At 35.7% G+C, this 72,089-nt stretch overlaps 1 long non-coding RNA gene across 3 annotated transcripts; it reads left to right on the top strand.

Moving 5' to 3' along the window:
- Positions 1-20,699: 20,699 nt before the first annotated feature.
- On the top strand, positions 20,700-48,494 carry LOC101928819 (uncharacterized). Of its 3 annotated transcripts, XR_948391.3 has the most exons (5): positions 20,700-20,816; positions 22,629-22,693; positions 45,220-45,367; positions 46,335-46,400; positions 47,946-48,494. It is a non-coding gene; the product is annotated as an uncharacterized LOC101928819 (long non-coding RNA). The 3 variants fall into 3 exon arrangements; XR_948390.3 differs by lacking the exon at positions 20,700-20,816 and having other exon boundaries at positions 22,610-22,693; XR_241808.5 differs by lacking the exons at positions 20,700-20,816; positions 22,629-22,693 and adding an exon at positions 37,796-37,858.
- Positions 48,495-72,089: the final 23,595 nt, after the last annotated feature.

Below are 72,089 nucleotides of genomic sequence, written 5' to 3'. Positions count from 1 at the left end.
CTGTGAGGTACAGCATGATATCCATTGTCCAGACTATTCTCTATAACCCATGGACAGGAAGGTTTTTTGTTTTGTTTTTTTTTTTGATAAATCAACTACAAAATTCAACTTAAATTTTCAATTTAGCCCCTCATTTCCACCTTTGCTGTGACCCCACTTTTGTCATTTTAAATATAAAAATGAGAAACCAGCTTGAATTACACAATTGTGGCAGATTACTTTGCCAGATTTTAATTCCTCCACCTTAGGCTTGTAGGGTTGGTGTGAGGATTTAATGAGATAATGTATGATGATAATGATAATGATGTCATAATGACAAGATAGCAGAACTTCTTGTAATTCCTTCTTATAATTCCAACACAGTAAGTGCTGAGTAGTACTTAACAGTCATTTTTATAAATTTTAGAAACTTGACATCACGTTTTGATTCTCCTCTGTTCTCCCTATAATACTGCTCTTACAAAGCTGCTAACTATAAAGAAATGATCAAAAGGCAGGAAATGAGAGGGAAATTGTAAAGTAAAAATGGCCTAAAACCTAGGAGATCCATATTTGAAGAGTAATAATATATTTTATTTATATTAGATCCATATGCAACCTATCTAAAGGGATCTTCATTACCGACAAGATGTCACTTCTTTGAAAACTAATGGCTTGACATATTGTCAAGTAGAGTAGATCACTCCAGCTGACTTATAGAGAATGGACAATATGCCGAGACTATCAAACTTTGTCACCCACAGTAAATGCTCTCACATCAAAATTCGGTAGGCATACATAGAAATAGAACTTAAAAAAATAGTTTCACAAAAGAGCATGTAATTTTACTATATAGAATGCACTGACATTTTCTAATCTATTTTATTGTTTAAAATTCTGGCTTTGGCCTACTAAATTGATTTCACAACCCTCTGATTTTAGAATCTTGACATCACATTTTGATTTTCTCCTGTTCCCCCTATACATCCAGACTTTGATAAGAAGAAAGACTGGAGTCAAGAAGATCAGACAGGAGGTTGTTGTAATTCAAGCAATAAGAGATATGAATTTCAGCTAAGGCAACATTATGAAAAGGATCTGGTAACTTTTACCTTATTATTAAAGCTCTATTTAATCCGCTTGCTATAACCTAGTTAAATAAACTTGGCAGCATTAGTGCACTTCTCAGATCATCATCTGAGTGCCTGCCAGGTTTCACACTGTGCAAAGAGCTTTACACATATGTTAATTCTAATTCTTACTGCAGCACTGGAAGGTAGATATCATTATCTCCATTTTACAGATAGAAACACCAAATCAAAGCTCAGGGAAATTAAGCAGATTTGCCAAGGTCACACAGATAGAAATTAGCAGGTAAGTGCATAGCCAGTCTATTTAGCCCTAGCTAGTTCCTATTAACTACTGCACAATAGTCTATTGAATGAATCTACAACAATATCTGTTGATGATTATTTAATGGAATTTCTGGATCCTAAGGTAGAGTTATGTTATAGGTATGTGTTTTATCATATTACAGAAGTATCCATCAATTCATTTTACTGATTGTTCTTGACACCAATGTCCTTTGATGTTGCCTTTTCTGCATCTGTGGAAATAATCAAAATGATTTTGTAGTGTTGCTTTATTAACAGGATGAACTCTTGATGTTTTTTCTAATATGAAACCCACTTGTTCATACTTCTTTTTAAATGTACCAATGGAGTCTGTTCATTAGTATTTAGTTTTATTTAAGACTATTGTATCCAAAATTCATATGACTAGTCTGTTGTTTCTTTTCTGGTATAGCATGGTCAGCTTTGGAGATCAATGTAATACCTACTTCATAAAAATAAATTCTAATTTTTTTCTCTTTCATGATTTGAAATAATTTAAGTAGCATTATAATTATGTTATTATTAAAGACTTGGTTGAATTCTTCCATGAAACAATCTGGAGATCTTCTCTTTATGGGGGTGTATTCAGTTACTTTCTCTATTTAAGATCATTTGTCTGTGTAGACTGTCTCCACTGGGGTCAATTTTAGTCACCTGCATTTTTTTCTAAAAACTCATCTACTTAGTTTACATTTTCAAAGTTATTTCCATAGAGCTATTGTAAGTAGTTGCTTTAAGTTATTTTAATTTTTTCTGTGTCCATGATTATTTCTCTTTTGTCCTAATTGTGTTATATTTACCATTTCTCCCTCATTTTTTAAAATTAGGTTGGTTAGTAGCTTATCTATTTTATTGTTTTATTTTTCAAAAACCCAGCTTTTAGTTTTATAGTATTTCTGTCTTCTGACTTGTTGATTTTTGCATTTATTTTATTATTTTTTTCTTTTTTAATAAACTTTATTTTTAGAGAAAATTTAAGTTTATAGAAAATTTAAAGAGAAGAGTCCTCATATAACCCTTCTCTCACACACAATCTCTCCTGTGATTAATATCTTGCATTCATGTGGTTCATTTGTTGAAACTAATGAACCAATATTGCTACATTATTATTAATGAATATCCATAGTTGACATCAAGGGTTCACTCTTTGTGTTGTGCAGTTACATAGGTTTGTCAAATGTTAGTGTCATGTATCCACCATTACAGCAACATACAGAATAATTTTTGCTGCCCTAAAAATTGTCTGTACTTTACCTATTCATCCCTCTACCTACCTACCAACCCCTGGCAACCACTTAATCTTTTTTTCCTGTCTCTATAGTTTTACCTTTTCCAGAACATAATATAGTTGGAATCATATAATATAGTATAGCCTTTTCAGATTGGCTTCTCTCACTTAACAACATGTATTAAAGTTTCCTCCATGTCTCTTTATGGCTTGATAGCTCATTTTTTTTAAGAGATGAGTAATATCCTGTTGTGTGGATTTAACACAGTTCCTTTATTTACTCCCCTATTGAGAGACACCTTAGTTGCTTCCAATTTTTAGCCATTATGAGTAACAATGCCATAAACATCTGTGCAGGTTTTTGTATGGACATAAGTTTTAAACTAAATTGGATCAATACTTCAAAGTCCAATTGCTGGATTGTATGGCAAGACTGTTTGGCTTTGTAAGAAACTGCCAAACTGCCTTCTAAAGTGACTATACCATTTTGCATTCCCTCCAGCAACGAATGAGAGTTCCCACTGTTTCACATCCTTGCCAGTGGTTTGGTCTTGTCAGTATTTTGAATTTTACCCATTCTAGTATGTGGGTAGTGGTATCTCATTGTTTTAATTTGCAATAATCTAGTGACATGTAATGTTGGGCATCTTTCCATATGCTTATTTGCCATCTGTGTATCTTCTAAGTGAGGAGTTTTTTCAGAACTTTTGCACATCTTAAAAAAAAAACTTTCAGTTTCAGGGGGACGTGCAGATTTGTTACACAGGCAAATTATGTGTCATGGGGGTTTGGTGTACAGATTATTTCCTCACCCATGTAATAAGCATGGTACCCAATAGGTAGTTATTCGATCCTTACCCTCCTTCCACTCTCCACCCTCAAGTAGGCCCCCATGTCTATTGTTCTCTTTTGTATGTCTGTGTGTACTTAATGTTTAGCTCCCATTTATAGGTGAAAACATGTGGTATTTCTTTTTTCCGTTTCTGAATTAGTTTGCCTAGGATAATGGTGTCCAGCTCCATCCATGTGGCTAAAAAGGACATGATTTTGTTCTTTTTTATGGTTGCGTAATATTTCATGGTGTATATGTACCACATTTCCTTTATCCAGTCTACTGTTGATAGGCATCTAGGTTAATTTTATATCTTTGCTATTGTGAATAGTACTGTGATGAACATACATGTGTGTGTCTTTATGGTGGAACAATTTATATTCCTTTGGATATATACCTGATAATGGGATTGCTGGATTGAATGGTAATTCTAAGTTTTTTGAGAAATTGCCAAAATGCTTTTTATAGTGGTTTAACTGATTTACATTCCTACCAGCAGAATATAAGTGTTTCCTTTCCTCTGCAACCTCATCAGCATCTGTTATATTTTGACTTTTTAATAATAGCCATTCTGACTGGTGTGAGATGATATCTCGTTCTGATTTTGATTTACATTTCTCTAATGATTAGTAATGTTGAGCACTTTTTGTGTTTTAATTTCTAACGTGTTGAATTGTTTTTTTTTAATTCTTTATTGTTCATTTTTTAGTCTTATGGATGTAGGATTTAATTTCATAAGTTTGCAGGTGTTAAAATGTTTGTGGTGGCTTTCTGTCATTAATTTCTAGTTTTATTGCACTATGGTAAGAAAATGGTCCCGCATTAAGCCTAACCTTTGGAATTCATGGATTTTTCTATGGTTTAAATTAAGGTCAATTTTTGTGAGTGTTCCCCATACTGTTAAAAATACATACATATATATATATATATATATATATATATATATATACACACACACACACATATTTGATTAGATAGCTATAATCTGATTTCACTGAAAGATACATATGCATATATGTTGTTATAGGCACAATTACACATACATACATACATACATAAAGTTTATTTGATGATGTTATTTAGGTTTTTTATATCAGGGTTAGCAAACTAAATAAAATATTGGAAAATAGCCATTCTTGTTTCTTTATGTATTGTCTCTGAGTACTTTTGCACTACAACATCAAAGTTGAGCAGAAGCAACAGGGACAGTATGGCTCACAAAATCTGAAATATTTACTGTCAGGCCTTTCATAGAAAATACTTGATGACCCTGTTCTATATCATCACTAATTTTTAGTCTAATTCATCTGATTTGGATTTTAAAAGTGTGTTAAAATTTTCTAGTATTACTGCTTCTCTTTCCCCTTCAATCTCCTGTAGTGTGAAAGATGCTTCTGTGTTTTAAATATGAATAACTGCTTTATTTTCATTGTGTTTTAACATTTAGCGTTACAAAGTATCTTCATCTCTTCTTATTTTCCAGTTTGAATTCTACCTAGTCAGATAGCAATATTTTAGCCACTCCTTTCTTTGTATTTTTATTTTCCTGATATAGCTTTAACAATTAGTTTATTTTAAACCACTCCAAATCTCTTTGTTTTGGATGTGCTTCTTATATAATACAGTGTTGGATGTTGTTTTGTTTACCAATCAAAAAAATTAATAGATAAATTAATCCCATTTTATTTTTTTAATATGATTAACAGTTTGCCTTCAACACTTATATATTAATTTCTTATATTTTGTAACAGATATAGCACTTTCCCCTTTTTTGGTTATTTTTTATTTGGTTCTTACTATGAGCCATATTAAGAGGTAATACCCTCTTTTGTTCTTTTCCCTGCATCTCTCCAACATCTGGTTTCAAATTATATTAATTTACTCTCAAATAATAACTATGAAGTAAACAGTAAGCTTTTCCTACTTTTCGTGTTTTCCCTACTTTCCCCTAATATTTTGAAAGTTGTACTATGAAATTATTTTCAGAGTATATAGCCATTACATATTACACTCTGTCATATAATTACCATCTAGTTGAAATTCTACATGTAATTACATATTCAGTACTTACCACCATTACTTATGTAAATTTTTCTTCATTCTTTATTGTTGAAGAATTAGCCTGAAGCTCATTCTTTAGATTTCTCAAAAAAAATCACCTAAATTATTGCATGTTTATAATGGTTTGTGTGCAGTTTTTAAACAGAAAGTCATCTGGGCTGGACATAAAGCCATTGGCTCACGCTTTCTTTTATTATCTTCCAATATGCTACTCTATTGTTTTCTGGCAAACAGCATTCCTATCAAAAAGTTTGATGACACTGTGTTACTTTTCCTGATAAATGTCTTGGGCTTTTTGCCTAGTTTTCAATTTATTTTGTTTCCTTTTCTTTTTCTTTATAGTCCATTACTATAAAATGCCTTGCTTTGTGCATATTTTAAATAACATATTTCTATGCCAAGTTTGTCATATAAATATATAAATAGTGAGCTCTTTCAATATGCACTTTTGACTTGTTTTTAATTTCAAAACTATTTTTTTCTTTCTTTTTTTTTTTTTTTTTTTTGTTGTTGAGACGGAGTCTCGCTCTGTCACCCAGGCTAGAGTGCAGTGGCTCAATCTCATCTCACTGCAACCTCTGCCTCCCGGGTTCAAGCGATTCTCCTGCCTCAGCCTCCTGAGTAGCTCAGATTACAGGCATGTACCACCACACCTGGCTAATTTTTGTATTTTTAGTAGAGGTGGGGTTTCACCATGTTGGTGAGGCTGGTCTCAAACTCCTGACCTCGTGATCTGCCCGCCTCGGAAAACTATTTTCTTAAGTTATAGTTTTAGTATTTGTTTTTATTCCCATTGTTTTGGTTTTCTTATTCAGAAGTTCCTATTATACTCATGTTCAGTCTTTTCTGCCTATCTTCTTTATCTTTCACTTTTTAAAAAATTATTTTCCCTTCCTGCATTTTATTTTTTTCTATTTATCTTCGGGTATTATTTGTTGTGTTTATTTTTGTGTTTATTCAAATTAGTCATCATTTCTGAAATTATTTTTTCCTTTGATTACTAATTCTTTCCTGACTTCTAACATCTTATGTCTAAGTTATTTTATTCTTTCATATCATCTATCACTTTCTTAATTTTTAGCTCATTTTGAAATATTAAGATTTCAGGTTATACTTTTTGTTTTATGAACATGTCTCTCTGGCTTCAATTGTGTGTAAGGACATTAGTATGCTCCTTATTCTCTCTCTCTTTCTTATAATAACTTCATATCAAATTCAACTTATTTTTCCTTAACTTATAGAATGAATGGGTGGAATGCAACTTCTTTTGGCAACACTAATCTAGAACTCTGCCCTATAGGTTTAATGAAGTGTTAAGCAGCTATAGCCTCTGACTTTTTGACAATCTTCTGGCTTTGTTCCCCTCCCTCAACTTTTGCTTTCTGCTCCCACTCTCACTGCTCTGCCTAATTTGAACTTTATTCCTGTAGGTTTCTCAGACGTTTGTGTTTCATTTTGAAAGTTTATAGAGCTGCTCTGGCCTTTTCAGACCTTACCGTATCCCTTGTACTCATCTTCAAATTGGTGTGGGTAAAAACTTTTTCCAATTTCAGCTGCTGTTCTCAAGTTGGCCTGTAGTACTTTCCAGTAAGTTGCTGTTTACTACTTTGGAATACTCTTGTTTGTTTCTTCTTTCTGCCTGCCCACTGGGATTTTGCAATGTCATAATTTCTTTACCTCCTCTAATTTGTGGGTCTTGTAATACCTTGTCTCCTACTACTGTAGATATTGTCCTTTTTCACCCAAAGTAACAATCCTAGTTGCTGGTCAGCTGAAAAAAAAAAAATTTAGGAGCCAATAACATAGAAAAAAAAAAAAAAACTAAAGCCAGAATGGTAAGTCTATGAAGTGATGATATGGTAGCCTTGCCAGGATTTCAGTCAAAGATATGGGACCACATATTTGGGAATAACAAAAATCACATGTAGGGAGACAGGCTTGGTGGCTCACACCTGTAATCCCAGCACTTTGGTGGGGGCAAAGTGGGCAAATCACCTGAGGTCAGGAGTTCGAGACCAGCCTGGCCAACATGGGCAAACCCTGTCTCTACTAAAAATAGAAAAATTAGCTAGGTGTGGTGGTGGGTGTCAGTAATCCCAGCTACTCAGGAGGCTGAGGCCGGAGAATCACTTGAACCCAGGAGGCGGAGGTTGCAGTGAGCCAAGATCACACCACTGCACTCCAGCCTGGGCAACAGAGCGAGACTCCATCTCAAAAAAATAAATAAATAAAAATAAAAATCACATGTAGAGAGAGGAGTTGTATCCCTCAACTTATTCCTATAGAGGTAACTGAGTAGAATCACTTTTAAAAGGGAAAATGTGAGAAAATAATTTAATGCAGTATTATTTATAGAGGAATTCTGGAAGACTCAAAAATTATATCACTTCAACATTTTCCCAAAACCCTTTTCTAACTTTTTAAAGTGACCTTTAAAAGGCTTATCTATAATGACAATGAACACTTGTAATTGTAAGGCTTTATACTATCCCTTCCCTAGAAACTATTTCTAAATCTGCATTAAGTCCTCTCTCTTTTAACTTAATCTACCCAGTGACCTCTATAGAAATAGGTTCCAAGGATACAACTTTTCTCGCTACATGTGTTTTTAAATTGTTATCCCCAAATATTTAGTCTTATATCTTAGACTAAAATCCTACGAAGACCACCATGTCATCACCTCATTGACTTGCCTCTTTTATGTTGTTGGCTCCTAGAGATGCTTTCCCAAAGATATTTTGAAAATTTTTTAAAATATGCATTTTTATCCTGAATTTCCTGTTTGCAATGAGCAAGGGGCATCAGAAGTTCAATCTTTTATGTTGCTGGAACCAGAGGACCAACTTGCTCTTTTTTAACATACACATCATATATACCCAAAGAAGAAAATGAAATGCCCTGCTAAATAACATAATAAGTATTTTGTGAAATTTCCATAGAATTTTATCTCCGTTCTTCAATGTGGAATTGTTCTGTGCATATTTCAAATGTCGGCATACGTTTTCAAGTTGCTCATCAAAGAGGATTTTTTCCAAAGAAGGATCTAAATACTTTCATTTTCAGCTAGTATTGCTATTCTTTTTGGAGAGTTGGAAAGCTCATTAAGTATATAATGCATCCTGTTGTAGAATAAGAGTGAGTCAAAAGTCCAAGAGATTTTCCCCAAAAATAAATTTGAGGGTCTGCTCCAGTTCATGAACAAACAGACAACTGTTTATTTCCGAAACCCTAAATCATAAGACTACAATAATTTTAACCTGCAAAAATGCTATGTTAATATCAGCAAACATCTACTTAATCAGATAATAATATCACCTCATTCAACTTCAACCTTCCAACCTCTGTTCAGTGTTCTTCACTGCTTCCGTGCTCTGAACTCTGCTTCTTATATTGCTATTTAGAAAATAAGTCATACTTTCTTTAAGAGAAAGGAAGACAATATAAAATAAAATAATAGGATAAATGTCAAAGAATAAAGAAATTGAATCTTAAGACCATGAAAAGGTACACATAACTACCAGGATAAAATATTTTAGAGAAAAAAATAATATAGGAACTAAAATTAAAACTAAGATAAAAATAAAAATTAACAATATATTCAAAACACAAAGCTACAAAAAAGAAAAAAATTACAACAGAAGTGAACAATAACAAGTAAAGCAAAGATGAATTTAAAAGAGAAAAAAGTAAAGGGAAAAGTTAAATGTCAATAAAACTTTAAGGAAATGCAAATAACACATATTAAAGGATAAAAATGGAAACTTGGAGAAGCAGGTAAACTAATTTCAAGGTATTATACAGTCTATATCATAGCAAAGATATATTTTAAAATATTACTTAGTTTCTGGGTGATAAAACGGAAGACAGCCCCAATAAATAAGCAAACTGAATTAAGAAAATGAAAGAGAAGAAAAAATGTTGATGCCTTGTTGACAGCAGGCTTCTGGCAGCAAAGTATCTCACAGCAGAACATAGAGACAAAGAACCTTAAGGAACTTTTAAAAATTCTTGCCATTATACTGATGCAGACTATCCTTTCAAACAGCTATCAAAGAGAGTTATGTTCTTGTTAGAGAAAGGAACTATTCTTCTTTAACTTCAGCTAACAGTGATAAAGTGATAGAAATCAGTTGATATTGTGGTACTCATCTCCATCTTCCCCCATCATTTTCAAATATCGTGAGCATAAATCTCAATCCACACTCTCAGGTAAGTGAGACGTTATAACTTTATTGGGTATAATTCAACTAAATTTCCATTTTGAACTCCCACTGTGTCAGATGACAGAAGCTTCATTTCCATCAGTTTGCCATGTCCTCTCCCTCTCATCTTTAGTACTGAGTATGAAGACTTGGTGTAGTACATGGCATTCGTCTGATTCTTCCAGCCTTAATACTACATAAACATACACTGAACCATTCATTGTCCTTTTGGGCACTCAGTTGGATCCCTGAAGACAGGCCTCTTTGCTGTCTGCTTGGCTTTTTAGAACTGTGTCTTCACTACTTCTGAAGAAGCTCTACTCCAGAGCATGGGAACCATTCTTCTGCTTCTGTGCAGAAGTAGTGGTCCAGGATCTTAATGGAATACAGCCATAACAGATTTCAAGCTCTCTTCTAGTGCCTGCCAGATCCATCTGGTGTTCTATTACCTACGTGGCACTGCCCAAGAAGCAGTGCTCAGGGTCCCTCTGTCCAGGTTGCAGAGTCTTTCTCTTTCTTAGCCCAAAAAGATGTTTTCTGTCTTCCAAAGAAAATTCCATTCTCTCCAAATCCATGCCATCTATTTTTCTTACAACTTGGGTCTTAGGAATTTTAAACTGAAAAAAAATCTAGGAAACAACGAGTTCCAGCTATCTATCAAAATTATCTCTCCTAGCTAGGAGAGAAAATAGAAAATATTTAAAGAAAAAAATTGGATAAGGATTTCAGAAATATGTTCCTATCACACAGTCCTCTTACTATATCTTACTCATCTCAAAAATTTTTGAACCAAATTCAAAGGATTGATCTTTATTTTGATATTTGATTTTTGACATTTTTTTAGAAACACGCTTTTTCCTTTTAATTTATAATATGCTTTTTGAATTAAAATGTAAATTAGGCCAGCTTAATAAAACACTTAATTATTAACCCCCTTGGCTAAATAACCATTGCCTCTATTCTTTGTGAGCATCTGTGCTAAAATTTGGAGATTGGCTTTTTAAGCATATTTAATTTAAAAAGAAAACATAAGCTTATAATTTGGATGGAAATGCCGTTTTCATCATCTCCCTTTGATATTAAAATAATCTTAAAGTTTAGAACTTTCTTTTTATCTTGAATTGAGACCAGCTTTAGAGTAATGGTGAAAGGAAGGGGAGGGGGATCCTTGCCCTCTAGTCACAAGTCTGCAGATGTGGAATCAAAGCTTGTGTCTATAAGATAATTTCCAACAATATTATATTGTTGAGTTTATGTCTCTCTTTTTTTTCTCCCACATCTTATGGACAGGAAAAGAGCTAGGTGCTACTCACTGACAGCCAATTAAGGGGCTTTTGTGTAAAATCTCCTCAGAAGAGCTGACCAAGGGGACTTGAAATATATCTTTTGATGTAGTTGTGGAGGGCAGCAAAAGCTCTACATAGAAACTAAACACCTATCATTTGAAATCTTCATCTTATATATGACTCTTGACACATCTTTTTCACATTAACAATCTAGAATGCCATCTCAAGTACATCTTTCTGGTGATTCTAACTTAAACACTCAAAAAAATTGTTATGAAAACATATGGTCTATGGTACCTACTTTTTCTCAAGGAGAACTATACATAAATCATTCTAGTAAGAGCAATGTAGGTGATGCAGTAATAGGTAACGCAAAAAGAAAAAGAGAAAGTGAGCATTTAGGTTTCCATACATCATCTTATTTCTACAGTCACCCCCAATTTTCCCAATTAAGCTTCACATACAAAATGACTGCTAATTGCTTCACTAAAATGACTTCATTAAATTTTCCCATGCCATTCCTTGAACACAAAATCTATATATTAAATCAAGGATTTAATTACACATTCTCCTTGGCAATAAGATAAAGGGTAAATCTATAATAGTTTCATAGAGAATATAACCACATTAACTAAACAAGAAAAAAAATCATCAAGACTGAAGAAGCAACAGGAATTTTTTTAGAAAGAGAGAAAATTTGAAAGAAAAAAAGAAACAATTAGGCTTCCAAAAATCTACAATGCGAGTTTTTTATTGCATGCTTCCCAAAATGGGTTAAAATACATCTATTCCAATCAGGAATAGCCAATTATGTAAATGTGTACTCTTAACATAGCATGCTAACTGAGGCTGTGAGAAACAATGAGTGGATGGAGAGACCCTTGGGGTTGCTGGTATAAATAAAACCTCCTGAAGCAGAAAGGATCCTTTTACTCAAGGGAGAAATTCAAGATTTGTTTCCTGAAACAATTTTCTCTTTCTGCACTTAGCTAAATGTGCAATAATGAGTTGTGTCCATCAGGATATTTAACTTCCAAAATGATATTCAGCTCTGCTGTTAATAATTTAGTGTAGAAAGGTATCCAAATAGGAAAAGAAGAAGTCAAACTATCTATCTTTGCTGACAATATGATTCTGTACCTGGAAAACCCTAAAGATTGCCAAAAGTCTCCTAGAACTGATAAAAAAAAATCAGTAAAGTTACATGATACAAAATCAATATACAAAAATGTATACCATTTCTATATACCAATAAATTTTAAGCTGAGAGCCAAATCAAGAATGCAATCCCTTTTATGATAGTTGCGAAAAAACTTCTCTAACCATGTAGATCAAAGATCTCTACAAGGAACATTGGAAACCACTGCTAAAAGAAATCATAGATGACATAAATAAATGGAAAAACATTCCATGTTCATGGATTGGAAGAATCAGTATCAGTAAAATGGTCATACTGCCCAAAACAATCTACAGATTCAACACTACTCCCATCAAGCTACCAACGTCATTTTTCACAGAACTAGAAAAAAACTATTCTAAAATTCATATGGAACCAAAAAAGAGCACAAATAGTCAATGCAAACCTAAACAAAAACAACAGATCCAGAGGCATCACTTTACTCAACATCCAACTATGCTATAAGACTACAGTTACCAAAATGACATGGTACTGGTACAAAAACAGAAACAGACCAATGGAACAGAACAGAGTGCCTAAAGTCACACATCTATAGTCATCTGATCTTCTACAAAGTTGACGAAAACAAGCAAGGGGAAATGGACTCCCTATTCATTAAATGGTGCTGGGATAGCTGGCTAGCCATATAAGGATTGAAACTGAACCTCTACCTTTCACCATACACAAAAACTAACTGAAGATGGATTAAAGATTTTAATGTAAGACCTCAAACTATAAGAATTCTAGAAGAAAACCTAGGAAACATCATTCTAAACATGGGTCTTGGAAAATAACTTATGACTAAGTCCTCAAAAGCAATTGCAACAAAAACAAAAATTGACAAGTGAGAACAATTTAAAGAGCTTCTGCACAGCAAAATAAATTACAAACAGAGCAAACTGACAACCTACTGAATGGGAGAAAATATTTGCAAACTATGGAGCCAACAAAGGTCTAATATCTAGAATCCATAAGGAACTTAAACAATTGAAAAAGCAAAAAACAAATAACCCATTAAGAAATGGGCAAAAGACATGAACAGACACTTCTCAAAAGAAGACATATAAGTGGTCAAAAAACATATTAAAAAATGCTCAACATCCCTAATCATCACAGAAATGCAAATCAAAACTACAATGAGATATTATCTCACACCAGTCAGAATGGCTATTACTAAAAAGTTAACAAATGCTGGCAAGGCTGTGGAGAAAAGGGAACACTTATGCACTGTTAGTGAGAATGTGAATTAATTCAGCCACTATGGAAAACCATTTGGAGATTTCTCAAAGAACTTAGAGCTACCATTTGACCCAACAATCCCATTATTTTGTATATACCCCCCCAAAAAATAAATCATTTCACCAAAAAGACATATGTACTTGTATGTTCATTACAGCACTATTCATAGTAGCAAAGACATGAAATCAACCTTGGTGCCCATCAATGCTGAATTGGATAAAGAAAATATAGTACATATACACTGTGGAATATTACATAGCCATAAAAAAGAATGGGCTTTTTTTGTTGTTGTTATTGCAGAAATATGGATGCAGCTGGAAGCCATTATCCTAAGTGGATTAATGCAGGAACAGACAACCAAATACTGCATGCCCACACCTATAAGTCAGAGCTAAGCAATGGGTATTCTTGGGCATAAAGATGGCAACAATAGATACTATGGAACATAAGATGGGAGAGGGAGAGAGAGAGTTCAAAAACTAGCAATTGGGTACTATGCTCAGTGATGGAATCCATCATACTCCATATCTCAGCATGACACAATATACTCAAGTAACAAACTTGCACATGTAAGCCCTGAATCTAAAATAAAAATTGAATCTATAAAAAGAAAACAAAATATTATAATTTTATATGTTATTTGGCTTTAAAAATGAATATTAAACAGTATTGAATGATCCATTCAAAACAGACTTATCAGAAGCACATTTAATCTTATCCATTTTCAGGCAGAAAACAAATGAGCCTTTTGAATTTTAAAACAATATATGTAGCAGATTTCAGCACAATATTATTATCATTCTTCTGGGAATTTGTTGTTATCAAAAATGTGTAGTAATGCGTATATTAACTAGCTCAAGTGAACCATTCTATAATGTATACATATTTTAAAACATCATGTTGTACATGATAAATATGAACAATTTTTGTCAATTAAAAAATAAAAATTTGCTTTTCTTTTTTGAAAAGTAATAATTCAGTGTGGTTGATCATTTTGGAGTAGAAGATGGTTCTCCTTTCAGAGGGCCAGATTTTATCAACTATATTCCTCTCTGAATTCAGCAAACTCATAGCTAGTACGGCAGAGGTATCAGCCACTAGAAAGTGGGCCTTACCAATTGTAACAGTTGGGTAGTCACAAAAAGATGCTCATTTGGAAATGATGATGATGGTGATAATGTATTTCACTGCTAACATTCACACCATCATCCTCTATGGAATGGGAAGAAGGAAAAGAGGTGGATGAGATTTTCCATATATATATAGGAATAAATTTTACCTTGCAGTGTTTTTTTCCACTTCCCTTTTCCTTTCTTTTTCCATCTATATCTTACATGACTTCTCCAATAGCTCCTCCTTCTGCCCCTCATGAACTAAAGTAAGCAACTTGATGGGTAATCTTTTATACATTTCTCGCTGGTCACTGAAACTATCGAAGGAAGGACCTGCCCTATCAGAAATGAAAACATTCTGTAAAGCTACTGCAAACAAAAGACTATAGTCCTGGCATAGGAATAGACAAGTTAGTGCAATAAAGAGAATAAAGAGAAATAAATCCTGGAATAAACTGAAGTTTAACATATAACTATGGTGATATTTCAAACAGTGTGAAGATGTGGCTTATTTCATGAATGGAGCTCGAACAACTGGTTATCCATCTGGAAGAAAATTAAGTTGAACGCTTAATTCACACCAAACGTAAAAATAAATTCCAGATGGATAGAAGACTTATATGTAAAAAAAAAAAAAGAATAAAATACTTCAAAAATGTTATACTTACAATCTTAAAGGCAGGGGAGATGATTTTACCAATTCTGAGAACACACACACACACGTATAGATATATTTAAATATTTGAAATTAAAAGATTTGTTTGAAAAAGAGATCACATTGGGAAACATTTTGTAACCCATATGACAGAAAAATGATTAATATCTTTTTATATGAATAGCTTTTATAAATTTTTATAAATTAATAACAAAAAGGAAAACAACCCAATAGATGTTGCAATAATCAATATAAATAGTAAATTGCAAGCAGAATATCAAAAAGCACTCAATTCTGTTGAAGCAACAATGAGATAATTTAAATCCATTAGAATGTAAAAAATAAAGAATTGTAACACCTATTTTTATCAGGGATATGGAAAAAAATTTTACTATGTTGTTTGTGGAATTATGAATTATTAGTCTTTTTTGAAAAGTAACCTGGCTATATCTACTAAATTGCAAATACATATACCATAAGCCACACAATTCCACTCCTGTGAATTTATTCCATGGTAATAATAGCACATAATGTATTTATTTACTAAGTGTTTAAATAAAGACTTACTTTAGTAAAAAAAAAAAAAAAAAAGAAATAAAGTGTTTATCAAAAGAGGAATTCTTGAACATATGTGTGTCACTACATCCATAAAATGTATTCAGTAACATTAAAAAGACTGTGTTATATTATGTGAATTAATTCAGAGAAATTTGCCATTTATGGTTCAGTAAGTAAATCAACATTCAAAGACGCTCATGTGATATGATCTTGTTTTTAATATGACCCATCCTTTTTGAGAAAAAGAAAATACTGTGTGTGGATGATTGCATGTCTTTTTTTCTCTTCAAAAATAACAGCGTTATTGATATAATTTACCCTTTGAAAGTGCATACTCCAGCCTGTCATTTATTTTAACATTCATTTTTAAACTTTCATGGGAAACTACCAAAGGAAGCTTAAGGCACAGAAAGACTTTCTGTTCAGGCAAAGGATTGAAATACAGTAACATCAGGATCATATCCTAGGAGTACGGGCACAGCTGAGGGAAGAACACTAGACAAAAAACACTAGAAAGAAGCATTCTCAATGAAGAAGGTCAGGAACAGGATAATTACAATATGTTTCACCTGGGGCTTCTTGCTGCTTAACTTGAATGTAACTTTCCTTTTTCCTGATTATTCCCCCATTCCCCCATCACAGGAGCAAACAGTATTAAGAAGAAAAGATCATGGCTAAACATTTGACTAACACTTCATTCTAAAAAGATTTTTACCTCTGTCATCCTTTCCTTTGACTTGCAGCTCTACCCCAGATGGACACATGCATTTAAAAGAACAGATAATAGTGACACATGCCACAATTCCAGGGGGCGCCCATCCTTTCCTCCCGGAGTTGTGCAGTGAGGCAGTTCTGGCCTCATGAGGTTTAAATATTGAAAATCCTATCTATCTATCTATATCTATCTATCTATCTATCTATCTTTCTATCTATTTATTTATTTTTAGACAGATTCTCACTCTGTCACCCAGGCTGGAGTGCAGTGGTGCAATCTTGGCTCACTGCAACCTCTGCCTCCCGGGTTCAAGCGATTCTCTTGCCTCAGCCTTTGGCAAATATCATTTTTACTTTCTCCTTTAATGGATATTTTATTGCAATTTCTCATCCTAAAGGTCAAGCTATTAGAAATATCACCCCATGGTAAGGCTGGCATTTCACTTCTTAGGGAGATTTGGGGTTTTAATACCAGGCTTTGTGGAAGGAGAGGCTTTGCTTAATTCCTTTGTTCTATTCCTTTGGCAGGTGGAGAGCCATCCTAGGAAGCCCAGCTAATTGATGTCTTCTGTGATAGAAGTGATATGCCAAGTACCCTTGTTGAAGGCTTAATTAGAACAAACAGGAAGACAGAAATGCAGGGATATTTCACTCCTTGATCTCTTCCCTGGGAAAAAATAAGGCGACACCTAGGCAGGAAGGAACAGCAATCAGACATGTGTCTTCTGGCTGCCCCTCCCTGGGTTTTGTTCCCAATGGTGGGAGACATGAGACAGAACAAAGAAGTCAGGTGGCTTTTGCCTGGCTGCCCACCATGGTCTCTGAGAAGGTGCTACCTCTCAGGCTGCCAGGTACCCCTAAGCCAGATAAGGCATCCCAGTGGGGTCAAGAGAGGCCCTGAGCTTGGCTCTTCAGCTGGTCTCAACCCCCAGTAGCCTGCATGCTGAGTTGGGAGAGAATGGGCCTGCTGGGGACCCTACTAGGGACAGGCAAGGTGCTCTTGCAAAGGCAGGGGGTACTGAGGCCAGAGGGTGAAGCTCCACAGCTAGGGAGCATGATGGGAGGCCAAAGCAACAAGAAGGTGGTGGAGGCTCCGCGAAACATTCAAAGCCAAAAGAAGAGGCCACATACTTCTTTGCTGCAGAATATGGAGCCAGTGAGGCCAGGACCACCCGGGGGTCAAGGCACAGTGCCTAGGAGACCTGCTGCTACTACCAGTCACTATGCATAAGGGTAAGCCAGAAGCTAGGAGCCTATTTCCTCCCAAGGCCTCACACAACCAGAGGCCACTGAAAAGAGAGCAATGAGGGAGGAGGAGGCTTTGGAAAGACTGAGCATTTTTATTCAAAAGAGACTTTATACTATGTGAAGGGAGTTTTTAAATGATTGGAATTAAGAGTAAAACATTAAATTGGATTGGACATTGGGTTAATTTTTGTTTTCCTGCTGAACAACCAGTAATGGCACGGAAAATGCCAGCTAAATCACAAACAAAAGCTTTCTCTGCAAAATCAAGTGGAGATGCCACTGACATGCTCTCCTGGTCACACTGTTGGATCCATGCCACTTGCTCTTGTTCTACTCATGGCCATGATCTCTGTGGACCTCAGGAAAACTTCTGTCTGAGAAGTTCTGGTCCCTGGCCTGTTTCTGGACTTTCAGGGGCATGTTAGAGAAGCAGCTCTAAGCAGGGTGATAACCCAAAGAATCCACTGCTACCATCAAAACGCATATTCTTCTTAGCCCACTCCCTGGAGAAGTTCGGGTACAGAAAAGACACTTCTAAAATGCACATTATCAACAAGTAATGAGCTGCACCGTTTAAAACAGCGTGTGAATAAAAACCCACTCCCTGCCTGCTACTTTACCTTTCCCAGCCTGTTTCCACTTTTTCTTGGTTAGGGTTTGGGTCTTGGCTACACTAAGATGTTCCTTTTTCTTTTTCCTTTTTCTTCTCAAACCACAGTAACTCACACAGGAGCCAAACCCCTTAACTAAAGAATAATTTATGACAGAGAAGCTAGCATTTTAAACAAAATAGTTTTGGGGAAAGGGGAAGAAAGCCAGGAGGTCAGAAGTTGATTTCTAAGGACAGCATGCTGGCCGCCTCCTCCTCAGGGCCGGCCTGCTGGGATTATCACATTACGGGAAGGGTCCGTGCCAGGGCCAGGAACCATGCCACCCGGCTCCTATTGATCCCCTCAAAGGACTCAGCAAAGCCTGCAGAGCTGCAGAGCAGTGTGGCTCTGAGCTCTAAAGACACTGGCCCTGCTGAAGGGCTTATTTTTCACCAGTCGGAGAGATATTGAAATGTAAGAGGTTCGGTTGCCTCAGTGAAGAGAGGCCATGTTGCTTGGATAAGTGATCCTTAAGCACATCATGTGGTGTAAGCGAAGGTAACAGGCCCCGCCAACAAAGGCTGTAAGTGGTGCTTGGCAAGACAAGGCCCAACCAGCACAATACAAAAAGATGATTCATTACAGACACTGTGCACACATGCTTGGCATCTCAAATCACACGCAGGAGCTGCAGATCATGGCGTCGAGTTCCACTCCCAGGTTGCCCCGTCAGCTAGTCAGGTTCGAGGGCAAGCTGCCTGACCCAGGTGTAAATAATGCAGAGCTGGCATGCCACCTCTGACAGTGGGACCAGCAAAGCAGCTGGAGAGAACTGATGCCACCAGAGGCAAAGCTTGTGCCAGAACTGGTGAAAACTGTTTCCCCTTTTTCTACTATAGGGAAAGTTTAAGATTTGTTGTAGGAAATGAGACAATTAAGTAAAAATCCCCCGGAAGATCAAAGGAAAGTGTAGGAACACATATGTCCAGGCACTGCCTTGGCCACGAGTGGTTGGTATAGATGGACATAGCTGCTGCCCTGCTGTGGTAGAAAACCTGTGTCCCAGTGATGGCTCTTCCTCCTCCTGCCTTTCTGGGATCACCAATCAGAGAAGACTGTTCATGGCAATATGACAGTGCCACCAGCTGGTGCTGCCTGCAAGGACTCTTTTGCTGTGCTGACTACAGAATCCTGTGTGCCTATGGTAAGCCTAGGATCTGTGAGGTTAGGGAGCTGCTGTCCTCAACAAATGGTTCTCTTTGGGGATTAACTGGGTTGGCAAAGAGTGAGCAAGCTCAAGAAAACTTCTGTGGTATGGTAAAACGTGGCTTTCTTGGCAAGGCTACGCTGTATATGTGTCAACTACAGAAGTGCTACTCCAGTCAATCCAACAAATACTTCCAGCAGCAATTCCCAAATGGTTTATTAAGAGTACGTATTTTTCATTTCAAGGGAGAACCTTATCTTAGAATGCCATGAGGTATACCAGTAATCATATGAAGTTTCCTATATTACATATGCTATTTATTATGACTATAACCGTGTAACATTTAATAACTTCTCCCCAGATAAGAAATTAATTTAATCTACTGCTTTTCTATTTAACGTCTTTGCAGTTTCAATGGGAGAAAGAAAAACAAAAGTGGAAGATGAATTATTTTTAACAGAATTAATATAGCTAAGAAAATACGCCATTCTAAACCAGTAATAATAGGCCCCTGCCTGGTTCCAACAGTAGATACTGTTTCTAACATTATAGCATTTTGCTGATGAACATGCCCCACTGAAATCCTAACCATTAATTTTCTAAACTGTACTTTTTAAAAACTTGACAAGGCTTGTTTGGTCACTGAATTATATATCCTCTTCTAAATTTCCTTCTTGGGAAAGTTTTCTTTTTCACCCTTAAAGGGATATTATCCCTGCTTTGGACAACTTTCTCTTAATAGTCAGATGTTTTCAATGTACTTCATATTCCCCACCATTCCCACTAATTAAATTTTTCATCTGCACAATGGATGGTAAAGGCCAATTTCACAATAAGAGGGTGTTGCCATCACCACATTACTAGAGAAGGAAAGGGAAGATGATGTCAAAGCAGATCTGACCTGGGCTTTGCATTTTGGTCTGGGGCTTCTGCTCCCCCCAGTTTTCTTAAAAAGGGCCAGATGAGATACAAACCCAAGGGCTGCAGACCCATACTGCTGACACTTGACTGTGTATGCTTACCGGGCGGAGAGGACCTCACCATGTGGGGCTTGCTGCATCCAATTCTTTATCAGTCTATACGAAATCCATCACATATAGAATCGATCCTCTAGGATCAGGAAGGGAAATAATTTTTTTTTTTTAATATATGACCATATAGCCAACATTTACTAGAATATATGTCATTTATATTTTCATATCTAGGATACCCACAATATCCCAAAACACTTTCCAAGTATGGAAATCTCAAGAGATTTTAACTACCATTATGAAGAGCACAACTTTGGAAGGGAAAGGCCTGCCTCCTGTTGTAAAGTAGGAGAAGGAAACAAGGTAAAAAGTGATAAAAGGCATTAGAGGCCTAAAATGTATCTATTACTACTACTGATATGATTAATATTTAATACTCATCTTTAATATTGAGCTTCAGATTTCTTATGTATTTCTTATTATGGGAAATTCTTATGCCATAAAGAAAACAGTCACTTAACTCTCTTTGCTTCTATCTAGTCTATTAATTGCTTTTGCTGAAAATCTAGGTTTAAACTTTCATGATCCCTCAGTCATGAAATCTTCCCAGGGTTTCTAACCTGGAGACCACATGGATGGAAAAATAATTACATACTATTTTTATTTACATGTAGCAAAAATTTAGTATTCCTTCAACTGTGAATAAAGGCAAAAAGAAGGAGAGAGAGAATGAAAGAAAGAACCCACAGTTGTAGTGGTACCTGTGACTTCGTCAAAAGTATAAAATATAACTATTTTTATGTCGTTACAGCAGTACATACAGATGAATTATTTATGCTTATCACTGTGTTAAAATTCAACAGTTTTTATTAAAACCCACTGGTAGATTTTTTAGTGTATTTATAATGAAGCAAATTTATTACTATACCACAGATTTTTATAAATATCTTGGTAACTGCATGTCAGAATAATCCTATGCAATTTACTTTATACATTTAAAAAAATAAAATAAATAACATTATTGTGAGAAGTCCGTAGGCACAAACTGCTGAAGGAGAATGTGGCACCAAAAAAATGCTGAGAAATTGCACATCATGCCTAGATGATTGATGGTACAGCCCAGTGATACATCAAGAAGGATTCAAAAGAACCAGAAAAAGGCATGCCAAGCTTAATTAGCAATGTTGGCCATGCATACAGGGAAATACAGGGATGTGTAACATGTATTTGCTATTCCCAATTCTAACACCTTTGGATAATGTTCACATATTTGTGAAAGAAAAATAGCTGCAGGGTGGTTCAGTTATCATAAGAAAATTCTAACTCCTTTTAGCTCCAACAACTAATGCCAAATATTCTATAGGCAAAATTCTATAGGCTAATTCCAGTTCAAGGATAGCTTTAAAACCCTACAATGTGCTTCCTCTATTTTGAGGTCAATCCAAGACAGCAATCTGAAATAAACAAGTTCTCTCCTTCCATATAAATGTTAATTAAAAAAAAAAACTCACCTAAGGCCTTATATTGAGACTGCATTGTTTTTGGATCAGCTGCTTCTAATCCTTTCACTTACATCTGTAGCTTTGTGCTGTCAGTAATCGTAGATTCATAGTCATTGCAAACATAAATCTTTCTCATAACATTCATTTCAAAATCCTGTAGTTGAGAATTCACTTACTATAAACACTCCCTCAGCAGAAGTTGGGTGTTGGCCATGTAGCCTGGAATGGGGTACTTAGCATTCCCAAGGTGTGGCTCAGGAAAATGCAAGCAATTGAAGTAATTAGTGGCACTTGTACGTTGTAAAGCATTTTGTTGTATTTCCTCACCCAGCAGAGGCCCTTTTTCACATTTAAAACAAAAAGGTTGGATATTTAAAAATGTGATATACAGAAAAATGAAAAGGAACAAGTTAGGGAGTAGTCCTATTAAAAAGCACTGTCTGGAGTTGGGAGATGGGTTGATATGGTTTGGCTGTCTCCCCACCCAAATCTCAACTTAAATTGTAGCTCCCAGAATTCCCACGTGCTGTGGGAGGGGCCCAGGGGGAGGTAATTGAATCATGGGAGCCGGTCTTTCCCGTGCTATTCTCGTGATAGTGAGTAAGTCTCACGAGATCTGATGGGTTTATCAGGGGTTTTTGCTCTTGCTTCTTCATCATTTTTCTCTTGCCAGCTGCCACGTAAGAAGTTCCTTTCACCTCCCCCATGATTCTGAGATCTCCCCAGCCATGTGGAACTGTAAGTCCAATTAAACCTCTTTTTCTTACCAGTCTCAGGTATGTCTTTATCAGCAGTATGAAAACAAACTAATACATGGGTCTACAAGAAACTTGATTGCTAAAGAGAAATTACCTGTGAAACTTTATAGCAGTACCTCCCCATCCTATTTGTCCTTCACTATTATACTTCCCTACTTTTCTCTTTAACTCTTGCCCCTCTAATTTTCCAAATCCTCTCTCTCCTTCCTTTTCTCTTCTCCATTTTTCTTTTTCTCCCCTCCCTCTCTTCCTACTCTTTTCTAGCTCTTCTTCTCATCTCTTCTTTTTAATTGCTATTCTTTCCCCTCCCTGAAGCCCTACAAGGAAATCCCACCTTTGTAAAGAAGAGTAGCCATAGAATTCAAGTGGTTAATATTTGCATAATATATCATTGCCCACTCTTTGACCTTCAACTTAACCACGTCTTTATATTTGAAGTATGTCTCTTGTAAACAGTATGTATTTGGGCCATGTGAGTGTGCACAGGTGTGTGTGTGCACATGTGTGTGTTTTAATCCATTCTGACAATTTAATTGGTGTGTTTACTTCATTTACACCAAATGTAATTACTGATACAGTTGGGATTTTTCTACCATCTTGCTTTTTCTTTTCTACTTGTCTATCTGTTCTTTGAACTTTTATTCTTCTCTTCCTTACTTATCTTGAATTAAGCAAATATTTTTATTATTCATGATATTTCTCCATTGGCTTTTTAGCTATATGTTTTTGTATTATTTTAGTTACACTGGAAGTTAAAATATGCACCCACAATTTATTATAGTTTGCCTTGAATATTGTACCATATCACAAACATTTTTACCAATTCCTCTGCCTTTTGTTATTGTTGTTATATATTTTATTTCTACATATGTTATAAACCCCACAATGCATTGTTATTTCATTGTTTGCCTTTTTATTAAAAAATGGACTTTTATGTTCACCTACATATATATCCTTTCTGGTGCTCTTCATTTCTCCCTGAAGATCTGTGCTTTCATATAGAATAATTTCCCTTCATTTGAAGAACTTCTTTTAGTATTCTTGCAGGGCAAACTTATTGGCAATGAATTCTCTTGGCTTTTGATTGTCCAAAAAGGAGTTTGTTTTTGAAGAATATATTTACTTGGTATGGAATATAGGTTGACAGACACTTGAAGTCAGGTTCTCTGGGAAAGAAACTATATGATGAAGATTAGTGTGTACAGGATGTTCATCTCCCCTGATCAATGCCTTTGGGAGGATGAAGGAATAAGGACTGAGCAGAAGGAGAAGCTGAGCTGTGTCATGGTGTCACAACAAAGGCCTCAGCTGTCCCTATGGGGAGCTTTGAAGCTGAGATTTCTCTGCAAAGTTTTCCTCAATTGGGATAAAGGAAAAAGGCCTTTATACTCCAGTATCATCAGCGAACTTTTGGAAAGAGTTATTTTCACAGGCTGCGTTCTCTTCCCCTCCCTGAATTTCTATAATCTGGCTTCAGACTGTTTCCACTGGAACTTTTCTAGTCAAGATCAAAGACAAAAATCCATGGCTGAATCCACTCAATGCAGAAAAGAAATTTGGCAATAGCGATACGAATTTAAAATATTTATATTCATTGACCCAGCAATTCCACTTTTAGGAATATGTTTAATGGAAAAAACTGTAGACAAGCAAAGATCACACACACACACACACACACACACACACACACACACACAAAATGTGTGTTTGCCATTTGTTTGTAATAGTAAAAAGTTGGAAAAAACTTAAGTGCCCATTAATAGAAGGTTGGTTATATAACAAATGTTATTTAGTAAAAGCATAGTAAATATTTTCTGATGGAGTGGCTGAGAATAACCAGTTACCATGACGTATATCCTCTGGACTTGGGGCTTTGATGATCTCCCAAGACACTTCTATTGAATTTGAAAATAAAATCCCACTTTTATTATTTCTGTTGAAATAGGTTTGGTATTTACTACAGAAAATTCCTTAGGATAATTAGGGGAATCAATTAGAAATGGAAATGGATCAGTAATAGAGTACATATTTCTTACCCTAAAGTAAAACTAAATTGGCCAAGAAATTTGCTAATCTGACACAGTTTACTGTATACAGATGCCTCTCTTCACCTCTATTTCTAACAGATTTGTGCTTCACAAACCCTCAAGTATAAGTATCTATTTATTTATTTACCTCTGAGCTAATTAGAGAGGCAGAAACCTATCTGTTTCTGTCACATATATTTTATAGATACATAAAAGGTAGCAAGTATACATAGTAAGTAACAAGTAAATGTCTGTTGAACCAGGATTGGGGGAAATACCCCAAAAGCCCTCGTTTTAGTCCCTTGTCAGTTTTCCAGTTTTTATTATTGTGTCCTACCTCCTGTGTGAGTTGACGGGTTGTGAGTGAGAAGCACAATCTAAATAAACACTTGCTGTTAGACCATTAAATGGGCCCCTGCTGGGGAGAATATGAAAACCTCTGACTTCTCCAAGAATAACAAAACATAAAAGAGCTACTATTCCTACTTTGATAAAAGTTGGTTCTGCCACCTGAACCCCACTCCCTCTTCTCCCTCGATTCTGTTTTATGAGCTGATATAATTTCATCCTCTTATGCTTATACGGCCATTGCCCAATCATTATGCTTCTGGAAGAGTAACCACCTTGCAGAGTCTTACATACAATGTGGACTCACATTCCACCACAATTGTGGCCAAAAACATGTTGTTTTCCTTTTTCAAAAAAAGATTAGCAGCTTTATTAAGGTGTGCTTGACATGCAATATGCTGCAAATATTTAAGGTGTACAACTTGATAAATTTTGACATTATCACACACCATAATAGGAAGATACTAATGAAGATACTAAATGTATGCATCCCACAAAAGCTTTCTTGTGCTCCTTCATAATTCACTCCTCCATCCATACATAGCAATCTGTAAGGAAAATTCTATTCAATTCAAAAAAATTCAGTTCAATTCAAATTCAAAAAATGCATTCATATGCATATGAAATATCTTAACATATAACCCTAAAATGTAAATAAAGATAATATTTGTGATGGGAAGGAATGGTATTTATTATGGGTAAGTTATAATTTTCTTCATTTTTTTCTATTTTTACGTGTTCTAATTTTACACTCATGTAACAAACCTGCACATGTACCCCTTATCTAAAAGTTGAATTTTTTAAAAAAGGATAATACATGTAAAGAACTTAGCATAGTGTCTAGTATTTAGTAGACATTCATAAATTTTATTACTAATATTAATAACAGTAATGATAAGTATAAAGTAATGAAAAATAAAAACCATTTGACTTACTTAAAATTTTATAATATAACCCTTAATTTAAAAAATTATAATGACAGGATTTCATTCTTTTTTATGGATAAATAGTATTCAGTTGTGTAAATATGCTAATTTTTTTAATCCAATCATCTATTGATGGACACTTAGTTTGACTTCATATCTTGGCTAATGTGAATAGTGCTGCAATAAACATGGGAGTGCAGATATCTCTTTGGCCTACTGATTTCTTTTCCTTTGGATATATAGCCAATAGTGGCATTGCTGGATCATATGGCAGTTCCTTTTTTTTTTTTTTTTTTTTTTTTTTTTAGAGGGAGTCTCACTCTCACTCTGTCACCAGGCTGGAGTGCAGTGGCATGATCTCAGTTCACTGTAACCTCTGCCTCCTGGGTTCAAGCAATTCTCCTGCCTCAGCCTCTTGAGTATCTGGGACTACAGGTGTGTGCCACCATACCCAGCTAATTTTTTTTTTTTTTTTTTTTGTATTTTTAGTAGAGATGGGATTTCATCATGTTGGCCAGGATGGTCTCCATCTCTTAACCTCGTGATCCGCCCGCCTCGGCCTCCCGAAGGGCTGGGATTGCAGGCATGAGCCACCACACCCAGCCTTTCTCTTTTTTTTTTTTTTTTTTTTTTTTTTTTGAGACGGAGTTTCTCTCATTGACCAAGCTGGAGTGCAATGGTGCGATCTTGGCTCACTGCAGCCTCCTCCTCCTGAGTTCAAGCGATTCTCCTGCCTCAGCCCCTCAAGTAACTGGGATTACTACACCACCATGCCTGGCTAATTTTTTGTATTTCTAATTGAAACAGGGTTTCACCATGTTGGCCAGGCTGGTCTCTAACTCCTGACCTCAGGTGATCTGCCCACCTCGGCCTCCCAAAGTGCTGGGATTACAGGCGTGAGCCACCGCGCCTGGCCTGACAGTTGTATTTTTAATGTTTTGAGGAACTTCCATACTGTTTTCCATAGTGACTGTGCTAACTTACATTCCCACCAAACACGTGTAAGTATTCCCCTTTCTCCATATCCTCACCAGAACTTGTTATATTTTGTCTTTTTAATAACAGCCCTTCTAATTGGGGTGAGATAATATCTCATTGCAGTTTTGATCTGCATTTCCCAGATGATTCGTGATACTGAGCATTTTTTCGTATACCTGCTGGCCATTTATATGTCTTCTTTTAAGAAATATCTACTCAGATTTTTTGCCTTCTTAAAAATTGAGTTATTTGGTTTTTTGCTATTGAGTTATTTGAGTTTCTTAGTACATTCTGGGTATTAACCTTTTGTCGGATGTATAGTTTGCAAATATTTTCTCTCATTCTGTAAACTATCTCTTCACTTAGGTTTGTTTGCTGTACAGATGATTTTTAGTTTGATGTAATCATATTTGTCTATTTTTGCCTATGCTTCTGAGGTTTCATCCAAAAAATCTTTGCCCAGATCAATATCATGAAGCATTTTCTCGATGTTTTCTTCTAGTAGTTTCATAGTTTCAGGTCTTACATTTAAGTCTTTAATCCATTTTGAGTTGATTTTTGTAAATGATGAGAGATAAAGGTCTAGTTTCATTCTTCTGCATGTGGATATTGTTTTCCCAGCACCATTTATTGGAGATTGTTCTTTCCCCAATGTGTGTTCTTGGTGCTTTTGTTGAATATCAGTTGGCTGTAAATGTATGAAGTTACATCTGGGTTCTCTATTCTGTTCCATTGGTCTGTGTGTCTGTTTTTATGCCAGCATCATGCTGTTTTGGTTGCTACTGCTTTGTAATTTATTTTGATGTCAGATAGTGTGATGTCTCAAGCTTTCTTCTTTTTGTTGAAGACTTGTTTGGTTATTTGGGATCTTCTGTAGTTTCATACAAATTTTAGGCTTGTTTTTTCTATTTATCTGAATAATGTCATTGGTATTTTGATAGGGATTGCATTGAATCTGTGGATCGTTTTGGATAGTATGGACATTTTAACAATATTAATTCTTCCTGTCCATGAACATGAAACATTTTTCCACTTGTCTGTGTTTTCTTCAACTTCTTTCATCAATGTTTTGTAGTTCTTATTGTAGAGATCTTTCACTTTTTTGGTTAAGTTTATTCGTAGGTAACTCTTAATTTATATTTTTGAAAACTCCAAATATATATATAGTGAGCATATATATATAAAATGAGTGTAAAGAAAATCATCACAATATTTACTACATATCTCTTAATGATAGCCTTTGGGATATTAATTTTTCTTTAATATCTTGGTATTTTCCCTACAATGAGCATGTATTTCTTTTTATAATAAAAGAGAAAATGTTTTAAATAAATGAGACATTTAGCAAATCACTAATAGAAAGTATACATTCATAAACATGCACTTCAGCAAGTCAAAGCAAGATGGTCCGCAATGGAAAATGGAAACTCTAATTATCCAATTATGAAAGAGTTAAATTAGAAAGAAACAACTGAATTAAGGATGGAGAAAGAATCAGTGGAAAGTCTGTGGACAGAAGGACCTTAATAATTCCAGAGCCAACCTAAAGCACTGCTGACTTGGCCAATTCTTTTTTTTTATTATTATACTTTAAGTTCTAGGGTACATGTGCACAATGTGCAGTGTGTTACATATGTATACATGTGCCATGCTGGTGTGCTGCACCCATTAACTCATCATTTACATTAGGTTTATATCCTAATGCTATATCTCCCCCTCCCCCCGCCCCACAATAGGCCCCAGTGTGTGATGTTCCCCTTCCTGTGTCCAAGTATTCTCATTGTTCAATTCCCACCTATGAGTGAGAACATGCGGTGTTTGGTTTTTTGTCCTTGCAATAGTTTGCTGAGAATGATGGTTTCCAGCTTCATCCATGTCCTTACAAAGGACATGAACTCATCCTTTTTTATGGCTGCATAGTATTCCATGGTGTATATGTGCCACATTTTCTTAATCCAGTCTATCATTGATGGACATTTGGGTTGGTTCTGATTTGGCCAATTCTTTGAGTAATTCAATTAGGTTAATTTAGTTTAAAATATATAGAATACTGAAAGAAAACCTTCAAGGTAACAGATCTGTTTCCTTCTCAGGAGTTGAGGAAAGAGATCTTTCATACTTTTCCTGAAGACAGTGAGGGTTTCTTGAGAATCAGATGTCTGAGGCATCTAGACCAGAACAAATTTGGTCTTTAAGCTCCCAGTCATAATCTAATTTTGTCTATTCCATCTTTTATTACTGAAATGTTTGATACAGAATTCTGGCTATTTTCTAAACTGGCAAAACTAACCAAATTCTCTGGTTGTGCATTGGTGACAAATGGCTTGCACTTCTACACATTCTCAATTCTAGAACCCATTTAGAACTCAATGACATTCAGACTGAAAGAATCAATTTGTTTCTTCTTGCACTTTGCCCCAGTATGTGAGAAAATGTGGTTAAGAGAAATCACTTGTCTAACCTTTGAATGAATGAAAACTATTTTGTCACGGGATGAACTGAAAGCTGCTTTAAATTTGAGTATATTTCAGAGAGTAGTGGTTAGAAAAATATCTCCACATATTAGGCTTTTATCTTGTTTCTCTAGATCAGTAATCTTCATAGTGTGGTCATGGGATGAGCAGCACTGTTAGAAATGCAATTTCTTGGGATTCACTCTACTAGTGAATCAGAAGCTATGGGGCTGGGGCATAGCAGTCGGTGACTTAAGCTTTCTAGATGATTCTAATGAATGCTAAAGTTTGAAAATGCTTTGGATTATGTTTGATGCAGATCCTTAAAAATCTACTTAGAGGACAGAATGAAGGATGGACAACCCCTATAGAAAAAAAATTTCTTTCATGATATATTTGTGGAGATTTTACAGGATTGTTTATCAATTATTATCTCTGAAAGGGGAGACTTCTGTCATTTATCAGAATTCTTTTGATAAGGAAACAACACAGTGACATTTCAGAAGCAAAAACTATATGCCATTGTGTTCCTATTTAACAAAAAACTTGGTGAAGATAGCAAAATTCTATTTAAAAGAATCGTGGCCTTGTTTATCTTGCAATACACAACATCACATAATATCCCTATATACTCTTTGGTGTCTGATCAAGTTGTACTTATGCTAACATGAAAGCCCTGAAATCTTTAAATCTACCAAACACTAATATAATAACCATGCTATATCATTACCATTCAGTTCAAAAATTATAGTTCATCTTATCTAACAATTCAGAAATAAGTTAGAGAATAGAAGTAAAGAATTCTAGGACACAGACTGCCAAAAATAACAAAAATCTACAGATTGTCAATTTAGCAATGTTGAGTTCACATTTTACCACAAAGATGCTATCTAGAAAATTAGAGAATGGGGTATATACTTTGGTGGAAAGGAGTGAATTTTGACAAGAGATTGGTGCCCATGTCTAATTAGGCAAGAAAAATACATAAGCAGCAATAATCAATAAAACAACTTTTGTTTCAGAATAACCTCTGGAATCTTCAGAAAATTTTGAGCACATCCGCTCTTTAATCTTTAAAGCAGAGTTGCAGCTACCTATTACAGTTATCTACTTATTTTACTCACACATCCGCAATTTGAACAAGACTCTGGGGCCGGGTGGGGGTAGCTCATCTCAGCTCCACAGGGTGTCAGCTTAGGAAGGTTCAAATCTCGAGGCTGGAGTGAGGGGAAGACTCCTTTACTCATGTCAGATCGTTGATCCTAGTTGTTAGTTGAGAACTTAGCTGAGATTATCAGCCACTTAACAATGTCCTCTTCATGTGGCCGGGGCTTCGTAGACTGAGCATCATGAGAGGAATTTCAAATGGAAGTCATGTTACCCTTTACAGCCCAGCCTCGAAAGTCAAGGCTGGCAAGATTTCTGCTACACGTTATTGGTCAGAGTATTCACCATCCTTCCCAGGATCAAGGGGAAGGAACATTCACCCCACGTTTTGATAGGTGAGTGCCAAAGTTCTGGAAGAGCATGTGGGACTAGAAATTTAGCTATGGCCACTTTTGGAAAATACAATGTGCCACAGTCCATCCCCTGGCCACAACAACTCACATACCTGCCCGAGACGTGAGAGTGAGTACGCATTCAGATGATTCCTGCCCTGAGCCTCAGAGCTGACCCTGTTGATTCCGAGGGGAGCAGAAAAACAGCTATCCCCACTGAGCCCTGCTCAAGTTGCAGATTCACAAGCAAAATGAATGTTGTTTTGTTTTAGGACATTACATTTTGGAGTGGTTTGTTATGCAGCAATAGATAAGTGGAACACAGACTCTCAATTTTTTTTTCTCCTGGTGGAACACTGGTAAGAGACTCAATGGCACAGAAGACACTCTGTCCAACTCAACTAGATTTTAAAAATAAGATTAGCTGATTCCCAAGCTCCAACCCATTTTGTTTTTCCAGAAAGCTTTTTGCAATATCAGTAAGTGTGACTTGTATCATTATACCAGTAACCTTGAATTCAAGTGAATTTATGCAAAATGACATATTACACATTTTAGTACCTTGCATATTTCTTGTGACATACCTCACCAATTATTACATGCTAGGATGTTTCAATGAGATGTATGTTGAAAGCCACTGCTGTAGATACTCTCATAAGTAAAAATTGCTTCAAAAAAGTTCAACAAATGACTGCAACATAAATGCCGAAACCTGAGTTGTTTCCTTCTTTCAAGAAGGTTTGCCTGTGGCAGCTTGCTGCTGGCTAGACAGGAGCATGAGTCAAAAGAATGGGAAACTGTGGCATTATGATAATTTTTTTCTGTTCACACAGAGACATGATGGAAGAGCCATCAGTCACTCCTCTATCACCTGGCACCTAGTCCATTGGGCAAATTCTTCAGAAATACTGTGGTCATGCTTCTCATCATGTCCAGTGGAATCTCAGCATTGCATCTAATTTTACCTTCTTCCCAGATGAAATTTTAAATAACTTACATGATCATTGTATTAATAAGGTGTTCAGAAAATAACTCATGGGTTTGTGGGATATTTTCCACTATCTCTGGACAAATCTCTGGAACCATTTCTAAGGGAATGGATCCGGATAAGGTACTTCCCATACCAGTGGACAGTTCTAATCTGAATCAAGACATGGGAATCATATTCACCCTGTATTCATCCTGTCTCTTTATTCATCATGCCATGCCCTTCTTCACAGTCCTTGCCAGTTATGAGACTACATCTGTTGGCCTACAACTGAGCAAGTAAACTTTTTTTTTCAACTTTTATTTTAGGTCAAGGGATTACACGTCCAGGTTTGTTATATGGGTAGATCGCATAATGTTGAGGTTTGGTGTACAATCATCCTGTCACCCAAGTAGTGAGCATAGTACCCAATAGGTAGTTTCTCAACCCTTGCCCCTCTCCCCCACTACACCCTCTGGTAGTCCCCCCAGTGTCTATAGTTGCCATCTTTACGTCCATGTGTACTCAATGTTTAGCTCCCACTTGTAAGTTAGTTTTCTGTTCCTGTGTTAATTCACTCACATGATTACCTTCTCCTTTATGGCTGCATAGTATTTCATGGTATATACGTACCACATTTTCTTTACTACATCATTAATGGGTAGAATTTTCACTAAAAGCACTCAATACAGTTTTCCAATGGTCTCCATTGGAACTTTAAATTCAGCTTCTAAGTGCTTTGTCTAGTTAATTTGCCTGCTCAGGATTTCATGCACCCTTTATTTCAGTAAGCAAAAAAACTGTGAGAAGAAAAAAGTCTATGCCCAAGTTCCTGTTGGTTGAAGAGTTTTGCCTTCTGTGGAGACAAGTTGCCTTGCGAAAGAGCCTTGACTATGCTGCTTCTGCCAGATCACTTTACCTAATTGTCTATTAAGCCATCCCCATAATCAAAATGTTCTCTTGAGTTTTTTAACAGGAACACGGATTTTGATAATTAAATCAACAGATTTGAAGCTTTCAGACCATTTATTAAAAATTATCTTGGTCTAAAAACAAAGTTCCAAACAGTTTATAATCACCATAAGTGGAAAATGTGAAACATTAAAATAATTGGTTACTGCATGCTGTTTTCAAAATGAAGCCAAGGTCTTGATTTTAACCTGCAAGGACTACATATTTTGCACTTGTAGGGAGACACAAGGTCCCAGCACTCAGGGATAGGTCATAACGTAAAGGAAATATCAGATGACAGATAAAAGCAGAGCCTGATTTCCCCATCCACCCTGAGCAACCAAAGGATCAGAAGGTCAATTTTGGTCTCTGAAGTCCAAAACCATCAATTATGAAAACTCCCTCACTTGGGGATAACTTATATTTTTCATCAGTCTCCGTAAACTTAGAAGCACTGAATATCCTAGTATATAAAATGTATGTCTCTGACCTGCTCACAAATGCATTGAGTGGCCGTGGGTGTGTGTGTGTGTGCGCGCGCGCATGCATGCATGTTGTGTGCATATTCAATCATAGTATCTAATACCATCTCTCAATATTTTGTAAAACAAAAGCAAGCCATCATTTGCATTCATAAATGAGGCCCCTCTTGTTTTTCACAAAAACAAGGCTTTTTAAATAAAAGATGCCACCCTCCTGTGAGGCAGACCCCTGCCAATTGCTGTTAGATTTGTTATTCGAAGTGTACTTCCACTGAAGAAACTGACTTTGAGCATTAGTGGAACGCCGTACAGGTTTTATCATCTATTTGCCCAAATGGAAAGGACCGTAGCCTTGGGGATCATTTACTGGAACTGGCTTCTTCCTCATTACCTGGTTCTTGCACTAAGTGAAGCAGATATAAATTTGGAACATCTGTCTAGGCAGCCAAAATGAAAGCTTAAAAAATTTACTGGGTAAAAGCTTTCAGGGCTGGGCCACAGACGGCCAGAAGACTGCTATGGCTGATATGGACTACTTCTCTTCCCCTGGCCCCACGCCCTGTGCTGGGTTGATTTCAATCTAAACTCTCCCTGCCCTGCAGACTGGCCCATGGATTTAACAGTAGGGTGCCAGGGATGCTGAGCTTCTTGTCCTGGCTCCTTCTAGTTCAGCGTGGGGTGCCAACCAAGCAATGGGCATGAGCATGAGGAAGTTCACAGTGCACAGGTTCTTCTCGGGTGTATCTCCACAAGAAATCTCACTTGAAGAGTTCAAGTTAAAGTTGCTTTGAGATGAAATGCAAAAGAACAGCAATTAAAGCATTTTTATTGGCTTCATAATTTCTAACTGTAGAACAGCTACAGTTGTCTAATATAACTACCTGTAGTGTACGTATGGAGAAAGTAAATGAGATCATATTGAATGGCTTCTTTATGTTTCTCATCCATGAGATATTAACTGCCTCTGTTTAACTATGTCTAGGTCCTGTATTTTAAAGTGTATTTTCCAGAGGTTTGGAGCTTCGGCAAACCTTTGAGCCTCCTTTCAGACAAAAGCCATGTCTAATTCAACATTAAGTCTCAAGAAGCTAGCAAAGTACCTAGCAAAAGTACTCTGTAAATGCTAAAATAATAAAGTATTATAGGCTTGGACACTTTCATGTGTAAACATATCTTAAGGTCATCCTAATGTTCCTGTTCCTTAAATTTACATACATGAGTCCTTAAAAGTTATTTCATGTGATAATTGTTTGACCTTTTTTATTGTCAGCTGTAGGGAAACACTTACAAGGTCTTAGGACCCCTTCGAAACATGGGTGGAAGTGAAGGTCACTATCTCAAGTGAAACAAGCCAGGCACAGAAAGAAAAATAACACGTGTTCTCACTCATAAGAGCATGGTGAAAAATGTGTTCATATGTATGTAAACAGTGGAATGATAGATAATGGAAACTCACAAGGGTAAGAGAGTAGGAGAGGGGAGGATGATGAGAAATTGGTTAATGGGTATGATGTACACCATAAAAGCCCTGACTTGATCACTACACAATCTTGCATGTAATACATTGCACAGATTTGTACCCCATAAATTTGGACAAAAAGGAAAAAAAGGCAAATCTAAGCAAGCGTCTTCAAACATGAAAAAAAATTTCTGAAGATCTTGTCAGTCTTAGTACAATAGTAGAGTTAAAAGTGCACAGAAAGACTTTTATCCTAGGATAGAGAATTAGAATATAAGTCGCAGCTCTTGCACAGAAGCTCCATGGGATGAAGGACTGATATAGTTAAAAAGGAAATAGTACAAACATGATGCTAGGGAGATCTGTTCTTTCCTAGAAAACAATTCATTTGGAAGAGCTTTACCACAGTCTACCTCTTCTCAAATCACAGTGGCAAATAACTGTCAGTTCCTAGAGGAATCATAAAGACCTTAGAATCTAGAAAACAATCCATGAAGTAACATACAGTATAGTCTTTGCAGCTACCAATACATGTGGCTGGTGTTAACAGAGGAATCATGAATGGTCAGGGAGGTCTCTTAAAAGGTAACGGAGGCTGGGCACAGTGGCTCATGCCTGTAATCCCAGCATTTTGGGAAGCCAAGGCAAGCAGATCACCTGAGGTTAGGAATTTGAGACCAGCCTGGCCAACATGGTGAAAACCTGTCTCTACCAAAAAAAAAAAAAAAAAAAAAATATTATCCGGGTGATGATGGCACACACCTGTAATCCCAGCTACTCAGGAGGGTGAGGCATGGTCATTGCTTGAACCTGGGAGGCAGAGGTTGCAGTGAGCCAAGATTGCACCACTGCATTCCAATCCAGGCAACAAAGTGAGACTCTGTCTCAAAAAAAAAAAAAAAAAAAAAAAAAAATGGACCCAGTGAGGGCACCATGTTTTTAAAGGACAAGGAAATCTGACTCTTCTTGACTTGGAATCCAAGATGCCCAAGAGAAAGTATAGTCTAGGGAAACAGATTCCAAGTACAGCTGGAGAAGAGAAAACTGTTTAGCAAAGTACAGGAAGGTGACCCAGCATTGATCACCATGTGTAAAAGCTATCTGACAAAAAGATGATTATACATCTTTTTCAAACTATCCAAATATACAAACATATGAGATGCACAAAGAAGATGAATGATAAAAAGTAGTCATAACTAGAGCAGCCATGGTAGCAAGGCTAAAAACATTGACTTGAAAAGCTCTAGTCATCAACATCCTCACAGAAGAGACATTACTATCATAGGAAAAGCAGCCCAGTGAGGACCGGCAGGATGCAGAGGATGGCTCAAACCAGGACCAGCACCAAAGCTAAGATGTTGTTTCTCAGCCCCAGTAGGTAAAGGATTTTGCCAACATGTGGAGAGAAATGCAAATTTATAAAAGAATCAATGTGTGTGATGTGCCTATGTGTGTGCTCATTCATTTACAGTACATTTGCATTTAAAATAAATGTGAACTGAGTGTGTGTGTGTGTGTGTTTCCTCATAATGGCTAAAGAGTTCTACTTCTTGATTCCTCCAAAGAGAGTGAATTGTCAACTTGGACAAGTGTATCAAATTTTTCATACATATTTTTCTCATAAGGCAAACTGAATCATCTCAGAGAGACTACCCATGGTATAAGCAAGCACAAGAAATGCTTGAGGGCACAGCCACTTCAAAGTCTTCCATTTTTACTGCCTTGGAAATGACGTAATACTGATTTTTCTTCTGAAGACTTAAGTGCTTTGCGTTGGCTTAAATTCCTTTTAGGCCCATTTATCTGCTCCTTTTTTGTTTGAGCACAACTAGTGGGTAGATGAGGGGAGAGCTACAAAACACTTTCAGTGTACTCAAATCAAGTATACTTTAATCAAACGCCACTTTTTATTCCATAAGAATGTTGGAAATACCATTTCCAGTCTTAAAAATACCACTTAATCTGCTTACTCTCTGAAATAACTACTTTTGTTCCCAAAGAATGACTTGAGTCAATGATTCCAGGGTTTTAAATTTCACAATACCAGAAAATTAGAAAAAAAATTCTGCAGAGTTTCATAAGTTATTGTTTATGCTAAGAAAGCCCATTAAAAATTTCCAAGTACTGTCTTCATTTTACTATTTTTCAAAATTATTTTGAACACCCCAAAAGTAAGAAACATATATAACCTGAATATATAAACAAGGAAGTAATTTAGAAATTAAAAACTTACTATATTTTCCTAATTTTACCTAATTTTTAATGTAAGTAAATTTGAAGCACATTGAGACTCACTGGTTTAAACTGAAATGAGAAGATTTCCCTTGCTGATATAGAAAAAGACCATATAACTAGGAAGCCATTGATGTGAGGAGGTCATTATATTGCCCTCGAGATTTCAATTTAAAAGATACTAGAATGAGTAACAAACATCATCCAGTTTGGATAATTTAGAATCATTACAGAACTGTGCCTTGCCTTTTCTGCTGTTTTGTTTACTGACATTTACACTGATCTTTAAAACATCACAAAGTATGCTGCATGTACTAATTTGACCTAGAAATACTTTCATACAAGTACTTACATGGATATTAACATTGGAAACCTAATATCCCTAGATCCACTTTCGTATTTAAAACAGTACTCGTATTTAATAAACTTTTCTGCTCATTAACAGTTGTTCCATTTCACATATGCTGTTGCACATTAGACAGAAGAGAACATTGAGTTCTTCACAAGATACTTTCGGTTAAGCATGCCCTGGGATGGAGTTACCATGCTGACTTGATTTACTTCCATGCTTCTGCATCAATCAAGCCAGGAGGCTATAATTAGAAAACTTCCTTAAATATTAAAAATGTAATCATTGCAAACTGGGTCGAGAAGTGATTAATAGGGTTGGACAGCTTCTCTCACGCAGCCATCAGGGTAAATTCTCAAGATGCCAAACGATGAAGCAGAACTTTTATGGAGACCACTAACATTTACTTTCAGTTCTTCCTGAGAAAAGTACCAAGGCATAGGTTCCTTAAGTGATCTTAAATTGTCTCGTAAGGTAAGTCATTCCTGGTTACAATTCATTTGTTTTCTCTACTGGTACATTTGCTTTTTCTAAATAAGCTAATTCTGTGTTTGTTTCCAGGTTGCATTATACTTGACTTTTGAAAAAATTACATTTGGTGACATGTACAGTTATGATTTTTCCCTCGTTCTAGGTTATTGGTTTTTCTCCTATTTATTAGAAAAAAAAAATTACTGGCTACATTCTGTCAGCCACACTTTACAAATCAAACTCCCTAAATTTTCAGGAAAGCCCTGGTTCTCTCTACAGGGACCTCTACAAATCCAGTGCCATGAAGTGGTAGGATAACCTTTTGTTCAACTGCACCACGAGACCTTGTGGTTGCCAGTGTTCATTGGGACTGGTAACGTGGAAGGCCAGTGCTCTGGGGTTGGGTAACATGAACAGCCAGTGCTGTATGGATGTATAACATGTAATGTAAACAGACTAAGGGGCAATAATGGCATACCAGGATTCTAGGGGTCAATAACACCGAACACTAGTTTTCTGAGAGTCAGTAACATGGAATGTCAGCGCACTGGGGGCCAGTAACATAGAATACCAGCTCTTTGGGGATGCGTAACGTGGAATACTTGACTTCCAGCTACCATCAAAAGCCCAACAGAAGACTTCTAGCCAAGTAGAGCTGAAAGTTAGCCCTCTGATGCCGACCTTCTGCTCCCAACAAATAGCAACGATGGGGGAAATATACAAATAAAATCCCCCCAAAAGATATAGGCAGATTAAAATACAGCTAAATTCTGCTTATATTTCAGAAATGCTGAAAACAAAGGTATGGAAAATAGCTATTGTGGCAAAATAAAGGGAGATAAAGTAGAATTTAAGGCAAAAATAGTAAAGATCAAGAGGAATACTTTACAATAATAAAATAACTATGTCACCAAGGAATTCTAACATGTATGAGCTTATTTGCTACAAATGATAAAGTCTCAATATTAATTGGCTAGAAACTGACAGAATAATGAGCAATTAACAAATTTACAATATCAGAGTAGGATATTTTAAGTCCTCTATCAGACAAAAAACACTTGTACTGTAGAAGATTTAAATTAAAAATTAACAAGACATATACATCTTTATCTTTAGAATATTGCACCCAATTATCACAATAATTTTTCTCCATTCATGAGGAAATCTTATAAAAATTGATGACAAACTAAGCCACAAAACAAATCTCTCAAATGTCAAATCATCTGTATAATAAAGACTATACTTGACAATGTAATTAAGATGAATGATAATTAAAAGATAATTTATTAATATATTTAAAAACCCAAACTGCACTTCTATGTAACTCTTTGGTTAAAGGTGAAATTGAAATGGAAGAAAATGGCAATAAACATTTTATTCAAAACTGCAGCTGTAGTGGCACGTTGGAAGAAACTACTAACTTCTTTCTGAGGACAAAGTTGTCATGAGGTAGAGTTTTAGGAAGAACTATAAAAATCCATAGATTCAAGGAGATTAATAATGACAACTTTTAAATTCTTACATAATGACTGATACCCTACCACACATAACTACATTTGTGGTGTTTCATTAAGGATTACTGGGTTATGCCTTTACAAACCATAAAAGGGTCGATAGGTAAAAGGTTCATGCTTAAAGTGTCAGGTCAAGAACAAAGATGTCAGATATCGTGGGGTAGAATTTCTGTTCTTCTAGTTGTATGACTGTGGGCAAGTTATTTATATTCCTGAGCTTCAAGTTCCTCATATGAAAAATTTTATATATTAATAATCTCTACCATGTAAACTCTTTATGACACTGAATGACTTGAAATACATGAAACATAGTATAGTGCCTAACAAATAATAGGTTCAATAACTGTAAACTAGAATTTATTTTACATATACAATATTCATTTGATTATTTGTTTTATCACTCTTACACTCATGTATGCTCCTTGAAGAGAGAAATAATTCTTTGTTCATCTTTGAGCAATGATGATCACAAAATAGTGCCAAGTACACAGTTGGTGCTAAATAAATTTTTTGTATTAATGGAATTTAGTTAAACATATTCATGCTGCTGGCAGTGTTAGATGTTGAAATTATCTAACTAGCAAAAGAAAAAAGGAATATGGACAGGTTGCTAGTGACTAATAATTATATTTAAGTCTGATATCTAATTATCACTTCTCATTGAATATTGACACTTGAAATAGAGTCAAATCAATTTTGTTTCATCATGACTGACATTTTCAAATATTCATTAAATATTAAAACTGTTCAATAATAAGACATTATTATTGGGTGAGGTTGGGGTTGGGGCCTGGTTCGGTTTTCTAATTTCAAATGTATGATGGTGATAGAGAATATTCACTCAGGTAAGACCCATAACAAAAAAGGCACAATTGTGAAGGGCGTACAATACATATAATTTAGTGGCAAGTTAAATACACTTATGTAAAGGTAAGTTAGTATTCTTTATATTCTGAGAAAAATATATATATTTTCCAGCATTGAGTGTTTCTACAAAATTTGATAAAATTAAAATGTTAATTTCACTTTGATTGCACATGTTTATTTTATTTGAATTTACCAATTACATCTAGCAGTGCTGGTTTGTTTATTTGTTTTTTTTTTGTTTCAGAAATATCTGTGTAGTTTACTTTTTAGTACATGGCCACCTTAATGTGCAATGTGCTTTGCTGAGCCCAGTAAAAGTTCACAATGGATAACTGAGGGTCAGTTTACTTTGCTGCTGGTGCAAACACCAGTGGCATTCTTTTTGTAAAGCTAATGTTGGAGAAGACTAACCATCTGTTTTCTTCTTTTACTGAGTCTTTAGACAATGGAGTGCATCACTCAAGAATGAGAGATTTTTCTCTGGAGATTTTTCAGCAAAAAAAAGAAAAGAGAGAGTGAGGGAGGGAAGGAGGGTGGAAGGAAGGGAGGGAAGGAGGGAGGGAAGGAGGGATGGAAGAAGGGAGGGAGGGAGAAGGGTGTATAGCTATTTTAATGTAATAGATACATTATCCCAAGCTGCTAGAAATTGGGGCAAGAAACTAAATGGCATTACAGGGTTATACCTTTACAAACTATAAACTCCTGTCTCATCCAACTAAGTGATGTACTATTAAATAATGAAGTAGGTATGATATTATTAAACTAAATCTTTTTCTAGATGAAAGACAGAATAGGAAAATTAACATATAAGAACCTGGGAAAAAGAAGCTGTGAAGAACTTAAACATAGGGGTGAGACAACCCCAAATTATCCTTGAACCATACTCTTTTTATTGATGGAATGAATCAAGTATAAACCCATGTGATATATTCTTGGGCAAAGAAAAAAAATCTTACACAATTCCAATATTTGCATGTAAAAATGACTGACAATTATATAATCAAATTTATTGAGTAGGAGAGAAACAGAAGGAAAACTTGGGGGAAAAGACATTCACTGCTTAGAAAAGCCTGTCCCTTTTGAGATTTCCAATTTTTTGTGTATAAAGAACACTCAGTGAGATTCCTCTAGTGAGGGCTTGGACTCCTCTGAACAAATTGCCCCTTATTCTTTTTCTCAGGGCATCTTCTTATGCTAATTCGTAACAGTATCTTTAAAAATTTTCCATGTACCACTAATAAGTGCATTTAGCAAGGTTATGTGTTATGGGGTCAACTCACAAAAATCAATTCTATTTCTATATACAATCAGTAAACAATTGAAAAACAGAAATTAAATATGTTACCATTTATAATCAGATCAAAATATTAAAAACTTAGATACAAAATATTAAAAACTTAAAAATATGGTCAGGGCTTGCATGTTAAACACAAAATGTTGATTAAACAAATCAAAGAAGACCTTTGATTTCAAGGTATACCATGTTTATGGATTAGGAAGCCTAACATAATCAATTGTCCCCAAAGTGACTTAAAGATTTAATGCAATTCCTACCAAAATTCCAGGAGAATTTTATATAGGTATAGGCAGACTGATTCTAAAATGTATATAGAAAGGCAGATAAACTAGAAAAAAAATGAAAAAGAAAACAAAATTGTACAAATCACACTATCCAATATTAAGACGTACTATAAAGCTATAGTAATCAACAGAATGTGGTCTTAATGAAGGGATAGACATATGGGTTAATGCACAGAATAATAGAGAGTTCAGGAATAGATCTACACAAATATGGTCATTTGATTTTGACAAAGGTATAAAAGCAATTCAATGAGATAGGATAATTTAGATATGTTGTTAGAAAAATGGTACCATATGCAAAAATTGAACCTATATCTAAATTTTATACTTTATACACAGATTAACTCAAAATGAACAAATATCTAAATGTAAAATTATAAAACTTCTAAAAAAATAGGCATAAATATTCATGACTTGCAGTTAGGCAAAAAGTTCTTAGAAATGAAACAAAAAGCACAGTCCATAAAAATATAAATTGATAAATAGGACTTCATTGAAATTAAAAACTGTTATGGCCAAAAAACACTGTCAAGAGAATAAAACTACAGACTGAGATAAAATATTTTCAAATCACAAAAAACAACAAAGGACTTGTATTCAGAATATAAAGAACTCAAAATTCAGCAAATACCACATTATCTCACTTATATGTGGGACCTAAAAATTCAAACTCATAGAAGTAGAGAGTAGGATGGTGGTTACAAGAGGCTGAGGGTGGGAGATGGACAGGAAAAGGGAAATATCAGTCAAAGGGTACAAAATTTCAGTTAGGATGATTAAATTTTGGTATTCTATGGCACAGGATGGTGACTATAGTTAATAATTACGTATTATATATTTCAAAATTGCTAGATTTTAATTGTTTTCCCCAGAAATAAAGGGTAAGTATGTGAGTTGATAGGTATGTTAATTAGCCTGATTTAAACATTCTATAATGTATACATGTATAATTACATCACATTGCACCCAATAATTAAATATGATTGTCAATTTAAAAATAAATAAATAACACCCCAATTTAAAAGTGGGTAAAGGACCAAAGAGGATGTAAGGATGGCAGTTAAGCACTTGAAAAAACATACAACATTATTGACCATTAGGGAAATGCAAATTACAATCACAATGAGATACCACTACACATTTATTAGAATGGCTAAAATAAAAGATACTGATAACACCAAGTGCTAGCAAAGTGCAAGGAAACCAAAACTCTCATCCATTGCTGATACATACTGGCATACTCACTCTGGAAAAAAGAGTTTGGCAGGTAGGCATGCATGCACTTACTATCTAACACAGCAATCATATTCCTGGAAAAATGGAAACTATGTTCACACGAAAATTTGTACATGATTGTAGCAGCTTTATATGTAATAGCCAAAAACTGAAAGCAACCCAAATGTTCTTCAACAAAAGAATGGACAGTATGGAGTGGTACATCCTTATAATGGAATACTACTCACAATTAAAATGGATCAACTGCTGATACATGAATGAATCTCGAAGACATAGTGTTAAGTGAAAGAAGCCAATCTCAAAAGTGTATATACTCTTTGATTTTATTTGTACTACATTCTCACTAATTTTATTTATGTTACATTCACAGTGGCCAATGCCTGTAATCCCAGTACTTTGGGAGGCCAAGGCAGGAGGACAACTTGAGCCCAGGAGTTAGGAATCAGCCTGGGTAACACAGTGAAAACCTGTCTCTACTGAAACTACAAAAATTAGCTGGGTATGGTGGCACACACCTGTAATCCCAGCTACTCGGGAGGCTGAGGTAGGAGAATCACTTGAACCCAGGAGGTGGAGGTTGCAGTAAGCCGAGATGGTACCACTGCACTCCAGCCTGGGAGACAGAGTGAGACTCCATCTCAAAAGAAAATTATCAAAAAGACAAAACTATAGTGATGGAAATCAGTGGTTGCCATTGGTCATGGATTGGGAGAGAGTGTAATGATAAAGGGATAACATAGGGGCACTTTTGTAGGGTTGTTGAAACTGTTCTATATCCTGATTACAGTAGTGATTATACAAATCTATGTGTTAAAACTGTAATATTGTACACCAAAAAGTAAATTTTGCCGTATGATAATTTTAAAAATACAAAATTTTTAAACACTGTATTTGGCATTGCAAATTTAGGAAATGTTTCAGCCATTCCTAGAATTTACAATATGCCCCTATTACTAAAAATCAAACTTCAAAATCTGTAATTTAAGATGGTAGCAACTTCATCCATACTTTGGACAAAGAAGTGAGCTCTCCGAGCAGCCACCATAGCTTAAGCTACTAGGCAAGCAGAATAGCTTTTCTGATATGGCTTCATTCTCTTTTTGATCAGCCCTTGTATCAACCCCCATACTGACTACAGAAAGGATAGAGGAAGAGAGGACTGTTATTCTGTTGTTATGAAAAAGGCTGGAAAAAAAGAAGATGCCACTTTGTGGGCAATGATAATATTGCTTAGGGCAAGAGTCTAGGGGAGAGCTGAGAGCTGACATGGTTGTAAAGTAGTGTTAAAAGATAAGAAAGAAACAAGACCTTCCTTTGCTTTTAAGTTTTGACAAAGCTTATATATACACCATCCCAGCACAGTTTTTCTTGATGTATCTAATGCATCAGTATCACTCTTCCTCATTTTCCTGGTTTTGCTTCTTATATTCTTTTCTTTTCTATATTTTCTGCACTCCGTTTCTATGAGAAAGAGTCAAAACATAAGCTAATATCAGAGATTCATTTGAAAATAATTTCTAGGGATATCTTCTAGGTTTAGTATAGGCTTAGTTCCACTTCTCACAGCTTCCACATGTGTAGTCCTGCATCATAATTACTCGGTTGGTCTAGTGGTTTTGTGTTTCGTGTATTATTTTGGAAATTCCTGAAGTATCTAATAATTCAAATCAGATTATATCATTTCTGGGATAGTTTTATGGCTAACTGTATTATATTAAATTCAAATGTATATATCAAAATGCTCAGATAATCAGAATATTCACTCAACTAAAAGCCAGTTCCACTGGAGATAACCTTTTGCAAAGTGAGAAAAGTCCACTAGTGCTAAAACATAAGGAATATACAATGAAGTCATCATTACTTTGTCAGCCACATAATTGGAAAAAAATGTTCGACAGGTGTTTATGAACCACAAAAAAGGAAAGCTGATGGTCGTAATTCTTAATCTTAAGGTCCTATGCTTTGTTTCATTCCTCAAAGGATATTTTAAAACACTTCCTAGGAAAAAAGTCTCAAGTAATGAGCATTACCAATGACCTAGCTGCCATTTGTCACCCGATTTCCTGCAAAATGAATGTTCTTTATATTTTATCTTCCCAAGTATAAATGTCTTCACCCTTCAAACACTGACCATAACTTTAATAAAAAATGTTTTTTACTTTTCAGCATTTTATATGTGGGAAGCACTTAGGAAATAAATGTTCAATGAATGAATTAATGAAGGAATGAATGCAAAAACAGCTATGAAAAAAAGCTTAAAAAGATTCTGCCTGCTTATGCAAGATGCTAATCATAGCATTCCAGAATGCTAATGGTATGTCCACAAACTCCACCTTCTTCTGTATCTCTCCCCTGAGATGAACAGATAAGTCTATGGTCTCTGGGCCTTCTCATAGACCCATTATCTTGCACTGTATCCCTTTTCTCTGCCTAACTAAAGCATTTCTTCTGAAAGTCACTGCTGAGTTTAAAATGTGTCAAACCAAATGTCTGTGGCAGGCTAAAACACTCTAGCCTTAGCAAATTGCAGTCTCTTCATCTGGGTGATGTAAGCACTGGCCTTGGCTGTGCCCAATTTAGATATCAGAAACTTGTTCCATTTGTACTATGCTATTTACCTATTACACTCATTCAATTTTCCCACATACCTTTCCCAATTATCTACCAATTTAATCCATTTAATCTATCTCTACTACAGTAAATATGTTCCCCTTTAGCATTTACTAGCACTTGGGCCAAATGTTCAAGAGCCTCTAACAGGCTTTGTGATTCATTTATTTTTCCTCTTCCTGTTCAATTTTGTACATACTACTCATCACGAAAATGGATGCTGCTGCTGTAGATAAATGCACTGGCAAGAACCTAACTACACAATCAGCCATTTAGTCCTGAAAAACAGAGTAATGACTGCAAAATGGATCTGGGCCACAGGGCAGAAACCATACTTAAACTTCATTCAGCATAGCACCTGCTACAGAGCTGATGTAGTGAAAAATTGTGTCATGATGAGATGCCCTAGGTCTGGGTGCCATTTACTGTCCTTTCCATTATTGTTGATAATAGCAGTGCTTTCAAATGGAACAACATTCTTCCTGCCATGGATCAAAAAGATTTAGAAAAATATCCTATCATCCTATTTGAGAGACCAATAAAGTAATAATTCAATTTTCTTAGTATTGCTGAGACCTTGGCAGCTAATATTAATTATTATCTCTAGCCATTTGGCACCAGGTAGTGCTTGTAAATTACAGTAAACTGATTTTCTCTATTTTGTTTTGCAGGAGAATTAGCCCATTTTGAATTTTGGGAAGAGGACCAGTCTGACCATACATACACACTTTTCTCAGGTAACTCCTAGCATGACCAACTTTCTACTTTGACACTGACCATTTCATATAAAATTATGGATGCTGATTTCTAATCAGTTTACCTTTGCGTTATCCATAATATCCCACGACATTGCTTTAGTAGAGATACTTCTCAGTCTCGTTTTTTTTTTTTTTTTTTTTTGGCACTTCATGAAAGCTGTTTCTCCTATGTGCCAAGAAAAATCTCAACACTACAGAAGAGAAGTATGCATGGCATGGAACCTAAGAAAACTTCAGCATTTGCCACAATTAATAGGGTTATTTTATCCTGTAAGAAGGGAATCTCCTGGGTGCTGTGGCTCATGCTTGTAATCCCAGCACTTAGGGAGACTGAGGCAGGCAGGTCACCTGAGGTCAGGAGTTCAAGACCAGCCTGGCCAACATGGTGAAACCCCATCTCTACTAAAAATACAAAAATTAGCCAGGCGTGGTGGTGGGCACCTGTAATCCCAGCTACTCGGGAGGCTGAGGCAGGAGAATCTCTTGAACCTGGGAGGCGGAGGTTGCAGTGAGCCCAGGTTGCGCCACTGCAGTCCAGTCTGGGCAATGAAGTGAAACTGTCTCAAAAAAAAAAAAAAAAAGAAAAGAAAAAAAGGGAATCCATTGGTATAACCCATAACCTGAGCAGGGGATTATCAAATTTATAAGAACTTTATAAAAAGACAAACAGTTGGGAAACATAAGTATTTATTTGGCAGCTTTATTTGAACAGAGTTCTTCTTTAATATGGCCAGTTTTGGGGGCCTAATGGATGAATTAACAATTTCCCCCACACAGCACACAGAGTAGAGGAAAGGATACACATAAATTACCTGTTGTGGTTGACAACAGCCACATTAGCCCTCACCATCTGAGATTACTGAAAAAACAGATTGTGGTGAGAATTGCTAGTTGGCCACTTAGTTTGCATATCCTTTCCTCTTTCTTACTGACAGAATCTCATTTTATCCAAGGAGGCAACATGCCCAGCTAAGAGATTATATTTCCTAGTTGTCTTAGTCTGTTTTGTGTTGCTATAACAGAATACCACAGACTAGGTAATTAATAAAGAAAATAAATTTATTTGGCTCATGGTTCTTGAGCCTGGGAAGTCAAAGGGAATGGTGCTAGCATCTGCTTAGCATCTGGAGAGGGCCTTCTTGGCATCATCCCATGGATAAAGGAGGAAGAGCAGGAAAGCATGCACAAGAGAGAGCAAGAGATCAAACTTGCAGCCTCAAGCCCTTTCATAATTGTCATTAACCAATTCAAGAGGGTGGAGCCCTCATGACCTAAACACCTCCCATTAGGCCCTCCCTCCAATGCTGTTGCATTGGTGATTGAGTTTTTAATACACACTTTTGGGGGGGGCACATTTAAACCATAGCACTAGTCTTTCTGCAAGTTTCTGGGACTGAGACTTAAGTGGATGGAAATAATTGAGGGGGGCTTCTGGGAATGTTCTTTAAAGGGAGCCAGTTCCCTGGGGAGGGTGTTCATTTGTGGCCCTCTCCACCACTAACCACTTTTTTCTTTCTAAACAAGCACATGACAGACAGTAGCATCCTAGCAGCCATCCTGTATTTTGAAGATGAATGAGTGACACCAAGGATGAGAAAGTGAGTGTGGAGTCCTGGACTTCCCATCTCCAGACCTCTTACAGGAAAGAGGAAAAGGAAACCTGTGTCTTCTTAATGTCATGATTATTTGGGTTTTTTGTTCAGAGAATTCTGCCAAACCTAACACTCATTTAAAAGCTTATCAAGCAATTATTATAAATTTATTGAGTGAGCACTTTCTATTCTTAAAATTTGGGATTTGCCCTTTCATTAATAGTAGAAATATAAGAAATTATCCTTGCTCTTTTTTGAAAATTTACTTTAAGAAATAAGGCTGACCTTGAGCACAATGCTGTGTCAAAACTCTGTCAGAAATACACATAAACTTACATAACACTCCATACTTCTTTTGTGGTGACCCTTTCCACATGACTTTTCCTTCTTAATAGTACTGTAAGGTTCTTGAAAAAGAAGCTGGGTCTAATTCGTACATCGAGTAATCAATAAAAGCATTACAGCTGTGACACAATGAAAATGATATGTGAGTTTTCCTGCCATTCTGCTTACCTCTTACAGCAAGAGATAATTCCAGCTTGGTCAATTGTGTCTTGCCTATTTCCTTTCCTAACATTCAAGAAACTCCTTCTTAACCACTTAAGTGCTTGGACTCTTGCAACAGAGAATCAGGACAAAGTAGGAGAACAGTATTAGGTTGGTGCAAAGGTAATTGCGGTTTTTGCCATTACCTTCGATAGCAAAAACTGCAAGTACCTTTGCACCAACCTAATAGTTCAAGGGACTATTCTACTATAAGGCAAGGGACACATGGTGGCAAAAGCTAGAAGAATATTTTCTTCTTGATGTTTAGCACCTTTTTTCAAAGGTTTAAATTCATTAGAGTACATAATTTAAATATAATTAAATGCACCCATTTTAAGTGTATAACAAAATGAGTTTTGACAAATGTATATGCCTAAGCTACCGTCAGCCCAAATGTAATATAAAACACTTCAAGCATCCCACTATGACCTCTCAAGCACATTGAAGTTCTAGCCTCAAGTAATCATTGATGCGTTTCCTGTTACTGTAGGTTCGTTTTGCCTATTCTGAAATTTCATATTGGTGGAATCATAAAACATATTCTCATATGCATCTGTATTCTTTCACTCAGCATGATATTTTTGAGATTAATTCAGGTTTTATAGTGTTTCAGTAGTTCTTTTTTTGGTAAGACAAATAACATTTACTATAGAAAATAACTATTTTTTTAAATAGTGGGGTAAGTAACTGCACTGCATCTGGCAGAAGGCAGGCCCTTAAGTAAGATTAGCCTTTCTTTTTATCCCAACCAAGCCAAGAAGACCTCATCCTTCAAAGTTCATTCATTTTTATTGAAGAGTAATAGTTTATTGCAACACAGTGAAAAGGTAACCTACAGAAAGAGAGAAAAATATTTGCAAACTATATATCCTATGTTGATTAATTCCCAAAATATCTAAGTAATGCCTACAACTCAATGGCATAATGGTTAATTTCCAAAATATCTAAGGAACTCCTACAACTCAATGGTTTAAAAAACATAATAACTCAATTTTTAAATGCGCTAAAGACTCATCTAGATATTTGTCTAAAGAAGACATACAAATGGCCAATAGGTAGATGAAAAAATGATCAATGTCACTAATCATCGGGGAAAAGAAATCAAAACCACAAGATATCACCTGACACCTGGTGGAATGACTCTAATTTTTTTAAAAGAGAAGAAGTGTTGGCAAAAATGTGGACAAAAGGAAATTTTGAACTTTTGAACTTTTGAATGGTGTTGATGGGAATCCAAAATGGCACAGCTGCTATGAAAAACAGTATGGAAGTTCTTCGAAAACGTAAGAATTGAACTACTATATGATCCGGCAATCCCACTTCTAAGTATTTACCTAATGGAATAAAAACAAGACCTCAAGGAGACATTAGCACTTCTATATTCATTGCAGCACTATTCATACTAACCAAGATGTGGAAACAACTCAAATATCCATCAACAATTGAATGTATAATTAAAATGTGGTATATACGTATAACAAGATACTATACAGGTGTTTGTTGGGTCATTGAGAGAGAAACATTGGAACACTTTGGAGTGGTTTATGAGGGCAGTGGGTGCAAGAAAACAGAATTTGGAGATGATTTGGTTGGCCTATGTTCCCTTCAAATAAAGGACTTTACTACACTGTACATTAGCCTGTGACATCGCTCAGGAACCAACAAAGTGGAACATAACTCTATAAGTATTATATAATAATGGCAGTATGTATTCAAGTATTAAATAATGGGATGCTGACAATAAATGCTTTAAGAGATCAGAAATCAGAGAGAAAGAAATGGACTAGAAAAATCGGGGATATTTATTTAGAGAGAGAAACTGAAAAAGTGATAGGATTGGGATAAGCTGAAAAATGTGATAAGCTTCTGGAGGAGTCTTCCAAGACTTCCAGCTGCCTCCAATAGGGGAAAATTACCAAGGTTTAATTAAAAAGCTGCTTGAATCTGTTCAAGTTGAGTAAAGCTCCATATGGATGCCTGGTATCCATTGCCTCCCTTATATATATCGACTCTGTCTATGAGATAGTACATATTGAATTCATTTGGAAACAATTATGTCCTGTGCAAATCATTATCAACATCACTGTTAATCCATGTTTGTGGGGTGGAGGTTATGTAGAATTCTATCCAATTCTCAACACCGGTTATCAGAATAGCTTTGTTATTGAAATGAGCAGAATCTAACTTATGAAAACAGTGAGGGTCACATGTTTCAAACATGACCTTTACCCGATTAAACTTGTGTACCAACCCAAGAGTGATGTCCAATGATACCACTTGATACTTAGGTCTGCTTGCTATTTTAATAAGACACAGACAGGTTTAGCAGATGTTGCAACAAACAAGTAAATATGTTCTAAGCAATAAATCTGCAGAGACATTCAGGATAGCATGAAAAGAATGTGCTTCATTCTTTCCAATGTGATCACAACAAGTAAGATTTTATCACTAATTACAGATGCATACACATATTCATGGTCTACTGGGAATATCATCTCCATATGGCATGACTTGCAAAGACATTACATGTCTCAAACATTATTATACAATTGAGAGAACATTTCAACATTACGAATATTCTGTATTTCACGTTCAAATGGATATGTGACTTGGTGGAAAAAAAAAAAACACCTCTTCTGATCACATCTAAGTCACAAATTTTTTGTGCTAGCTTGAGAATGTTATTAAATATCTTTCTATGTCTGAGTTTCTCCATTGCCAAATTGACTTTATTATCTAAATTATGAACAACTTGGTGGAAAGGAAGAAGAACAGAAGGTTGTCTGGGAAAGCAAGTATTCTACGTACATTTAAGAAAAAAACAATTTTATAATATGATATGGAACCATTGCTGCACAATTTTCCCCCATGACACTGAAATGAAAATACTGACGACAGAAGCAAATACGGCATTAAATTTTTTCGGTGTTCAAGATAAATAGGAATCATCAATCATTCTCATTTTTATCCTTTCCTTGGGCAAAATAAAAATTCTATGGTTTATAAGATGGCAATAAAATGCAGAGAAGCTCCACTTAGCCAGATAATTGAGTCTATATTAAAGATCAGGATTACAAAAATGTGTCTAAAGGAAGACATTTATTGCAAAGTAGAAAATATCTGTTCATTAGGCCAAGAAAAGATTTAGACAAATGTTATTCACCTTTTTAATTCACTAAATAATTAATTTTGGGCTTCCATTCTTCATAGTCATTAATCCAATCCTTCTAATGAGACTATTTGCCTAAAACTGTTATTAATTGCATATAAATAGAATAAGTAAACATGTTATATAAAACTTTTAATCAATAAATAGAAACAGGTTATTCACTTTGAGCAGTATTACCATTGTTTCCATGGACCATTGTTTCCATTGAGGTGTGCAATACATAGCAATAGAATAAATAAATGCAAAGTAGTGGCAACTTCTTATAAGTTATAAAAAGCAAACAAACCTCAGAACTTTATAAGTCACAATGGCAACTTATACGTTTCAAACATGCAACCTATTTTTAAAATTAAGTTATTCTCAGGTACTGAAAACAGTGAACAATATATTGATTGATTTTCGATATGTGGCAATTTTCTTTTTCCCCAAATATTAAAAAGTAAAATAGAAAGGTAAGGCTCATACTCTAGTGCTCAAATTAAACCTGATAACCTATATACTGGGACCAGGAGTTCCAAGACCATTTTTTTACGGTCCTACAGGTAATTTCTTTGTACATCATCCTGTACTTCCCACACAGGTGGCATGGGGACAAATCAATATGTAAATTAACCTGCTTCTCCTTCTCTATTCTACTTTCATTACTTCCAGCACTGACAGTGGTTATTCTAAGTTATATCTAATCTGCTTGGGATACAGGTGGTTACAACTATCTTTAAATGTATCTATCTGTACATAGACATTAGGCTATAGGACCTTAAAACAGTAGGCCTATAAAGGAATCTTAAATCTACAGGGCAAGGCGTATGCTCAGATCATATTTAAAAGTGATTATCCTATGCCAAGTGGAGACCTGAGGGCTCATTTGATTATGGGCAAGCCATCTTTTTTTTTTTTTTTTTTTTTGTGACGGAGTCTCGTTCTGTCGCCCCGGCTGGAGTGCAGTGGCGCTATCTGGGCTCACTACAAGCTCCGCCTCCCAGGTTCACACCATTCTCCTGCCTCAGCCTCCAGAGTAGCTGGGAGGGACTACAGGCGACCGCCACTGGGCAAGCCATCTTAACAGAAGTTGAGGCAGCTCCTCAGCCCCTAAGCTGTATGCACTACAGCCTTCATTATCACAAACCGGACACTTCTCTTTCAGTTTTTGTCTCCATGGCAGTAAGATGGAATCAGTAATAACAAGTCCAATGTAAGAATTATTTGTGATAAAAAAAATTGTCTACCGAGTGCTTTAAGTTCCTAGGAAACTGTGCGAACACAGTTTGTCACTTGTATTCTGAGACTTTGTCCTTGCAGGAATCATCAGCCTCTTAGTGCCATGTTGCCTTTGCATTCTTTCCACAGGAGCAGCCTTTTTCTGTTTGATGTTTGGGACATGCTAGTTCAAGTTTCATGATTTCTAGCTAAAAAACTTTTATTATTGTTGTTAAGAGAAAAATCTCTTAAGCCATAATCATCCATTTTTTTTCTCTTTTAAAAAAGTGAGGTTCTTTGGTATCATTTTAATACTAACTATTAATTTGGAAGTGAGGAGAGTCAAGTTCTAGTCAGACACTTGTGTGAGTTTCGTGGAATGGCATTTAATCATTGCTCTGGGTTTGGTTTTCATCACTATCAAAATGAGAGTGGTAGACTACACAATCTTGGAGCACATTTTGAAATATGTGGGCTATAGGCAAGATCACCTGCATCAAAAACACTTAGAGGGTTTGATAAGAAGAGTAGGTATTATCTCAGGCCTTAATAAATAGAGTTTGTTTGAGACATTTTAATCAGCACCTCAGTCATAATTATCCATGATAAAGTTTAGGAGCCACTGGTCCAAGATTAGCAATCAATGACCTCTTGGTTTCAGGAGCTTCTAAGTAAACATTCAAGATTTGCCATTCTTTTTAACCAACAGCTTTTCCACTAAGACATTGTTAATGGGACCAACTTTGCTTTATACAACACCTTCCCTGAGAATATTGGGCAGAATCCTGGTGAGCTACTCTCTGCAGTGCAGTACAGCACAGTGTAGAGAGGCATCCACAATGGTAAATAGAGTCTCATCTGCCAAAACTTCATCTTGCAAACAGCAACTCCTAGGATTTTTCCTAGTCTATTTATATGTTACTGAGCAATCAATGAGCTCACTAACCCATGTGCATAGAAGGCACTACTATGGCATCAGCTTTGAGAAAAGAAAAGCTTTACTGCAAGTCAACAGGCAAGAAGACAGGAGGAAAAGCTGAAATCTATTTCCCCAAGCTTAGGGTTGGGACAGGTTTTATAGTCAGAGGGTAATGAAGTGTGCTCTGATTGGATCTTGTGATGTTGTGATGCCAGGAGACCTGCTCGGACTGGATCCTTCGATGAAGTGATGCCAGAGCTCAATCTGATTAGACCTTGGATCCTACATATAGTGTCTGCTTCTTAATTAAATCGCCATTCCTTAGTGTGAGCACTTAGGTTCCACCAGTGCTAATGTTATATGACCTTCAACCTGGGAGGCCATGGCAACTGAAAAACAACTCACAATTTTGTTACATAAAAGTTGAACCAGATTGGTCTGATGTGTTTACACACATGTAACAGCTTTCTTAGGTTTTTAACTATAAGAAACATAATGAACCTGCATGGTCTCAGGTAAATCCAAACCCTACCAACAAAAAGTTAATCTAGTTAATCGTCAGGATAAAGGGACTTGAACTTTTACCTCTTAAGAATTTGTAGCAGCATTCATAATATCAATTCATGACAAAGGTTTTTATTGAAACCTTTCTTGAGGGCAATTGCTAGTAAACCTACTCTAAGTTCTTTCACTCTATTGCCCTAAGAAAATAATTATCAATATATGTAATATTTATTTATGTCACTGTGAATAGTAAAAATATTGGAAACACTCTAAATAGCTATCTAATAGATTGACTCAATAAATAATTTTGTGTATATAATATATATCTATTAAATATGAAGCATAAGAGTATTTACTGACAGAATTGTGTTCATGAACACTATGTAAAATAGAGATTATAAAAGAGTAATTGCTACATGATCCATGTTTAAAAATAAAATATATGGAGAGAAGCATAAGACATAACATATTAATACTATTTACTGTGGGTAATGGAATTATGAATGTTTTCTAATTTATTTAGGATTCCTAATTTTTTTGTACTTATATATATTTCTCCAATTAACATATGCAATGAAAGAAGTTAATTTTTTAATCTGAATTGTTAGAATTATAAATATATATTTCATAATCCAACTTTTGATATAGTAATCCATACTCTGATATTTAAAATTGTATTAATGTGTTTTACTTCTATGTCTTATCTCTCATTAAGATTCCTAGTAGAGATGAGAAAAGTAGGGCAGGGAATCTCTAATGTGGTCCCTATATTATCTGCAAAACATTATGTACAAAAAATGTATTTATTTAGTGTAAATATTTATCTGATATGTTTGTGTATGAGAAAGTGGGCAAAAAACACAGTATGTGATGTGAGAAAGACAGCAAAAAACACAGTTCATTCAACCTTACTACAAGTGTAAAATAAGGCAGCAAGAAAGAATAAGGGGCTATTTTTTGTTTTTGTTAATATCTGGGATGATATATAAAGAGGGAATTTGGATTATAAAATACAGAATCTATTCCAAGGGTACCTCTTCCTATTGGAATTTGGGAATGGTTTAACTGGGTGGTTCTGGTACAGGATCTCTCACGAAGTCACATTTAAATTGTCAGATGTGACTGCAGCATCTAAAGATTTGGCCGACACTGGAGGCTCTCTTTCACTGTGGCTTACTCACATGACTGGCAAATTAGCGCTGGTTTTTGGTAGGAGGTTTCAGTTCCTTCCCATGTGGGCCTCTCCAAAGGTTGCTTGAGTGTCCTCAAAACATGGCTTCTTCTCTGCACACTCCTACATCCCCAGAGAACCAGCAGAATCCATCCTTTTGTGACCTAGGCTTTGAAGTCAAATGCATCATTCCTGCCACACTCTATTCATTAGATTCAAATCATTTTGTTCATCACACATTGAAGGCGGGGAATTTGGCCCTACCTTTTGAAGGGAAGTAAGTGAAAGAATTTTGAACAAATTTTAAAACCACCAAAAGGACTCTTCCTCACCAAGTCTGATCTGGTGACTGCTACTTCTAAATACATAATCCTCCAATAGCAGAGGCTAAAAGCAAAGCCCTGATGTAACACTATTCCCTAGGAAGACCAGCCAGCCACATCATGAAGGATTGATTTCATCGTACCCCTTCCAAAAAGGGTGTATGTATTCTGAATATGGATATTCCCTGCCAACCTACAATGCTTCTGTCATCCCAACCAACTGTGGGGTTGGGATGTTGTGTTCACTTTTATGATATTTCACACACAAAAAAATGCTTTTAACCAAGTAATATTTCACAGCAAAAGAAGTGCAATGATGTTCACTTTGGCATAGAACAATGTAATGGCTTCCTGAGACTTAGTTCCCCTAAAACTAGGAAATACAGTTTGAGAATCAAGGAATGGAAGTAGGAGTGTCTCCCTTTACTACTAAATCTAATAATAGCACGCAGATATTTACTTTTCATTCCTACAGTGTTGAGTTCTGTTGGCTTAGGGGTTCTAGTTCCCAAGGGAGAGATGATTATTTCAGGTGAATTGACAATGATTCCATTAAGATGGAAGTTGAGACTGCCACCTGGCCATTGTGGATTTGAAGCCATACCCCGAAGAGTTAAAGAAACCAGTGACTGATAGAAACTCTTGACCTCACAGGATGACAGATAAGAAAAGATATAACTTGTTGAAATGCTGAAACTCTCTCCTAGTGAGATTAAAATGCTGGCTGAATCCGTTAAAACCAATATGGCTGACTGGAGTCTGCACAGAATGAACTTGCTGGTGTCAGGGACCAAATTTCCACAGCATGTTTCAAACTAACTCCCACTGAAATTGCACATGTGACCCATGAAGAAAAATGAAGAGATAACTCTGCATGCCTGAGGACTTTCCTTGCGTCAATCACCTACTAATCTCAGAATTCATTCCCCAAACTGTTTCTAATAAGAATACAGCCTTAAAGCCAGCACAGGGAGACAGATTTGAGATACACTCCTGTCTCCTTATTGGTCAACCTGCAATAAAAATAATTTGTTTACTCAAAAACCCAGTGTCATAGTATTGGCTTCTAGCACATTGAGCAGTGAGCCCCTTTTCTCAGTAATAGATTCTTCTGCCATGGAACAAATAGTAAAAATGAAAGAATTACTATACTAGCTGGTATGAATATGAGCTCAAGGATCACCTTTTCCCATACCCCTTTTCTTCTCATATCTGCTCTTACCATCAATGCACCCAGAGACTGCATGACTTCCTTCTTTGAACTTCTTCTGTATCTTAGATTCACATCACGACACTTACATACTTTGCTGAGTTTACTTCTGACACATCTGACTTTTAAGGACTTCTAAGGTCTGATTTTTTTCCTCAGCAGCTGACATGGAACAGGTACTTAAGTATGGTGGCTGAAGGACTGAACAGTTAAATGAAAGATTGGCTTATGAGAAAGATGATGGGATAATATCTGCTTCAGCCTCCAACAAAACAATTTAAGAAATAGAATTGGCCCACATATGTGTCGATGGCCTACAAAAGAAAACAGCAGATTTTATTCATTTCAACATGACTACATCTTTCATTGTGCATGAGACAGAAAAACTTTCTTACCCACTCATTTTACAAAATTAGAAAATTAAGGTCCAGAAAAACAAAATCATTTACTTAAGATCACATAGCAGTGTGGCAAAATGAGGGCTAGACTCACATTGTATCAGCTTCAGGCTAATACTCCTCATAATATTGTTGTTTCACAAAATTTATATCAAATGCATGTTTAAATAAGAAAAGTAGACAATAAAGTCCAGGAGCTCTTAATGTACACTGAGTAAGTCTTGTTTTTTCTACCCCATTTAACCCACAATATACCAGGAAAATAGATATAACTACCATCTGGGCACAATAGCCCCTTTTTATTTTGTATATGTTTGTCATCTCATGAATAATTACAAAAGTAAGCATAAAGGCAGAGTGGAAAAAACCTTATTAGACATTTTAATAAGAATTAAATATAGCACACCCAAATTTTTATTCCATATGTTCCTGATTTTAAAGAGAGACAGATAGATAGGTAGACACAGAAAAAGAAGGAAGGAAGGAGGGAAGGAAGGAAGTAAGGAAGGAAGGAAGGAAGGAAGGAAGGAAAGAAGGAAGGGAGGGAGGGAGGAGAAAAGTCAATATCCTTTGAATTCAACTAGAGAGACATATCTAACTTATAAATTCTGTTCTCAGATTTCAAATATATCTCTGCTAGGCTCTGTCTTGTCATTACTTCTAATTCTGCTTCATGCCGTTGTATCATCAAAATGTGATACTTTATAAACTTCAATGGTACATAATTTTATTGAAAAGGAAAGGGTCATCTTATTTTCTCTGTAATTTTAATATATTTTAATTTTTAGATTTATAAATACCAATTAGAATGATGGATACAATTAATTTTTTCATTACTACAGCATCTATTTCTTACTACTCAACTTTGTATATACAACTGTCTATCCATTTATTAATGATATCAAGTAAATTCCAGTGCACAAGCTTTATGAACAATGAAAGAATGTGTAATATGCCTTTTGGCACAATAGAATGGTCTAGATTTTGGTCACAAAATACTTGCATAATAAAATCCTTTCTGTTGCATGACAATGAAAATACCACGTTTTCGTTTTGCCCTTAGAAATGTGTAATTCATTCATCTATTACTGCATTTGGGAAAATTTACCTAAGATACTGTTATCTGAAGCCTCACTAAAATTTTTATTATACAATCAATTTTACACCATTATTAGAATGTCAAAGACCACTCTTGTCTCCTTGCATTTATCTTCATCTAGCCAATTTGTAAACTCTTTCTCTGTCAACTCCTTCTTTTATGTTTCTTATGGAGAAACATTCAAAAATTCCTGGATTCTCAACTGTATTTAATAAAAGCTAAGAAATAAACTATAAAGATGATGGTTCCAGACTTCTTTTATACCTTCTTAAAAGATGATATAAAACTTTAAGCAAAACAATGAAAAAAACTGAAGGACGTTATAATAGTAATGATTTATTTGACTATTTCATTATTCCTCTGGGCTATTTCACCATTCTTTTTCATTGTAGTTAGGAATAATTGATAATATACCGGAAAGTAAGATCACTGAAATTCAATAACCTGTATTAGATTGAGAAAATACTGACTGACATCAGATGGAGCCATATAATAATTGTAATATAAAATCAGTTTTATTATATCTTTTAAAAGAGTAAGTAAATTTTTTTCTTTGTTCCTTGGAAAACTTCAAAGACAAAAATAAAAATCATGATGTACCAACCTTTACAAATAAACAGAACTACTCAAAAAATAAACTAAAAAGCTCAAATTGGGCCCAGGGTTTTTTATCTTTTTATCTAAAAAGATCTGTCCCATGCATTAAAACAGATGAGGAACCAGACAATGAGCTCGCATAGAAATAATTGAGTTTGCTTTTCTGGTCCTGGCTTGGACATAGACCTTTACCATGGCTGCTATTTGCCTGACTAGCTGCCTTGGAACTCCCCATTCCCACCAAGACCCAGGCTGAGAAAGAGAGTCATCACTCACAACTGAAGATTTGCCCATGATGAGCAGCCCTCTCAAAGTGGTGGGCAGTCCTGCTGGAATATCATGGCCAACTTTATCAGGAAGAATGTTTTTGCAGAGAGAAGAATGAAAACCACAAAATAAACATCTACACTAACTCTGGTGCTGAAACTGAGGAAGTATGAGGTCCAGAAAGGGTCTGACTGGTGTTTTAAATATATCTTTTCTCTTTCCCTTTGTCCTGAGCCTGTCCCCTTTCTGGCCTCTTTTGGCTTGGTTTATCCCTCTTCATTCTATGATTATATCACATGAACCCAGCTCAGCAATGGAAGGCAAGAGGAAGATTTAACTTATTTGTAGGAAGTTCTCCTTATGGAATGTCATTATTCTCCTGAGATAAATTCTAATTTTTTCAAAGTTTTGAAGCTTATTCATCTCTTTCTTAAAGACAGTAACTGTAAATTCGTGGTTTGCAAGTTGAACTAGGCTGTCTTATGAGCTTTGTTTGGCCAACTGAGCATTACTTGAGTTCAAATTCCGTTAATATGTCATAGGTTCCCATTATTTGTGTTCTGCATTTTCACACTTGTACATGACTCGTCTGCTTACCAAGCGTATGCATATGAAATGCCTACTTTAACACCATCTGATTTTTAACCTTTTTTAACCTTTAAAGAATTTCCAAAAATGTATTTTCTTTCTGCCCCACAAGAAAATGAACCTTTAAGACACTCTTTAGTTTATCCAAGAGATATATATATATATATACACACATATATATAAAGAAATGTATAAAGAAATGTGTGTGTGTGTATATATATATATATATATATATATATATATATATATATATATGAAGAAAAATGGAATGTCAGAACATCAACTGAAACTCTATAAACAGGAAAATTATTGCGTGAATTGGTCAAAATTCTCACTCAATAGGACCAGACAGAGAGGCCATCACTATATTTGACATAGTATCTTATCACTTCATTACAATCCTGTCACCCACAGCTGTAAATAGTGGGGCTTTATACTTTTCAAAGAATTTCTTTGATGTTGTGAAAGAAAGATATTAGGAATTTGAACTATATCCTATTGTGTAATCCAGCATGATATATATCATCTGTGTCATTATAATCTTAGAGAAAGTTTCATCTCAATTTTTTATAATGTTCTTTAAAAGCAAAATAATTCATATCATTTTCCCTCAAATAAAAACTGTTTCCTGTCTCATGAACAACAAATAAGGACAGTGGACTACATGGTGCATTCATTCACATATAAAGGTAAGGTGACTACAGATCAGCAGTGTGAATGGTTCCATTCCTCCTTTGAGGTGAGGCAACAGTTCTGTATCTTAGCTGTAGTGGTACATTAATCTATAAATGGGATAAATTTTCTTATGACTACACACATAAAAAATGAGTACTTGTCAAAACTGATGAAGTTTGAGAAAGATCTGTAGACTAGTTAATTGTATTATATCACTGTCAATTTCCTGGTTTTAGTAATGAACTCTAGTTATATAAAATATTACCATGGGAAGTGAGAGGAAGGTAGCTGTTTGAAGAGTACACAAGACCTCTCCACACTATTTTTGCAACTTTTTGTGAGTCTATAACCAGTTCAAAATAAAAAAGTTAATGGAAATGTTGAGAGTTCATTCCATTGTTTATCCCTCTTCAGAGAAGCTGGTGCCTGATACTTTAACCACAACACATGTTATCTGTGCAAAATGCAATCCATTTAATTTGAAAAACTCAATAGGGATCAGGATCAGCTTCACTAATCACTCATCACCTTTTAAAACTCAAGCTAAATTTTACAGAACATAAGTCACCCAAAAGTGAAACTTGAGCAGGTGTTTTAGCTAACTTATAAACACAGATTTCTTAGACTTTGAAAAACTGTCAAGAGATTTATTTCCCAGCCCTGGGCCGTTTGGTCACTTGAGGGAGTTGTCTCCATTTTAACTCTTCTCTGTACACACCTGCGTTTTCTTCTCTACAACTTCACATCTCCTTTAACATTTTTACTTAGTAAAAACAGTCAAACCATTGTTGGAAGTTCTTGGAATTTTTTTTTTTTTTTTTTTTTGAGATGGAGTCTCTCTCTGTCACCCAGGCTGGAGTGCAGTGGCACAATCTTGGCTCACTGCAAGCTCTGTCTCCCAGGTTCACGTCATCCTCCTGCCTCAGCCTTCCAAGTAGCTGGGACTACAGGTGCCTGCCACCATGCCCAGCTAATTTTTTATATTTTAGTAGAGATGGGTTTTCACCATGTTGGCCAGGATGATCTCAGTCTCCTGACCTTATGATCTGCCCACCTCAGCCTCCAAAAGTCCTTGGATTACAGGCATGAGCCACTGCACCCAGCCAGATTTTTTTTTCTTCCAGATATTGGATCTTTGATTGCTTTCATTGAGCATCATGGGTTGTCTCAGGGATTTGAGACGTGCTTCCTTAAAAATTTCTCCTTCTAGACTCAGGAGAGCTTGAGGAGCACATGCCTGCTCTGTTCAATCTCTTATAATTGCAGTGAATGTGATTTGAGTTTTAACTGCTCAATCACTATTTGTTGACACTTCAGGAATCTCACCGTTATATTCAACCTGCTGTTGCCAATGAGGCCTGAGCAAAACCAAGATCAATAACATGAAAGTGTGGAGGGGGTGGGGTAGGCAAGAAATGTGAATGTATGTTAAAAAGATTTAGAGATGAATGGGAAAAGAGGGAAGACTGTATATTGAGAAAAGAGAATCTACTCTCTTTTCGGGCCTCAGTTTCTTCATCTATAAAACAAGAGTATTGACAGGAAAACAACCCAAATGTCTGTTATTTGGTGCACTCTAGTAAATTAAATAATCCATAAAGGAGAGAAAATCATTTCTCTAGATGCAGCTCATTTGTAGATAAAGCATTCACATTTTCTTCTAATTTATCTTGGAAAATTCAACTACAGGGAGGAAAGAGAGATTTCAGAAATAACTTTCTCCCTGATTCTATTCATAATTAAACTTCAGTCATCAGATCACGTATGATTCTATTCCTGTCCATAATCTCTTATCTGCTTCCTAGAGCTTTTTCTGAATGAGAATTGGAATAGAGAAATGCTCTGCTGCTCTTAGTTCTTCCTTGGGCACATCCACATTAGAAATTTTTAAAACCATAAAAACTGTACTGCAGGCTCCAGAGCCACCTTATGAATTGTGTTAGGGGAAAGAACGCTTTCCTATCTTTTCTGCCCTTGCAGGATTTATTGCCTGTGGAGGCCTCTGGATCACCCCAGTTCATATAAACAGGAAACACAATCCCAAGTAAAAAAGAAAAAGAGAAAGCTGGAGCAAGCCAATCACTGTAGGTATAATTCACACACACACACACACACACACACACACACACACAAATAGCACATTGCTAAATTTCCTTCCCTCAAGATTATGCAGTTCTGGACTTCCAGAAAGCTGGAAACTGTATATAGCTAATGCAAATCAAGTGCCCCAGAGTCTCAGATTGAAAGTCCGTAAGTCCAAAGTTAAATGAGGTACGGGTAACCTGTTGTAGACACTAGAAATAAGATTTCAGTATACCTGGGTCATGTCCTCTCATGATATGTAGGCCCTTTCAATACTAAAGTGCTGTGAAAATAGAAGTATCATCTGGAATGAGCCAAAAAGCATTTAGATAGTGAGAAATTGAACAGGATTTAATGATAAAATAAATTGTGATACCACTAGAGGTTGTACAGTAATAACATGGAAAGTTGAGTCTAAGCTTTTATAGCGAACAACTTCATATATATATAGAGAGAGAGAGAGAGTTAAATTTTATCTTATATATAATGTGTAATTTAAAAATTGGGAGTGACATCAGCAAGATGGCAAACTAGAAGCTCCTAGCACTCCTTTGCCCCTCAAAAAAAAAAAAAAAAAAAAAAAAACCAAAACAACAAATAACTACTAAAGCAACTAAAGGAGAGCACCAGAGAACAGCAGAAAAGCAATAGAAATCCTGTAGAACATAGAAACCCAGGATGGGCACACAGAAAAAAGAAGGAGGCACTTCACCTCTGCCACTTCACTCCCCAAGTTTTGTCCACTTTAGAACCAGGAGTGTCTTCTCCCTGCAGGGTAAAGGTAAGCAAAAGGACCACAGAAGACCCCATTACCACCATGGATAACTGGGTCTTTGCTATTGGAGATTCCTGCAGCCCTCAAAGGCTCTGAGCCCAGCTAAGGAAGCTCACAGAGCCCACACAAGTGAGATACTCCTAAAGAAGGAGATGATACTGTGCATTGCACCTCATGGCCCAAGCTTCTACTGCTCTGCAACATCTTGTAACTTGAGTGACTGCCAAAGTGCATCATTCTCTGGGGGCAAATAGGTATTGTATCTCTCCATTCCCGAGGCTCAGCTGCTACTGCACCATGCCCACCTCATATCACGCCATACCCAAGCAGAGGTGCTACTAAGGACATCCTACCTACTAAGGACAAGCTACCACAGAGCCACATCATGACCCCCAACAGTCATTGGTGCATCCTCCATTTAAAGTCAAGCTGAAGTAATGCCTTGTCCCTAAGGGAACTGGAATCTTGAAACCAGAACTGTCAAAATTCAAAGACAAAAAGAGAACTTTAAAAGCAGCAAGGGTAAAGCATCAAGTTACATATAAAGGAATGCCCATTAAACTACCAGAAGATTTCCAAGCAAAAACCTTGCAAGCCAGGAGAGAATGGGATGATATAAAGTGCTGAAAGAAAGAAAAAAAAAACTGGTAGCCAAGAATACTATGCACAAAAAATCTGCCCTTCAGAAATGAATAGAAATAGTCTTTCCCAGACAAGCAAAAGCTGAGAGAATTTATTATTACGAGACTTGCCTTCTAAGAAATGCTCAAGGGAGTTCTTCAAGCAGAAATTAAAGGACAATAATACTATCATGAACAACCATGAAAGTATAAAACTCACTGGTAGGGGTAAATGCATCAAATCCAGAATACACCAATTCCATAAAGGTGGTGTGTAAATCATACCTATTTCCAGTATATAGGTTAAAAGTAAAAATGGTCAAAAATAACTAAAGCTGCAATAAGTTGCTAAGAAATACACAATATAGAAAGATGTAAATTGTAACATCAAGACAAATTGTGGATTTGGAGGGTAAAAGTTTTTATATGCAACAGAAGTTGTTAACAGCTTGGAATAGATTATAACTAATGTTTTATGTAAGCCTCATGATAGCCACAAGACAAAAGAACTACAGCAGATACACAAATGATAAAAAGAAAGGAATCAAAGCTTAGCAGTCTAGAACATTGTCAAGTCAAAGAGGAAGACAACAAGAGAGGAAGAAACAAAGGAACTACTAAACAACCAGAAAACAAGAACAAAGTGACAGTGATAACTCCTGACCTATCAATAATAACCTTAAATATAAATGAATTAAATTATTCAATCAAAAGACATAGCATAGCTTAATGGATTAAAAAAAAACACACCCAAGATCCAGCTACATGCTACCTACAAGAGACCCAGTTAGGCTTTAAGGGCAAAAGTGAAAGGATGAAAAGATATTCCATGCAAATGGAAACCTAAAGAGAGTAGGAGTGGCTACACTTTTATCTGATAAAATAGACTTCAAGTCAAAAACTGTTGCAAGAAACAAAGATCATTATTTAATGATAAAGGGGTCAACTCATTAAGAGTACATATTCATTGTAAACATATATGGACGTAACATCAGAACACATAAATACATAAAGCAAAATTAATAAACATGAAGGGTGAAATAGATAATAATATGACAATAGAAGAAAACTTCTTTTTCTTCCTTCCTTCCTTTCTTCTTTCCTTTTCCCTTCCTTCCTTTCTTCCTTCCTTTTTTCTTCCTTTCTTTCTTCCCTTCTCTTTCTTTTCTTCCTTTTTTCCTTTCTTTTCTCTCTTCCTTTCTTCTGTCCTTTTTTCCCTTCTTTCTTCCTTTGTTTCTCCCTTTCTTCCTTTTCTTTTTTCTTTCTTTCTTTCCTTCCTTTCTTTCATTTCTCTCTCTCTCTCTCTCTCTCTTTCTTGCTTACTTGCTTACTTTCTTTCTTTCCTTCTTTTGACAGGTTCTCACTCTGTTGCCCAGGCTGGAGTGCAGTGGCACAATCACAGTTCACTGCAACCTCGACTTCCTGGGCTTAAGTGATCCTCTCACCTTCCCAAGTAGCTGGGACTACAGGCATGCACTTTTTTTTTTGTAGAGTCAGGGTCTCACTATGTAACCGAGGCTGGTCTCAATCTCCTAAGTTCAAGTGATCCTCCCACCTTGGCCTCCCAAAGTGCTATGATTACAGGCACAAGCCACCATGCCCAGCTGTAGATAATTTCAATATCCCAATTTCAACAAGTCATAGCTCAAACACACAGGAAATTAATAAAGAAATATTGGATTTAAATTGCAGTTTTGACCAAATAGACCTAACAAACCTACAGAGGACTTTCCATCCAACAACAGCAGAACACATATTTTCTCCAGTGCACATGGAACATTTTCCAGTATAAGCCATATGTTAGGCCACAAAACAAGTCTTAACAAATTTAAGAAGATTAAAATTGTCTCTCATATCATTTCAGACCACAATAATATGAAACTAGAAATTAATAGCAGGAGGAATCCTGGAAAATTGAAAAATATGTGGAAATGAAACAACATGCTCCTGAAAATCCAATGAATAAAAGAAGAAATCAAAATGGAAACTAAAACATATCTTGATACAAATGAAAATATAAACATAACGTACCAAAATCTATGGAATGTACCAAAAACAATTCTAAGAATTTTATGGCAATAAACACTTACATTAAAAAAGAAGAAAGATTCCAAATAAATAGTCTAATATTATACCTCAAGAAACTAGAAAAAGAACAAATTAAACCAAAAATTAGCAGAAGGAACAAAATAATAAAAGTCATAATAGAAATAAATCAAATAGAGAAAAACCACAAAACAAATCAATAAAACTAAAAGTTTGTTTTTTTAAAAAAAACAAAATTGACAAGCCCTTGCTAATCTAAGAAAAAAAGAAAGAAGACTCAAATAAATAAAATCAGGAATGAAAGTGAAGAGAGTAAAACACATGCCTCAAATAAAAAAATAAGGAATTATTATGAATAATTATATGCCAATAAATTGAATAATCTAGAGGAAATGAATAAATTCCTAGAAAGATACAACCTACCAAGATTGAATTAAGAAGAAATGGAAAGCCTGAGCAGACCAATAACAAATAAATAAATTAAAGAATCAAAAACCTCCAACAAAGAAAAGCCTAAGACCAGATGCCTTCACAATTGAATTCTAGTAAACATTCAAATAAGAATCAATATCAATACTTCTTAAACTCTACTGAGAAAAATAGACCTTGAGAAAATGCTTTTAAACACATTTTATGAGGTTAGCATCACCTTAATACCTAAGCCAGAGAAGGATATCACAAGAAAATAAAACTACTGATCAGTTTCTCTGATGAACGCTGATGGAAAAATCCTAGGGAAAATACTAGCTAACCAAATCCAACAACATAGCAAAAAGATTATACATCATGACAAAATGGGATTTATCCCTGGCATGGCAAGGCTGGCTTAAAATACACACATCCATCAGTGTGATACATCATATTAACAAAATAAAAAGTTAAAAACCACAGGATCATCTCAATTGATGGAGAAAAAGCATTGGACAAAGTCCAACATCCTTTCTTGATAAAAATAAAAAAACTCTCAACGATTTGGGTACAAAAGAAAAGGTCCTCAACTTAATAAAGGCCATTTATGAAAAACCCACAGCTAACATTATAATCAATGGAGAAAAACTGAAACCTTATCTACTAAGATCCAGTACAAGACAAGGATGCCCACTCTCACCACTTATATTCAACATTGTACTGGAAATAATAGCAAAGCAATCAGACAAGAAAAAAAAAGGCATCCAAATAAAGAAATAAAATTATCTCTCTTTGCAGATAACATGATCCTATATGTAGAAAAACCCCAAAGATTCCACCCCAAAACTGTTAAAACTAATAAATGAATTTAATAAACTTTCAGAATATAAAATTGACATACCAAAATCAGTAGCATTTGTACACACAAAAAACAACTAACTGAAAAAACAAATCAAGAAACAATCTCATTTTCAATAGCATCCAAAAAATAAAACAAAATACCTAAGAATAAATTTAAGCAAGGAGGTGAAAAACCTGTACACTGAGAATTACAAAACATTGATGAGGGAAACTGAAGAAGACACAAATAAATGAAAGATACCCCATACTCATGAATCGCAAAAATTAATATTGTTAGAATGTCCATATTACTCAAAGCAATATACAGATTTAACACAGTCTCTGTCAAAATCTTAATGGCATTCTTAGAAATAGGAAAATAATACTAAAACTTGTATAGAACTATAAAAGAACCCAAATAATCAAAACAATTCTAAGAAAGAAAAAATAAGTTGGAGATATCACACTTCCTGATTTAAAATTATGTTATAAAGCTATAGTAATCAAAACAATATGATACTGGCATAAAAACAGACTTATAGACCAGTGGAGCAGAATAGAGTGTTTCAGAAATAAATGCAAACATATAGGGTCAACCAGTTTTTGGTGCCAAGGGCACCAAGAGGATACAGCAGGGGAAGGATGGTGTCTTCAATAAATGGTGCTGAGAAAACTCAATTTCCACATGCAAAAGAATGAAACTGGACATTTATGTTATGCCATACACAAAAACAAAACTCAAAATAGATATAAGACCTAAATATAAGACCTCATATGCAGAAATTGGGGCAAGAAATGGATGATCACTTAACAGTGAAACTGACCTCAAAGAATAAACACTTTTACACAGAAATGAGGATGTATTGACCTGGAAGTAGAAAAATAATTTAGGGAGACACAATCCAATCCAGGCCCAAGGGTATGAGGCACATAAAAGACAGAGCAACATCACAGGATAAAATAGAAGGGAAGAAGATATTGGGGATATTGGTGAAGGGAAAATGTGTGAGAAGGGTTGAGATGAAAGGCAGTAGAAGAAAAGATAGGGAGGGGAATGCACCAGGCAAGGAGGGCAGGCAATAAGGGGAAAGAGTAATAGAATGGATTCCTAGAGAAGCTGGTGTTTAAGGAAGTGGCCTGGGATGACAGATGCAGAGTCAGGTTAACTCGAATGCAAAAAAACCCTGATTGATAAGTTATTTCACTGACCGCTGTGGCTTACATAAGGAAGTAGTCTTATCACACTCTGGCCCAATTGACAGCCAGGTGAAAAAATGATGCAAGGAAATATCGAAATAGTATGAGGGTTGGACTTTGGGGAACAAAGTGAGGGGAATTGCTACAGCAGGGCTGCCAGAGGAAGGGGAAGCGTCGGGAGCACCTTGACGTTTCCATTGTACTTATTATTGATCTTGAACAATATGAATGTCTCTCATACCCCTACCATTTTTTTTCTTCGTGTAGACACTGTGAATCATGTAACTGATCACATTTATTTTACTGGTTTCCAGGAACCTAAAAAACAGAATTTCTGCCTGTTGCTACAAGACTTTAAAGCATATCTTTGGAGTAATAAATATATCCCAGGATTCATTTTACTTTTACTAACTTCACTCCCTTCTGTCACCAATTTTCTTCGCTTATTTTCTGTTTTCTTTGTTTTTATAGGACATCTCTACTCTGTTTAAAATGAGATGAGGTATAAATAATAAACATTTTACTCTGTGGTTAATTCAAGGTTTGCACAAAGAACATAATTAAAAACTCAGATACTAGACACCTGACAAAGAGTATTTATTACCATAGAACTTTTAGGAACATTAATAATTCTACAAGTCATATTTGCTGCCAGGTTTACATCTTTTATATATACTCTAATATTGATATTAAAATGACAGAGGCATTACTCAGGCTCCAAGTTCCCATATATGTACCTCGTTATTAGTGTGACCATAAAATTAACTGTCCCAAACCAGGCACTTTGACAGTCAGAAGGGGCACTACTAATAATTATGCCAGGACAACAGGTATGTGCTAAGACATGCTCGCCTTACATAAAGATTGATTTTAAAATATGAGCTGAAGTTCCAAATTGCCTTTATTCTCTGAGGAAAATCCTCAACTCTGCTATAATACTCTTGCCATTTTCTACAGGAAATAGCTATGAAAGTTCTTTTAGTGCCAAAGTTGTTTGGAATGTCCACAGGGCTCTGTTAACTTTCAACAAAAGATTATAAAGCTTACCAGTTGTGATGGGTAGGACTTCTCCTGCTAGTCAATCAAGTAACTTGTTAGCTCATCATGCTCGTAGTGAAACCACCCAGAAGGATGGAAATGGAGGAGAGTGATTGAATTTACACAGCTGTTCTGTTACCTTCCCTGGACCACTGAAATTTGCTTCATTTGATTACATCCCTATTCAATATAAAAGCAAATCTCATGCATTTGAAATGCACAGTACTTAAAATATAACATGTAACCTTTTGACCAAATATTAATTGAAATCCTTTGTGTTGTATTATGGTTTCATGCGAACTCTCAGAAAATTGTATTCATGGCCATTTTGATAGACAAATTTAAGAAAGTTCTTAAAAGGAGCCTTGTTTTTTTAAAAAAAACCACTACAGTAAACCCATGTTCATATTTCAGATAGCCCTTTGGTCCTTGTGCCTGGCTACCCACTGAAATATCAGAGAGAAAAAAAAATATGCAGGGCACAGTTCTAACCAGATAAAAGTGAAGAACAAAAGAAATTTCTGGTAGAAATATGGATGGACAAGTTTTCCATCCTGAAATGGAACCTCCAAGACAACCCACAAGAGATGGTTTTTCCAACTATGAAAGAAGAACATACCTTGAAACAGAGCATTTTATTAAGTATCTAAAATTAGCATTTGGGGGCTGAGTTATTTAAGCCTACTACTATGAGGGATGTGTTTCCCCGGGTCATTATTAAGCAACACATTGTTTAGGAGGAGATGGCCCTAGAGACTGGGAATACTTCGCCTGCTTCTGACCATAACTCTGACATCCCTTCTCCTGCTAAGGCCTACAGCCCAGCGAGGCAGCACTACAGGGGTGGAACTGCAACCTTATACATTGGAGGGTATTTGGTCTCAGAGAATTTCTGAGGGTGGGTCAGGTGGTGGGCATGCAAGGGGACATAAAAACCCCAACTGAAGTATCAAACTGAGGTAGAGAAAGGGGCACCAAGAAGAGGTACCACAGCAGAGCTAAGTAGGTGGGAGCCAGCCTGATTCAATTCCTGAGAGGCTGGCCCATGCTCACAGACACTTTTCATCCACTCCCAGCCCTTCTCCTTGTTGGACAAAAGTTCACTTTCACATCCATTCCAAACCTGAGAACCATTTGGATAGGAAATGATACCCCATGTGGCTCAGATTACATTAATTTGGGATTGCCATTATTCATATGCCTTGAGATAAAACGTAAAGACCAAAGAGAGTAGTGTAATTCTCTGTACACATCTGATACTGTATCTTAGTTCAGTATTTATTTAATAAAACTTAAACAATAATTGACCTTTATTAATGTTGATGATAATAAAAGATATACTCCCTTTACAAAATTATCAGTTCCTACATATGATTAACTTGTTAAGTAACTTGTATGCATTGGTTGTTACTCTTCACAACCATCCTATAAGGGAAATACTGATTATTTCCATTGTACAGAGGAGAAAAACTAAAAATAAATAAGTGAAAAAATAATTAAGGTAAGCATTAAAGATGTATGACTAGTAAATGACAAAGCTACATTTGAACAGATTCTTTTGAGTCCAAAAACCTTACACCTTCTAAATTTATTAATGAAATTCCCAAGAGAAAGTCGTTGCAGAAAGTTTTAATCTTACAGAAGGTATAGAATAGATTAGGAATACAGAGGTGCTAACTGAACATTTTTCCAACTTCTTTCTACCTTTCCAAAGATGCTCTAATCAACATGTGGTTGATTTTAAGAGCCCAAAGGTTTTGACATGATATTTACCAGTAAGAATTTTTTTCCACATTTTGAGTTCATGGTTTGTTAATGCTCTCAATTGTACTTTTCAAAGAAATAAAATAAGGCTCAACTGTTTCTATGTTAGAAAATGATTGTATCTTACATTAAAAGAAGGCAAAGCAATACAATTTTTTTTCTGTGTATGGCAAATAACATAACAATGCATCAGTTTATTCTCCCATGGTTTTGCAAATCATTTCCCAGGCCCATTTTTAAAATATGTAAATCATCATAATTTTTGCAAGTAAAACATATTTCTTTGCCAGCATATAAGTAACCTCACACTGTATTTACCAAGGACAGAATGAAACAACATTAGACAATTAACCAGAAAAAGTTTCCTAATGTGGATCTTTATGCTATAGTCAACCAAATGGATAATTATGGCCCTGACCTGAATCAATCTGAAATTGTTAGTCAATCTGACCTCAATAGTTCTCTCGATTTCTTTCCCACATAAAGATTCCACTATTCTTCAGTGCCACCAGACTTTATCCTAGTATTCCCGTAACATCTATACGAGAATCAAACATAATGTTCAAATTTTTCTAGAACAAACAAACATCTGGCCTTTCAGAATTATTCCACACTGCAGCTCCTCAACTAACAACAAAAGTAG

Source organism: Homo sapiens, chromosome 5 (genome assembly GCF_000001405.40).
Source record: "Homo sapiens chromosome 5, GRCh38.p14 Primary Assembly".
Classification (NCBI taxonomy): domain Eukaryota; kingdom Metazoa; phylum Chordata; class Mammalia; order Primates; family Hominidae; genus Homo; species Homo sapiens.
This window is presented reverse-complemented; position numbering and strand designations above follow the sequence as displayed.